Raw genomic sequence first — 71,661 nt, 5'->3', positions numbered from 1 at the left:
ATATATTTTTAATTATCATTCATGATGTATCAGTACATTATTGAACGCATGTGCAAAATAACTTTAGACTGACGGTGCATATAAATTAAATTTTTTTATTTATTTTTTATTCCATACATAAATATTTATTTTATATTTCTGTCGGTGGGAGGCTGCTGGGGGCTGGGGCAGTTGTACAGTACTCTTTCATTCGGGTTCCAATAATTTATGGTCAAATAAATATACTCTAGTTTTAATTAATTATTTAACTCTCATGTTGCAATCGTGATTTTCATGTTTGTGTTCTTATTTATCTAACCAAATTATGTTTGTTTTTTTTTTTTTTATGAATTTACTAATTAACTACTATTAAGATTTCCATTGACCTTCCTAACATATTTTTTTTTTAAAAGGCCAAAGCAATGATAAAAACACAAAAGAGGTTGTTCATGTTAATTAATAAGAATGAGAAATTATTACAAACTGTTTAGAATGAGAAATGAAGAATGACAAAGTATTACCATGAACAAACAATGTTAATATAAATTCATATACAAACTGTTTATTGGGATTGGGATTATTGTTTTGCTGATAAGAACTAGTATGTAATCTTAACAGGAAAATTTGACTTGCCAAGATGAACAAAACAGTCCAGTCTCAGTTCTTCAAGTTGCAGAAAATGATTTTTCAATCTTTGATCAAAGCCTTGCCAATATTGAAAGTAAGTTTCTTCTCATTTTCCTTATATTATGTCTTTTTCAAGTCCTATTTCATTAACCAATGCATTATGTGTTCTTAAACCAATCAACATAGTTAACAATTTTGCAATATTGACCATGTTCTATAAAACAATTTCTAATATTCAACTACCAATCAAAACAATTAACAATGTCAGTTAGATTATCCTATGCATATAGACAAATTTTCTCGGATTCCCTACGGTCAGGGATCCGCCCGCATTCAGGACATCGGTGGCCCGTGGGCGTTTGATATGATTGGACAACCCAAAAAATGTAGATTTTAATTGTATAATTTTAAATGCTGAACTTCAATTTGAACCATCCAATCTTAAACGAACAACAATTGATATCTCGAATCCGTAAATGCGGAGAAACTTAACTGTAGGGAGCCATATACACAAATATTTAGTTTTTAATTTTCTTTGCACAATTGTACTATTTAATTGGAGTGATACCAATAATGTTTGATTTTGGTACAGGGAGAAAACAAAAATTCAAACAAACTGCTGAGAAATTTGAGAGTCATGTAAAATTTGACTTTGCAAGCTTCGATGGATGTCTCTCATTGGATGCAAACTCATATTATAAAGATGACAATAAGGAGGAGGAAGACCAAAAAGTTGAAGAACAAGATTGGGTTGAGGAAAAGGCAAATCAATTGCTACATTGTGTTAAAGCAACATGTTCATCAGTGGAAAAATGTGATGACAATTTTGGTATAGTTCTCTTGGATTTTTTCAGGGAAGAACTAAGTGGTAATAGAAACCAAAAGAGGGATAGTGAGGAGTTTGAGTTGGAGATAATGAAAATAGCTGAAGATTGGATCAATGAGTCATTTGAAAATGCTTATGACATTGTGCATGTTAATAAAGATGCATATATCAAGGAAATGGATAAAAGAAGTGGGTGGAATAGGTTTGAGGAGGAGCAAGAAGAATTGGTTTTCGAGATTGAGGCAGCTATATTTCGTAGTTTGGTTGATGAGATTTTGACATAGATGGTTAACGATCAAGAGAAACTTTTTTCACTCCCAAAAGTACTTCGGATATACACATTGGGAAAAAACACAGTTTTTGTTTGTCCTATTCGGATGTGTACTTCTGGAATCCTGTGTGATTTCTAAAAAACGCAGGGATTGGTAAAGTTGCTCGCTAGTGGTTCCTCTTTTCAAAGTTCAGATCAAGTAGGCCTTTTGTAGCACTAAAAGGCACAAAAACTTTCAACAAGTTTTTTTATGGTTGACAAAGTGAACATGAATGGCCTTCTTTGTGGTAACTTGGGATACAAGTCATAGTTAATGATGCTCTTGAATGAAACAGTGATGAGAGATGCTGCATAGGAGTTGTAATGGAGAGAGGCATAAATTTAGTTGTTGACTTAAATTTTGGAGTGTTGTAAATCAACTAATGAATGATATCAAGGCATAATAACTCATGCCTTCTTTTGTTAAAGTGCAAGTACTTAGGAAGTTTTTAATTGTTCATATATGTAAACAAGTAAATAAATATTCCTGTTACATATCTCTTTTCCTACTAGTGTTGCAAGTGTTGGTGCTAGTTCTATGTAGAAGACATTATTCATATATTCGATAAGCAAAATTACACTGCAGGTCCTTTATCTTATTTTTTTGTAACACTTTGGTCCTTTATCTTTTTTTTTGTAACACTATGATCCTTTATTATTTTTTATTTGTAACATTTAGGTCCTTTATTTTTTATAAATAAATAAGATAAGGACCAAAGTGTTACAAAAAAAAAGGACTAAAGTGTTACAAATAAAAAAGATAAAAGATCAAAGTGTTACGAATAAAAGATAAAAGACCAAAATGTTACAAAAAAAATAAAGGACCAAAGTGTTACAAAAAAATAAAATAAAAGACCTACAGTGTAATTTTGCCTATTCGATATATGTAGAGATATTGCTTTTATTTCGTTATTGTGAGAAACAAAAACTACTGATACATGATCCTTATAATAACCTTCCCTCGTGTATTAACAGTGTTTGACCGTTATTCCGTAGTCTTTCAGTTTGAACACAGTAAAAGTGGCAGATCCAACAAATAGAAGAGGTATGAAAGTTACATTACAAATCATTTGAGATTGATTGACAACTCGAGGAAAGTTTTGTTTTAAGTGGATTTCAACAACCAAAACTTCAAATATTTTCAATCAGGTAGATTTTTCGGGAGCAGAAAAGGAAATACAATCAAAAGCATAGAACATGATTTTTCCTAGAGAAAGTAGAGTTGTTTATCATAAGTAGCTCAACTGATTTATAGGGAGATAGGAAGTAAAGTTGTTTATCAGAAATAGCTCAAATTATTTGAGTTAAGAATTAAATGAGTTAAAGGACAAGAGTTAAGTTCTGGTAAGTAAACTTGATTAACTGTTTCGGACCGAACCAATGCCAAATTTAAATGGCCCCACGCTGACGGTTACAACTGACTCTACTATATAAGTACGAGGAGCGGTAACAGGTCTGATGGGGTTAGCCGGATGTGGAGGAGTACTACGGAACTGTCATGGAGGTTTTCTTGCTGCATTCGCCGCGAAAGTGGGGTCGGATTCGGTTGTTCACGTTGAATTATGGGGTATTATTAATGCTCTGGAGCTGGCGAAAAACAAAGGTCTTGAGCGAATTCGTGTGGACTCTGACTCTATGATAGCAATCAATCTGATTCGGAACGGATGCAATAAAGAGCATCCTCCGTTTCATCTGGTCCAAAGTCCAAACGAATGGAGATAGTCTTATGGAAACATACTTGGAGGGAGGCAAACCCAGTAGCCGATGCTTTAGCAAAATTTAGTTCATCACTTTCTGATGATTGTATAATATTTGACCATGTTCCTGGTTTTCTTGTAATGCCTTTAATGGCAGACTCTGTTGGTATTGTTTTCCCCGGAGGATTCTAATCTAGTTGTGGGGTTCACCAAAAGAAAAGTGGGAGGCTGTCGCACCAAGGTACAATTTGATCAGTTTCCACTTTCACTTCTCATTGACCAGATACTAACTTAAACATTGAAGTGTTAACATGTTTTCAGTCACTGTTCTAAAGGTCCAACATCACCATATATAAGTGTCTCAAGCCAGGAGAGGATTCTCTCCATTGTATAGTGTCTCAAGTGCAGGGCCGGTTTTGGGCCAAGACAACTAGGCATCCAGTCCAGGGCCTCCAAAATATTGGGGCCTCAATTTTTTTGGGACCCATCATTAATATAATTGGTTAAGTATAGTTTGTAACATCAAAATAGTGCGCGCGCGGTGTAAGACTCCTACATGGAGAGGTTGCCAGTTCTACTCTCTCCCAGTTTTTTTTTTTTTTTTTCCTTTTGGCAAGGAGTTGCTTATATTTTTTATTTTTATTTTTTTTAAGATTCTTTTTTTTTTTACGGATACTTTTTTTAAGATTCTTTTTATTAAAGAAATTAAGAAACTAAAGAAAAGTTGTGGGGAATTGAATCTATTGAACATTTAGGTATTTTATTATTTATTTGATTTGTTTTATTTTATTATTTATTTTATTTTCTTGTGTAAATATTAATTTTATTTATTAATTATCTCTTAATTTTTTATTTATCGGTTAATTTCAACGATGCAGAATATGAATTTTTTTTAATGTTAGTTACACGGATAAATGATTGTTTTTTATGTTTTTAATACTATTTACAATTTAAATAAGTGACGTTCTTTTCAAAAAAAAATTATATTTTGCGTAAATAAAAGTTATATTTTTTATTAGGTATTCATTTTTATTATTTGTCCTGGGCCTCCAAAATCTCGGAATCGACCCTACTCAAGTGAAATCCTGACCACACATATTTTTTTGTTGAGAGGCTGACCATGTTAACAAAAAGGGATCAAAGGCTAAGATGGAAACATTAATCCCTCCCGTGAAAATTAGACGGACCCTTTCCGGTCTCAAGCCTCACCATCAAAGTTAGTCAATTTTGTTTAGGTAGAATATTAAGTTTGTCTCTTTCAAAAAACTACAATTCAATTCAATGATATCCTTAATAATCACTAATACCCGTTGACTTCTCCTTTAAAATAAATAATAGAAAAACATTAGTTTTTTTTTCAAAAGAAAAAAAATTAATAATTAATTTAGGTTAAATATATTTTTGGTCTCTATAAAATGGTGACATTTTAATTTGAATTCTTATCATTATTAAGAATATTGGAATTGGACAGGGCAAGGATCCAAACACAGGAAAAAAAAATTTCTACCCCAACAATCTTCCATCTACCCCAATACACATTTTTGAATGGACGAAAATGCCCTCGTATATAAAGTAAAACCGTAAAAAAATATTCATTTTCTACTCACCTCTCAAAAAAGTGTTCTAGTGTTGTGAAAGAGGAAATTGAGAGAGTAAGTGCCGATAACAAACCGGAACACTTTCATTTAAGTGTTTCGTTTAAGTATTCCGGTATGAATATTAATACCGAAACTTTTTTTTGAAGTGTTCCGGTATGAATATACGTGAACAATCATTAATGTAAAAAACAGTTGTTAGAAATCAAATGATATATTTAGTCTTGTTTAAATTGATCCATGTTGCAGTTGTATTTCAATTCAAGTTATTAAATAATAGATCTGTAGATTGTCGATGTTGGTTATATAAATAACATTTTTCCTTAAAACATTGTGATTAAAACATAACATGATTACTCTACCAAAAAAAAAAAAAAAACATAACATGATTACATGAGAAACTATAAGAAAAGTACATATCAATTGAGCTCATTTTCTCATCAGTTCCACTTCATCATCTAAAGCAATAAATAATCCTCATATTTTACCATCTGAATTTAAAATTTGGCATTAGTTTATATGTATAACACATGTTTGACTACCATGATTCTAAAACTATAATGCCTTATGTTTTGACATTAATGGAACATTACATTCACAACATAGATAGATGAGTTGAAAACATATAGAGGACAGCCCTCTTAACTTTTCTCTCTCAAAAGCATCTCTATTTGCTAGCTGTTATTTGAGAATTGGAGTTAGGTTAATTAGGCCTATATGTGGTTCGTTCATAAAATCCATTTCTCGGAAATCAAAACTATAAGAAAATGATTTTTACAAGCCAAACCAATTCTTCTGGTGATTTTTACCTTCTTAGGCATCATCGTTTTTATCAATCTAAGCTTATTTACTATAGTTCAGGCTTCTTGCCCAAATTGGACAATCGAGTTTTATCATCCTGATTGTCCAATTATGGCAAGAAGGTACTTAACAAACTCACTTTCTCTAACACATACAAGAAGCTATTTGTTTACTCAAAATTGAATGACCTAAACATAGCTACTTTGGTTAGTGGCACTACAAAGTAAAAATGTCAAGTTCCACTAAATTTTAAATGATTCTAACACATCTCACGACCTTCATGGACCTCAGTAGAGTAGAGAAAAATCCAACTAACTCGTATTCGGCCGAACCTAAATTTGTTTGTTTGCCGATTTCGGCTAATCTTTTTTTTATTGGTACAGCAAGTTATTTATTTTTAGGTGTAAACACAAATGAACAACATAAATGTTTCTTCAATTTTTATATTTTTAATAATAATATGATTATTTTAACTTTTAAAATATTTTATAATTGCCTTACAAATAAATAATAAATTTAAAATGAATATATATATATATAAATTAAATAAATTAATTGTAAAATGCACCGAATTAAAGAATGGATGAGAGACAAAGGATTTTGAGGAATGAGAAATGCAAATATATTCTTGCTTATACATGGTAATAGATAGATACAATTGAGCAACCATCAAATTGAGCAACCATAAATATATGTGTGGTTTTTTATAAATATTTTGAAAGCGTTTATGATTTTGTTAAATTTTATTCATATTAATCCATTTAAGAGTAAATTGATAAAATTAAAACCAAATTAATAACAAGTTGTTAAAATATAAGAATTTAAATTAGTAAGTAAATAAATAGCTAAATATATAAACTAATTTGACAGATTAATAAACCCATTGACCATTCAATTTTTTAGAAAACTAGTAACTGACCCGTGCGATGCACGGGTTTGGAAGAACGTCATATACATAACAATCATGGTTGTTATCAATCATGGATGCTATGAGCCAAATGAAGTTAGTCATAAGCATATAAAAATTAATCAAATTGATTCATTTGGCGGAACACCAAATTTATTTCAATCATGGATGCTGTCAATTAAGTGGGTTAATCATAATATATCATTGCAAATATAGGATGTTTTAAATTAAAGACATCATATAATTTAATCTTAATTAAGTGGCTTAAACATAATTGATCATTGCAAACATAAATGCAGACCATATGCACACTTCAAGTGAATCATCACACCGAATTTTATAATGGAACTTTCATGACTCATGACATTTATAGAAAGAAGATTACTACTATTTGAGAATAGATAGAAGTGCTATGGGACATTTTAGTGATGATAGAAGAATTTTATGAAGGACATGATAGCAAGTTCCAAAATGGTATTCTTCAACATATGAGAATTATTTCTACCTTCCTTTCCTCTCATCAACCTTCAATGTATAAGCCTTTTCTAGGCCAATCTCATTATACCATATGAAGCCAAATTCAATTTACAAAAACAACCACATAAATTATCATTATCATGACAATATGAAGAAAAAAAAGTTTCAATGCACAATAAGGATGCAAGAGTACATTAGGATATACTTTAAAGAAAAACATCATAATTCAAAAATAATCACAACTCCTTTTTTCCATTAATTTGGTTGATAACTTCAAACTCCAGGTCCCTCCCTCTTTAGGAAATCATGTCGCATATAGATCTAAGGCCCCAAACCAAATTGATAATCTTCTATCATATCCTACAATCTAAAGTTCCCTGCATAAAATTTGGAAATTCATCATATCTGAGATAAAAAGATAACTATATTGAATATTACCAGCATGATTTGTCATTGGTTTCAATTCCACAACGTGCAACAATGTAAACATAGCTATATTGAACATAGTTTATCCATAGTCATGGAGAAAATCAAATGGATAATCAAATCAAGAATAACTAACATCTAAAAAGCAAGCAATCAAGTAGAAAAAATAATCTTAATTGTTAAAAAATAAATTTCAATATAAGTCAGAAAAAATAATATAATTCACACAATAAAACTGCTAATTTTGTCAAGACAATTATGATGTTCAAATGTTACAAATAGAACCACGTTGCTGCTATGTGACAAAAAATTTACCTCATTAGTATTGCTTGTACTTTTCACCTCATTAGTTTAAATGAGAACATGCATGGTGTATATAGAAGTTTTTCATTTATGTTTCAATCCCCACCACTTAAGCCATGCTCAATAAAAATCTCATTCCACCGACCAAACAAAACTAAAGAAATTCCATTAATTGAAATATTACAAAGAGACATAATGAGAGAAAATTAATGCAGAAGTTAGAATCAGTGCACTATCTCTGGCCCTAAACCTCAGTCACATTCACTCCTCTTCTTCAGCCTCTTCCAGCCAATTAACAAAGGGTTCCAGTGCCTTCACAAAGGTTTGCCTGTACCAGTTCCAAAAAATGCAACTGTGAGTAACTAACATTAAAATGAGATTATTTTTTTTATTAAGCCGAAGCAATGTTCACAAAAATTGCATACCTTCCTTTGGGGTTTGTTCCTTTATGGAACCAATGAAGAATGGTATCTTCAGCCAGCACATCTTGGTCATAGAGAGATCTAATAATCTCAGGGAACGGTTTCATCAGTTTAGCATCCTCATAGCATTGCATCTGTACTTTGTACATCAGTTCCAGCTCAAGTTTTCCACTGGTGCAGAAAGTATTCAACAGTTCTGCCCAAGTTTTTACCTTTATCATAAACAAAGTGATGTCATCAACAACTTCTATTGAGAAAAATATCAAACATATTGGCAAGAAAACTGGGTGCTTTTCTTGATAAGCAATCGGATGGAAAATCCATAAGTTAACATAATCATAGTCAAACTGTACTTAACACCGTTTAAGAACACATTCACCCACCCATAATATGTTACGTTAAGCCCCTCCACAATCAGCAAAACAAAGTACAAACCAATGAACATATTACAGTCAAGGATAATTACGGTTAAGGACGTCATATAGATTGACTCAAGGTTAAATGGAAAACCAATGTACACAAGGTTAAGGATAGCAAAGGCGTAATTCTAAGAGATACCTTGCGCAGGGCAGCATTTGCATTCTGTTGCTGATTTTTACCAGACCACTGAACATCATCCATTAAAACATCCCATAAGATCCACACAATCTCAGTTTCTGGCAACTTAGCATCTCTAACCCGAAGCTTCACAGTCTCAATAACTTCAGATATATCAGCCTCCTCTGTTATCTGTGTTGTTAAAGCAGACTTCATTTCCTTCAGTGTCACCTCAAATATTTTCTTTTCATTATACTCCACCAAGGCAGTGAGTCCTTCCTTGCTAAAAAATTGTCAAAGAGGCTGATATAAGTTTCATCAAAATTAACAGAGCAATAAGAAATTATAAAACATTCTACTATAGGATCTAATATAAGCTCTTTCAGACATTCCACTTAGTTTCACCGCAGCGGATCGATCGAAGAGAACACCAATTTGTCAAAAAATAAACTTTTACAGAAAAGAAAAGTAACCAAAGTTGTATTCGTGAAATTGTCATGGGCAAATCCTTCGCGATAAATAGCATTGCTCAAAAAATAAACAAATCAAACGTATCAGAAATAATCTCCATTGAAATAACACAAGGGTCAAGTCCACTATCAGTTTCAAAATCACAATCACATAGTTTAAAGCAAGAAATTAAAAAACTCGATAGCTTTTTTTCAAATCTACACTTTTCACATAGTTTAAGTGCCACTCATTTTCATCCCCACATTCACAAACATGACATATTAAAGGACACGGAACACACCTTTCTTGCAATCAAACTCGTGTTGGTAAACAGTCTCTACAAATGCGCCAAAGTAAATGTTTAGACTTTGGTGGAGCATGAATTTTCCATAATGGGAACCATTCCACACAGAAACACAGCATGGTGATGTACCAATGTCAATTCCAATTGCTATTTCAGAAGGCGGAGATGACGACTTCTCCATGGCGGTTCCACTGCAAGATGCCACGTTAGAGGCAGGTTCTGTCATCCTGCATTTAAAAGACAAGAAAGTTGAGAATTTTCTACCAAAACAATATGATAGCAGATAATGATTAACAGCTAGCTACTCAGTTATCATTCCTTTATTTGAAAAATCCATTTATGTATGTTAACACTAATTAAGCACTCCTCTAAAATCACATAATCATTTCATAATAGATGCAAGGTTAAGAACATAGAGCATAATAAGGAAAAACTTTGTAAATCAAGAACCATACCTCTGAAATAAATTATGCAAACTATCTTTCGATATTGTTCACAGATGATTAAAAATCTCATTATCTAATATGCATTTCATACTAAGAAGTTCCTGAATATTTCCATACAAGTTTTTCCTAATTAAAAATTCCTCTAAAATCACACTATCATTGCATAATAGATACAATACCTTTGGTGTTGTTGTGGCATGATCAGTTTGCAATAACAACTTATATCTGGATTTGAGTCTACAAAAAATGAATCTAAGCTCTGAAATTCACTATTGCCAACATGAGTTCCAAATTTATATATGCACAAGTAAAAAGGGAATAAAAAGCTGCTTACAAAAAAAAATAAGAAGGGGTTTAGTTGCTTAATTAGTGTGTTTCTAATTGGAAGATCCCTAATCTCCTCCCAAACAAACAAAACAAACCCCCAATAGCTACATCATGAAAAAACCACTTTTAACTTTCATTGTTAACACGTGGAATTAAGGATCATGATGTAAGAGATAGAAGAAGAGAAACTACCTCTTATAACACAGATGATTAAAACTTTCAAGCTAATCCATCCTTTATCTGCAAAAAACACAATCTCAGCAAATATTAGAAAATAAATCATCAAATAATCTAGAAATTTCAAATTTTACAATCCATATCTATCCTTTTCATTCTATGCGAAATACATTTTCCACTATCAAGTGTTAGATGCCATCCCTGCAGCTTTATTTGCTGGCCTGTAGAATTTCAATAAAACTATATAAATCCAACTATTTACAATTTTTTGGTAACAAACAACCTGTCACAATGCAATAAGTAAATCTAATAATGCATGAACCAGGCAATTAGAAGAAAAATGTATAAGCGTACTTTTAAGGAACCCTATCATCCTCACTATTTTGCATGTCTTCAAACCGAATACTCTTATTAAATATAGGTCGGCTCTGAAACCATAAAAAAGATGACAATAACATAAGATAATAGCAAAATAATGTCTTCCAAAAACAGCAATTTATGGTGATAGTAAAGCACACAAAAGATAATGTCAAACAATAAATAAATCAAGTGTAAAGCCATTATATCCCAATTTATCTTTGACAAAATAAAGCATGTCTCCATGGAGTTAATTAAGACAACAACCATTCTGTACATAATTCACATAGCAGTGAATGGAAAAATAAGAATCTCATGAGAACATTTCAGTAGGGCATGAGAAAATGCAGCAACACAACAACTATGCAAATAAAACATTATCAAGAGGTAGCATATGACACACAGGAAGAGAGGTGGGGATCAAAGATTTAATACCTTGGGAATTTTGCCATTCAACCTTTGATCAGAAAAGGGAAGATCCTGAACAACAATAATACGCCATTTTCCAACAAATCCATCGTCCCCAACTCTGCGACCCACCAACTCTTGAGCTTTTAGAGTGATTTCATCCCAGAATGCTACATAGCAAACCTGCATACCACTAAATAGATTTGGCAAATAAGATTAGTGACTTCTAAGATACATCAAGAATGAAGTCTTATAATAACCTGTCAAAATAATGAAAATATCAGTCTAAGATATTACTTCCAAATTCCAATAACAGTCTACATGTAGACACCCCCTATTGTTTTGTTCACATCATCAACAGAAATGTCGAAAAAATTGGTTTCATAAATTGATTTTACGCAAATAAGGACCTAAACACCCTAATTGGAAAGGAAAACCTTAAACAGAACAACACATTATGATTTAACACCAACCAACCTTGATGGATAAATGACTTCAACACCAGTAACTTCCTTTGATATAGATTTCAAAAAAATCTCTGATGGCTTAACCCTAGACAAAAGCCATACCCCTAATCTGCAAAAACCCAAAACCACATTTAAGAATCAAGAACAAAAATTTCCCAAAAGAACAGAAAGAAAAAACTTGAAAATTACTAACCCAGAATCTTCTTCTTGAAAGATCCATCAGGTGACTTTTCCAAACCAACCCAACCATCATTCATCTGCATCAAAAGAAGTCATTAAAAAACAAACACATACTGTAAAAAATTTAACTCGGAAAAAACCACCAACACACAAAAATTAGTAGAATCATCTTTACCTCTTTCTGAAATTGTGGTCATAGTGATTTTTCTAGTCACCTGAGTTTATTGACATCCAAAGATCAAATTTCATGGAGGAGCCTTATCCTTCCATGGAGCCTGCAAAAAAAACAACATAGAAAACCAATTAGAGAGATGAATATTGACAAATTGAGAAAGATGAAATCTAGAAGATGAATTTAGAGATACATCACTGGTGGATTATTTTCGCAAGTGAACGAATTACCACGTAGTAATAAAAATATCGATCCACAGGGATTGTGTGATTAAACTAGTCGAATAGTGCTCATAGACATTATGCAAGAAATACACATAAATTGGGGGTATGTTGAGTTATGAATTGCTAGAAAACGTGCTTTGATATAATGGAAAAGCGAGGTAGAATCATCGGAATCGCCTAGTCTATAGCTAAACAACATGCAATCTACTATATCATAGGAATCTACTCAAGTGTTAACAACTAGATCGACAAATTAGTGAATCGCAATCTCTTGTCAAAATCCACTCTATTCGTTGTCGATACTCCCCCGATCTCTCGGGCGGAAGCTACCTACAACGAATGATATTAACGCGCGTCAATCGTTCGCTACACTCTATGCCTCAATCTCTCGACCGGAGACACTCGAGCGCTTAATGCAATTCAGTTCAGAAATTAAATCAATACTCTCGCACGTGACTTAACTCGAAATCATTACAACACTAATGAAGGATTATAAAGCATTAAACATCGAATTGCATTAAATCAACACTATAACAGAGTAGTTTCTTACACATATAGCAGATTACATGAAGTCTATCTACGTCCTAGGCTATCCTAGATCCTACCTCCGAAGAACTTAGCTCCTCATCTCCCTTTGTCCGCGTCCGAGCTTCAATGTCATGGCTTGTGAATCCATGCTATCGATGTGCTTGGAGCTTCCTTCGGAGTCTTGAATCCCAATCTTGAAGTTCAAAACCCAGAATATAGATCAAATTTGCAGAATTTTCCAACCCGAAAACAGAATTATGCAGAAACTATATATACAGAAGGCAACCACGCCGCGCGCCAGATCTATCACGCCGCGCGTGGTTGCAAATCCATCAACTACGCCGCGCGTGGTAACAGAATCACGCGGCGCGTGATCAAGTCAGAGAGCAATCTTCATCTTCAACAAAGCTTCACGCCGCGCGTGGTAAGGCATCACGCCGCGCGTGATCAGAGTGAAAATCTTGGCTCCCTGTGAGCTCCATCACGCGGCGCGTGATGGGCTACGCCCCCAGCGTAGTGAAAATCCTCCATTTCCTGCAATTTTTCCTGTTTTCTTGCAAATCAAGTAATCAAGCTTATGGTTAGATTTCTCTTATATTTATTGCTAAAAACCTACTAAAATGCATCTAATGTTGCTAAAATAGGCATGGATTAGAGAGTGTGACGATTCGTCATCACAACCCCAAACTTAAACCTTTCCTTGTCCTCAAGGAAACAACTTTTACCTCAAGCTTTTGTGTCAAGACCTTGGCATTTTCCTTAAATTTACTCGAATCATACATACGTGAGACTCACCTGATGATCAATGATCCACCTGCAAACAATGCTCAATCGCACCATCGTTCCCGCAAGACATTTTCAAGTAGTTCACACTTTTCGACCAAGGCTCTATGATTCCATCACACTACTCACATGCACTCTTCAGTTTGGGTAATTCACTCAAATCAACACATCAATGCAAGTCAACAATAATTTTGCAAGTAGTCTAAGAATTCATTCGGTTCACTTTGTGCACACACATTAGAGGTCTTTTAGGGTTATAACGTGGCTTGGCTAGGGTGGATGGTGACATTTTGGATAAGTAGTAGAAAAACTTGGAGTTAGATCCCCCTATGGTCAAAAATTCATAAACCAACCCTTTTCTTTTGAACTATAGTGGACTAGAGAACTTTTTTCACATCATCAAACAAAGTTTTGCAATTCTTTTATTACTTCTTTTCCCTTTTCTTTTCCCTTTTTCACATTCATTTCTTTTGTTTCTTTTTTTTTTTTTCTCTCTCTTCCACAAAAAGCCTTGTAACTTTTGAAATTTTTTTCTCAATTTTTCAAATCACACATTTGTAAGTTCTCTAGTACCCTCACCCCAAACTTTATTTGTTGCTAATTCCAAAGAGCAACCCCAAACTTAGTGGTGAGCAATGCGCATCAACCACTAATTAGGTGCCTAACCTCCAAGAAAGTCATTCCTTTTTTCATCAAAAATTTCTTAAGGTTTTGCAAAAATAACATTTTCTTTCAGCTCAAATTGGTTAAGCAAAGGATAATTATATGTAAGGGTGGATAGAAAGGCTCAAAGGTACCAAGGAACATGCCTCGTGTGTGCGACAAAAGTACCAATCAAATAAAAAGACGACAAGCAAAATCGAGAGACAATACATGAGCGGATATCACACATAGAAGAAAAAGGAGTGTTTGGCTCAATACCTCTCGGTTGGGTCGAATCAAAGAACCGGTCAAAAAGTGTGCGTTCCCTTCCTTTGCCTCTTGATCACATGAGTGCAACAAGCTATTGCACTGCAGATTTCACATATCACACACGGAGAAAATCAAGTAATTGATACTCAAGTAACTAGAAGGAACATGCCAAAGTATTGAAACAAACTCTAAAAGTAAAAACCATTCCACCATTAAACAAGAGAAAAGATTCAAGTTCAAAGTTAAAATAGTACAATCCAGCCAAATCCAAGCAACATTAAGCAATTATTCATAAAGTAGCATAAGAGTGAAAGGGAAGAAAGGACCGTAAACTCATGGGTTGCCTCCCATGAAGCGCTTCTTTCTCGTCATTAGCTTGACGCTTCATCATCACAAGTTAGGGAGGGTACTTCAACTTTGATTCAACCCGGCTCCTCTTGTTCTCTTCATTCAAAGGAGCAATATTAATATCAAATAGTAATGATTTCATGCTTCCCGAATCACTCTTGAGACCTTCCCAATTGGCCTTCAAATTGGTTCTTTCCTTCTTACTAGACCGTGATGGAGATTTCTTAGAACTTTTCTTCACCGAAGCTTTCCATGTTGAAGTGGAAGACTTTTGAGGATTAACAACCGGATCGGGCTCTTCTTCTTTGGCCACCTTGTGCAAACAAAAGATAGGAACCACACCATCCAAGACCCATCCTAGGTCGTCATTCACTTTCTCCGCTTCTTTTAACAAGTCATTTTCTTCTAGTGGAGTGAGCAAATCACTTATGATCACGGGTTTCCTAGAGTCGCCACCCAAAAACACATACTTCCATTTAGGAGGAAGTTCTTTCAATTCCGGTGGCTTTTTTATTGCCTTTGGCTCTTTCTCCTCTTCTAGGGGGTTATCCAAGTTTTGAAGAAATATTTCAATCTCATGATCCCACTCTTCTTCTTTCTCATCTTTTACCACTTCCTCTAGCACTTCCACTTTGAAACATTCGGATACCACTCCACAAACTTCAAGGTCTTGGTTCTTGACCCTCTTCATCCTAGGATAAGGCATTCTAGCATATGGTGAAGGAACTTGAAACTTGGGGTCCTTCACAAGAGGTTTCTTGCCTTTCTTGGCACTAGACTCATTCTCCACTCTCTTTTCAACTTCACCCTCATAAGCTTTTTCTTCCTTATTTTTTTCTTCTTTCTTATTTTCTTTTCTATCTTCAACTACACCATCCCTCATCTTTTCAACTACACCATTTTTACTCTCATCCTTCTTAGGATTCTCCACTACTTCCGGTGATGAAACTTCTATATTCCTCAAATTAATGGAATTACAACTTTCATTACGAGGATCCGTGGTGTTTCCACAAAAACCATTTTGAGTTTGTAGAGAAGAGACTTGCCTTACTAGTTGACCCATTTGGTTTTCGAGATGTTTGATGGAGGCTTCATGACGTTCGCTTGACACTTCTTGGTTTGCCTTCATCACCTCAAAATTGCTTTGAGTCATCTTCATGGCCAAGATAAGAGTATCTTCAAAAGATTCAAGGTGATCTTCAAAATGTTGATCTTGAGGAAATGCTTGATTCAGATTAGCTCCATAAGAACAATTCATGTGATTCTTCACTCCAAGATTGTAGGTGTTAAAATGAGGATTATTTTGAAAGGTTGCTTGCACCATACATTGAGCTTCTAGTTGTTTGGTAATGATTTGTAGAAAGACATTATTGAACTTGCAACTAGTTAAAAGTGCCTCTTGATTGTATGATTCAAACATGTCTTCCTTCCGCTTTACGATTTGCTCGTGCTGCTTTCTCAATTTCAGAATCGAATTCCAGCTTAATTGGACCTGTTCTCCGCATGCACAAGGAAACACACAAGTAGAACGCTCCGGTAGAAAAAATATCAAACAGAAAATTAAAGAAAACACAGAAAATATGAACACTATTGCCTTGTCGAATCAATCACAATCCCCGGCAACGGCGCCAAAAACTTGATGGATTATTTTCGCAAGTGAACGAATTACCACGTAGTAATAAAAATATCGATCCACAGGGATTGTGTGATTAAACTAGTCGAATAGTGCTCATAGACATTATGCAAGAAATACACATAAATTGGGGGTATGTTGAGTTATGAATTGCTAGAAAACGTGCTTTGATATAATGGAAAAGCGAGGTAGAATCATCGGAATCGCCTAGTCTATAGCTAAACAACATGCAATCTACTATATCATAGGAATCTACTCAAGTGTTAACAACTAGATCGACAAATTAGTGAATCGCAATCTCTTGTCAAAATCCACTCTATTCGTTGTCGATACTCCCCCGATCTCTCGGGCGGAAGCTGCCTACAACGAATGATATTAACGCGCGTCAATCGTTCGCTACACTCTATGCCTCAATCTCTCGACCGGAGACACTCGAGCGCTTAATGCAATTCAGTTCAGAAATTAAATCAATACTCTCGCACGTGACTTAACTCGAAATCATTACAACACTAATGAAGGATTATAAAGCATTAAACATCGAATTGCATTAAATCAACACTATAACAGAGTAGTTTCTTACACATATAGCAGATTACATGAAGTCTATCTACGTCCTAGGCTATCCTAGATCCTACCTCCGAAGAACTTAGCTCCTCATCTCCCTTTGTCCGCGTCCGAGCTTCAATGTCATGGCTTGTGAATCCATGCTATCGATGTGCTTGGAGCTTCCTTCGGAGTCTTGAATCCCAATCTTGAAGTTCAAAACCCAGAATATAGATCAAATTTGCAGAATTTTCCAACCCGAAAACAGAATTATGCAGAAACTATATATACAGAAGGCAACCACGCCGCGCGCCAGATCTATCACGCCGCGCGCCAGATCTATCACGCCGCGCGTGGTTGCAAATCCATCAACTACGCCGCGCGTGGTAACAGAATCACGCGGCGCGTGATCAAGTCAGAGAGCAATCTTCATCTTCAACAAAGCTTCACGCCGCGCGTGGTAAGGCATCACACCGCGCGTGATCAGAGTGAAAATCTTGGCTCCCTGTGAGCTCCATCACGCGGCGCGTGATGGGCTACGCCCCCAGCGTAGTGAAAATCCTCCATTTCCTGCAATTTTTCCTGTTTTCTTGCAAATCAAGTAATCAAGCTTATGGTTAGATTTCTCTTATATTTATTGCTAAAAACCTACTAAAATGCATCTAATGTTGCTAAAATAGGCATGGATTAGAGAGTGTGACGATTCGTCATCAATCACCATCCACCATAACCACCACATCCTCACCAACAACAAAAAAAAAAACAACGAAAAAAAAAATAAAATAAACAGAGCATACAATTTGAGATCGAACCAGAGGAAAGAAGGAGCAAGAAGCTTCATTGCCGCCGTTGCCAAGCACCGCCGCGTCACCACAAACGGCCACAAGAACTCTCTCGGCCGGAACTCCTCCTCCTCGCCAGAACTTCTCTCCCGCCGGCTTCTCTCACTCGGCCACTCCCTCACTCTTACGAGTGATTGATTTGTAGATGGTGGTGGAGGCTGTGGTGTGGATGTTATGGTGAAGGATGAGATGGGGAGTAAGAGAGATGAAACTGTGGGATGATGAGAAAGAGGGAGAGCGTACGAGAGAGAGGGGGGGAAGAGAGAGAAAACAATTTCACAAATGAAAAAAATTTGGGAAAGTAATCATAAAACCACAATTGTTTCCATAAACCACTTATGTCAATGGTTTGCATAAACCAGCAATCACAAAACCAGCAATTATAGGAGGGTCCACATGAGACATGCAAAGAATTATAATAAGCCATGTGTAAGATGTGTAAGATGAAGCCATGTGTAAGATGTGTAAGATGATATAAGAATATAAACCTAAACCTAGAATGAATGTGAAGATTGAAACCTAAAGATGGCAAGATATGATTGGCCAATATACAAAGATGTAAAGGGTTCATTGGGCAAGAGATTAGGGTTACAAATTGGCAAAGCAATTAGGTTAGCAAAACAACTCATCCTTTAGTATATAAAGATAAAGATTATAGATCTATTTAAAAATGCTGTTCCCAACCATGAGAAACTAATTTGTTACTTTACTCGAATAGAAACTAATTCATGTTGCAAGTTGCTTAAATTATTATATCTAACAAATTAATTAACTAGTTTAATTAACTACTTGTTCATGTGATCCTTAATCCTTATGGACAGAGCATATCCGAATCATCATTTAGTTTAACTTTTGTTTTTGGTCAATAGTTTAACTTATTTTAATTGTAATTATTATGACTTAAAAAAATTTGCATAGTGTGATCGAAAATGTATATTTAAGGACATCACCTAGAGCTTCATTTCCACACAAAAACAAAGCTATAGAGCTCGCAATGGCTTCCACCACCATAAAATTTGCGCTTTTCTCTACGCTGACAATCTTCTCTTTACAAACCGTAGTTTCTGTTACTCCATTACCTTTTCAACACCCTCTTGACCCTTTAACCAAAGAAGAGTATTTGATTGTCCAAAAAATAGTCCTACACAAATATCCTAAAGTAGCTTTCCACTATATTGGCCTAGATGATCCTGAAAAAGATGTTATTCTCAAATGGGAATCTTTCAAACCAAATGTTATAACAGTCCCTCGTAAAGCCTTTGTGATTGCTATCATTAATAGCAAAAGCCATGAGATATTAATTGATTTAAGGTTGAAGAACATTGTCTATGACACAATTTACACTGGAAATGGTTTTCCAACACTTTCTGTTGATGAACAAAGTGTTGCAATAGAGCTTCCATTTAAATATTCTCCTTTTATTGCTTCAGTGAAAAAGAGAGGCTTAAATATCTCTGAGGTAGTTTGTTCTACTTTCAGTGTAGGGTGGTTTGGAGAAGAGAAAAGTAATAGAACTGCAAGATTAGATTGTTTCATGAAAGAAAGCACTGTGAACATTTATGTGAGGCCTATTAGTGGAATTGCAATTGTTGTTGATCTTGAACTTATGAAGATTGTTGAGTATCATGACAGAAATATTGAAACAGTTCCTACTAGTGACAACACTGAATATCAACTTTCAAAACAGAGCCCACCATTTGGACCAAAACAACATAGTCTTGCTAGTCATCAACCTCAAGGTCCTGGCTTCCAAATCAATGGCTATAGATAGTGTTAGGTAATGTTCTTTTCTTAGTACATTTAATTTGAGGCTAATGCTACGGTGGACCACCTTCACAAGTGGTCCACCATGGACAAGTGATCTACGGAATATGAATTTTACGAAATTCACTCTTGGATTGAAAGTTTATATCGCATAGATCATCCATAAATTTTTTAAAATTTTTTGAAAATCATTTGATCTATATGATATAAACTTTCAATCCAATAGTGGATTTTGTAAAATTCGTATTCGTTATAATGTTATTCACGACTGGTCCACCATGGACCACTTCATCCATATTAGAATTTACCTTAATTTGATGTATATATACTCACAGGGACTCATTCTTATGTTTAAATATATGGGTATGTACCGGTACACGACTTAGGTGGATGATTGTGATTGGTCCATAAATAGTAGTTAATATAGAAAAATCAATAAATACTATTTGTAAACCAATCAGAATTATCCACCTCAGCAAATGTACCGATATATATTCACATAATATGTGACCGACAAATTCACCTACGTATGATTATATATTTACCCATCAACCAATGAGAACAAGCCGCATAAGTAACTTTGCATGTAGTACCCACAACTAACTTGTAACCAACTTTTATTTCAAATCTATATGACTTATTCTCATTGATTGATGAGTAAATATCTCAAATTATGAAGGGATAGTTTAGAAAATAAAACCATATATATTAGACTTAGACATCATAACTTTGAGAGATTGACATTATATTATATATATAAAAGACTTGTACATCATAATTTTGAGAGATTGACATATATATTATTATATATTTAATTATGGATACAGTTGGGCCAATTGGAAGTTTCATATAGGATTTGATGTGAGAGCTGGAGTTATAATATCATTGGCTTCAACATACGATTTAGAGAAGAACAAATTTCGAAGAGTATTGTATAAAGGCTATATTTCTGAACTTTTCGTACCTTACCAAGATCCATCAGATGAGTTTTACTATAAAACTTTTTTTGATGCTGGCGAGTTTGGATTTGGTTTGTCGACGGTGTCTTTGATCCCTAATCGCGATTGTCCACCAAATGCTCAGTTCATTGATACATACATTCACTCAGCTGATGGTACACCAATCCCCTTAAAGAATGTTGTTTGTGTTTTTGAACAATATAACAGTATCATGTGGCGTCACACTGAAACTGGCATTCCTAATGAATTCGTAAGAATTATTACTAATTTAATTATTTAATTAATTAATTAATCTATTTGCAACTACTAGTTATCTCTTTGATTTTTTATTTTTTTTTTCTTTTTTTGATAGATCGAAGAATCTAGAACCGAAGTAAACCTGATAGTGAGAAGTGTAGTTACCGTGGGCAACTATGACAATGTTATAGATTGGGAATTCAAAGCAAGTGGTTCCATCAAACCAGCAGTATGTATAATTTCATTCATTAAATTAATTATATTAGTTCTTTTCAACTATGTATTATACAAGTACTATTATATATGTTTTTTTTATTATATTCTAGGTTTTGGTAAAAGTAAATGATAATTTACTAATAGTTAATTAGTTCAGTGTTGATTGACGTTGTACTTGATAGGGAGGACACGGTTCTATTCTTCGATTGGAAGAAGGCTGGAACCACTTCATGCCAGAAATAACCTACGAACCAAATTAGGCAGTTTAGTGTGCCGAATACCGATAGTAAAAACAAAAAAAGAAAGTTTAATTGTTATGCATTGTCGGTGTAAAGATTTTTTACACATACATCCAATGATGTGTTGCCACATCATTTAATGAGTGTGACACATCGTGTGTTTTTAATTACCATACATGATGTGTCGGTATATTATTGGACGCATGTGTAAAATAACTTTACACTGACGGTACATATAAATTAAATTCCAAAAGAAATGACAATTTTGTAATTAAATAGTTTTTTTTTATAGTCACCAAAAAAATATAGTTTTATACGTTGCTTGAATAAATTTAGAGCGGTAGTAGGTAGAACTAACATGTCAACAAAAAACAAAGGTAGAAGAAACTTCATTTAAGAATTCTTTTTTGGGTACATTCATTTAAGAAATTTTTATTCAAAGACGGTCCTCAAAAAACTATATATTTATGTACCGCATGCCATTTTTATTTTTGAGTAAATAGATCAAATATATTAATTATTGAATAAATTTGAAAAGTCAAAATTTTATTATAAAAAGGATTGGAGGGAGTACGTTTTAATGTCTAATATTTTTTTTAAGAGGAGTGCTAGCAACACACTCTTTAACAAACACACTCTAACACATTCTCTTCTATTGGTTAAAATTTATATGGGTCCCATAAAAATTATATGGGTCCACATTTTTTTATGGGACTCATGTGAATTTCAACCAATAAAAGAGAGTGTGTTGGAGTGTGTTGCTAGCATTATTATTTTTTTAATTAATTTTTAAAATAGAACCAAGACAAAAAGCAGCCCATCCTAACATATCCTTTGTCTAAACTCCAAGTAGGAGTACTAAACTTTTAAATTAATTTGTATGTTCAATATTTTTTTTTATTTTTTAACATAATCAATATTATTTTATTTGGAGTATACAGATTGCACTATCGGGTATACTTGAAGTTAAGGGAACAAATATTAAGCACAAAGATGAGACTAAAGAAGATCTACATGGTACCTTGGTCTCAGAAAATACCATTGGAATCTACCATGATCATTTCTACATTTACTATCTTGACCTTGATATTGATGGTACACACAACTCATTTGAAAAAACCAGTTTGAAGACAGTAAGAATCAGTGATGGAAGTTCAAAGAGAAAAAGTTATTGGACCACTGAGACACAAATTGCTAAGACTGAATCAGATGCAAAAATCAGTATTGGGCTTGCCCCAGGTGAACTTGCAATTGTGAATCCAAACAAAAAAACAGCAATTGGAAATGAAGTTGGATACCGTTTAATTCCAGCAATTCCAGCTCATCCTCTTTTAGTTGAAGATGATTATCCACAAATACGTGGTGCTTTTACAAATTATAACGTTTGGGTTACACCTTATAATAGAATTGAGAAATGGGCTGGTGGACTTTTTGTAGATCAAAGCCATGGAGATGACACTTTAGCTATTTGGACCAAAAAGTATGATTAATTTATTTTTTTTTTGGATTTGATATTAATAGATATTAGTAATTGTTAAAGATCGGTTCTGAGATGGCTTGAATGTGTGTTTATAAGTGAGGGCAATCCTCACCTTACAAACCAGTTTTGTATGGTTGAGTTAGGCTCAACACTTAATTCTAAGATGGTATCAGAGCCTCTCAACGATCTGCTGAGCCGCCTGCTATCAGTATTGTGTTAAAGAAGTCTCGCATCGGTTGGAGATGACCTGAATGTGTGTTACGGCAATATTCACCTTATAAGCCGGTTTTATAGTGTTGAGATAGACTCGACGCTCAATTCTACAAGTAATTTGATTATTATACTTATACTAATTAATTTGGAATATTTTTTTAATTGAAATTATTGCAGGAATAGAGACATTGTGAACAAGGACATTGTATTGTGGCATGTAGTTGGAATTCATCATGTTCCAGCACAAGAAGATTTCCCCATAATGCCCTTATTAAGCACTGCATTTGAGTTGAGGCCAACTAATTTCTTTGATAGGAATCCTGTTCTTAAAACACTTTCTCCAAGAGATGTTGTAGCTTGCCCCAAGTAAATCAACTAGCCTAGTTGTTGATCATTGCATTAGTGTGTGTGTGTGTTGCAGTTGTTAAACAGAGTGATCGAAGATTTGAAGTTGTTTGCTTATTGTATGTGGGAGATTAATTATGACATATATGATATAAACGAGAATAATTACTATTTTTCTTCTTTTGTAACTAATTTTGTTCTTCTTCATTTTAAATTAAAATGAGGCTCACAATACCAAAATTAACCAAACAGTCCCGTGAGTACGTTTAACTCAGTTGGCGGGGACATTACATTATATATGCAGGGGATCGGGATTTGAACTCATTCTATCTGGTTACCTCTTATTCAAGTTCTCGAATTCTCAGCTCCAACTTCTTTACTTGATCCAGTGTAGTTTTATCGATCACCAACTCCTTCAGTCTTACTTTTAGCTCGCAAATATATCTTTTCATATCTAATATTTGATCGTCGTGTAAGCATATCACAGACTAAATCTTACCATTTGTTGAGTAGCATGCAACTCTTCTTTTCAATTTTTCAGCTTCACATATTCCCTTAATATGTTTTCTAATTCATTTCTGACAAGCTTACAATATCATAATATAGTTCGTCTTTCCCCAAAGAGAACTTAGCCTGCAAATCAAGATCAAGCTGATTTTGAAATTGACGAGTCTTGTTTGAATATTCATCGTTTTATATCTTGAGTTGTTCATTAGCTACCTCAAACTTCAATTTTAGCACCCCAAAACTCATGGTTTGTTTTAATAGTCTATATGTAATAATTTGATCGGATGCAAATGTAATTTTACGGTGTATCTCTATCTCTATTATATTATACTAGCGGGCCAGACAGGCGCGCTCCGCGCCTGCCTGTGTCTAACTTATGTCCATAAAAAATGTCTTATGCTATGATGAATTTGTTAATAAAAGATTTTTATTGCTAAAAAAATAAGGATATTGTTGGTATTATGAAAAATCGACACAAAAAATATTTGTATTCTCTTTTTACATAGTATATATGTAGTATTAAGTTGGTAATCATTCATGTATAGGCAACTCATTTGCCACTTATTCACATTTTTATGATTTGAATTATTATTATTTTTTAAAATTGATTAGTTAATGGAAGTTGTGAAACTAAGTCAAGGGTAAAATAGGTATATTGAAAAGTCCATCCCAAACTCACTTATCCTTTTTATATATTGTTATAGATACATCACGAGATTCTCACGGAGCGTTCTCGTGCATTCTCAATAAAATTTGCTTAGGTGTTATTCAATTAGAAACTTCTCTAACATTAAATTTTTTTTTTTTGAAAGTTTCTCTAATATATAGTTTTTTGGTTCTCTGTAATATATTAAAATTTTTTTATTTGTGTACAAAGGTTGAAAACAAGTTGATTATGTTGTACCCACTAAGGTTTTAAGACCATCTTCAATGGTGAGTACTTATTTTTTAAGTATCAGTATCTAATACGTATAGCCATTGGAGCAAAACATAAATGAGTACCGAATAGGTACTGGTTCTACAATAAGCATTGGTACCTATTTTGTTTCTGTTTGTCCCATTTATAATGATGTATAGTTATTGGTGAGAAGTGTTATTGATGGGATCCATTTAGACTTTTTAAAGAGATGTTGGGTTGGAGAGATTTAGTACTTATTAGGTATTATTATTAAAAAATTATAAATAAGTGATGTGTACACGTGGGACTCAGTTAAGTACTAAAAAATGAGTATTTTCGTTGTGAATGCTCTAACTTTCACATACCCTAGGGACGTGTTTACTTATACCTACTATGTTGCATGGGTACTTCATTTTAGACAGAGCACCGGTACCGGGTACGTACCGAGTACCGGTACTCACCAGGTACGCACTGACGCCGTATCTATTTTTTTTCTTCAATGGATACGCGCGTGGTAGACCAATAAAAAAACATGGTTTGAAGGCTTTTACCATCTGAGTTTAAAATTTGGCATTAGTGTTTATGTACGTTTGATTCGTAAAACAGCAAGAACTGGACAGAACAGTACATGACAGAACAACATAATACAGAACATGACAAAACTGTACCGGAGAGATATAGGGCGATAATATTTTTATATTTGAAAATAAAATGGGTATTTTCGTATTTTTTATAGTTGTATTATGGACAAAAAGTTGTCATGTGATTTATTGGGGAACAAAAAATCTTGTTTTTGTCCTGTCCCTTGCTACCTAATTTGTCCAGTCTCATAACCAGTTTCAAATCAAACAGGGTACAACAAAAGTTGTTCAGTTCAGTCCCCTGTTTTTTAGCAGATCAAACGCACGCTAAGACACATGTTTGAGTTTGAGATTTGAGAACCATGATTCTAAATTTATGATATCTTTTATAAACAAAATAATTACAGTATGTTTTGACATTAATGAAATATTACATATTCACGCACAAAATATATTTTCTATCTTTTATTTCCTTCAAATCATTGAAATATTTTAAACTTAATATATGACATCATTTATTTTACACGGCTAAACTTCCTAACATTATGTACATCATTTATTTTACACGGCTAAACTCAATTAGAAATATTTTCTATATTTCTACACCTCAACTCCCTTTTCTTAGTAACCGCCTAAACTGACCTTCACTCACACACATATGCTTCATCCTTTTTTCCAAAACACTCTCTTTTCTCATCAATCTTTCTCTCTTTGATTTTCTTGATCACCATGGCTACTTTCAACTCAAGAAAGGGACTAATCTTATGCTCAAAAGACATAGTTGATGCAGCTTCATGGTATTGTGCTATTATTCTTGTATCCCTCATACTTCTAACCATATTTAGAGAAAGCTCATCTATGATTCAAAACAATCATCATGATCACAACATCATAGGGAGCAACCATTTCATGTCAAATAAACCATATTGTGATGAAATGTATGTGGTTGGTGAAGGTGAGACACTTAACACAATTTGTGATAAGTGTAATGATCCTTTTATTGTTGAGAATAATCCTCATATACATGATCCTGATGATGTCTTCCCTGGCCTTGTTATCAAGATTACACCTAATTCACATCACCGTAACTAGGTTTGTTCCGTAGTTTCTTCAATTTTTACTTCTTTATCAAAAATGAAAAGAAATGTATTTATTTTTTTGTATTAACCTTCTGGTTCTTAAGGGAAAATTGTTCCCACCAGGAAAGAAGTAATGTTCTATGTTTTAATTTGTATATTTTCTAATAATTATTTTGCTTCTTATGTACCATACATATTGTTGTTAGAGTAGGAACAATTAACCTTTAATTTCCTTTTACTCTTTGCCTCTCTTGATTCTGGTATAGTTATGCAAATACATATATGAACATTGGAACTATATGTTCTTAAGTAATTGGCATAGAAGTTAGACAATTATTCCCATATGTTTCTTCCCCTTTTAAGAGTTCCGACCTCTTGTCCACAACACTGTGTGAGTTATTACAATGTTGTCCTTTGTAAAAAGTGTCTCCTTAATTTAAGAAGTGTACATATTGTTTATAAATAATTATTGTCCTCGATTCTTAAACAATATGAAACCTTTTAAGGTGTACTAGAAATAATTTCGTTCCAGACACTATCAATATGGGCCCCTCTTAATTTTACTCTAAAATTTCAGTTTATAAAATGAAGTTCATTCAAATTTAACTTTGCAAATTAAATTCAGACCACAATATGCACTAAATTATTTAGTATGTTTATGATTGTGTCACTATAATGGTTGATGACAAGATTGAAGAAAGAGCTTTCATTAAAGCCTTCATTGTCACATAGACTCATAGCTAAGACGTACAAGTCTTGAATATGATCGTCATTCGTCAATATAAAGATTTTTCTTTTAATAGTAGTTAATAATTGATTTTGTTTTTTAAGCAATAAATTAATCTTATTTTGTTATATATATGGCTGAAGGGTATGTATGTAGGTGGCGTAAACTAATTAAAGTAAATCTTAGTCGTCAAGTATATCTATAAATTAACTTTAGTCTACTTTTGAATCTCTTTGAGATAACAGTGAAGATAATAAAAATGAGATGAAGTTTAATTTCTTTCTTTTAATCTGATAAAACTCATTTAAGTCTTACGATTTTATGTGCGAGTGACGGTTAGAACCACGAAAAAGTAACTCAATTAGTAACTATTAAGATATTATTGGCGGAACTAATATTCAAACCTTGAATTCTCCACTTCTTCACACTTATAATGTGTGAATCTAACCACTAAACTAATAGACAGAAGAAAAAAAAAAGTATGTTAGCCTAGTACAATTTAATTCGTATACATCAACCCATATAATTTTTTTTATTCATACATCCAATTAAATCATGAAATATATTCTACAAAAAAAAATCATGTAATATATCATTACATTTAACAAAATATATTACAGTTATGCAGAAGCCACTTGAATGATCAAAGACAATGTTGACTTCAACTTTATGTTTTTTAATTTAACCCAGAAACAAATGTTAAGGGAGGTTTATATCTATTTGATGAGAATTTATAGGAGATTAGTGTCTATTTTAAAATTATGAGGGGATGTTTGTGTCATTCAAAACCCATAGACTATATTCCTAAGCAATTGTGCTAATCAACAAAAAATATCAGGTCATGAACTTGTACATGATAAACATTTTGTATATGACAATTTATTCATTATCCTGGTTCTATGAGAGTTTAAAAATTGATCAGCATTCAAAGAATGAAGATCCAACATGAACAAGTGGATAAGCCCTTACAGTAATATACAAGGGGATAGCTACATATGTGATATCAGTAAAGTATTGTAAGCAAAATTTAATTTCATAGCAGTGAAAGTACAAATTGTTCAGTGCATATAGCAGCATACTAGACCATGTAAGTTGATTCAGCAAATTGATTGCCAAATTTTAATTAGCAAGGTTCACAATGACTTCAACAGTTGGGTTTATTATTATACTATAACACTAATTACTTCATCCGATATTAGATCACATAACGCTAACCACCGTGCAAGGTAGATATAAAGACAACCACGTCTTTCTCTTCTAGTGATGTATTCAGCTGACCGCTTAGCTCCCAATCACAATCATTCACAAGGACAAGAACTCCCGGTCTCCTGCAAGACAAATCACAGACAGAACAAAATAGTTTAGCATCCATGTAATTAAAGTATTACACATTTTATGCATCTGTCACTTCAGTTATAGGTACTTTAATATCTACTTAAGCACAAACATCCCTTAATTTCTGTTAAATTTCTCCGTTGACCACTGAAAAAACTTGTGTGGGTATTAATGAGGAACATGACTAGTTAATACCAAGAAAAGGGTTAATCCAAAATTACGCTTATCTATAATATAGTGAGCAAGTGTCCATCATTCGATCATTTATGTTAAGATAATCGTGCACTTTAGATAAAACTCGCAGTAACTACACCCTTAATTACTCGCTTTAAAAATAAGGTCACTTTAGAGAAACAACTTTTAACCAATGATGCATGGTTCAGATGTATTTATATCATAAAGCTTACACAGTATCTCCTTTCATGAACATTTCGGGCCTCTCCTTAATCAAGTTGGTTCGCACCCAAGAAAGCAATCCTTTCATGGTTAACTGAAAAGTATGAAGAGAATCTTATGAGAATGCCAATCATAGAATTGTGTGGAAAAAAAACCATAGACCAAGATTTTTGAAGTCGTGTACTACCTTGTCTTCTCCATTTGGTTGTTCAAATTCAACGTTGACATTGTGAATCTTCTTGGAGTCACAAAGAAGCTCCAAACCTCCTCTGTATGTTTCCACCATTTTAACAAACCAGACAAAAATTAAATTTCAAATCTCAGATAACTACAAATCAAATGGCTATTTCAGACTTAAATACAAAGACTCTGAATGAACCACAGTTGAGTGTTCATATACACCTAAACAAACGAACAAGATAAAGTGGAAAATTTTAAATCGGAAATAACCGATTAATTTAAGCACAATAGTAATTCCAACATCATTGGATTAAGATATCGGCATCTTTATAGTGGTTCAACTTAGTTTAGGTTTTATACCAAACAAAAAAACTTATTTTACGTTTGAATTGCTCTTCTGAGTCTACCACGACAAACAAAAAAGACTGACTAGTTTGGGCATGAACCTGTGAACCAACTACGTAATCCGACTTGGTAAGGTTGACTCAGCGAAAAAATCAGCCAAATCATGAACTTAAGAAATACTATAAAACATTATGCCTATAATAAAACGGAAGAAAAAAGACACAAAGCTCATACAAAGGTAAAGGACATAAAAAAGGCAATATTTAGGTTTATTTCATAACTATATGAAAAAATGAATTTAAATTTGACTGCCTTTTGAAGATACTGATATCAAGTTTTGTATACTTGTAATTGCACCTTGGTTGTGTGTTTTTTGGAGGTAGGGTGGTTCACTCGATGACTAACCAAATGACCCATACCTTGGATCAATTTGGTGGCTGCAACAAGTTTAATAACACTTGTGAAAGCATTTCTATCCCTATAGATAGGCTTGCCATCTAACCTATAGGTAAGGCTTGCCATATATCTATGTAGCACTGACCTTTCATATTAGCGATGTCAGGGGCGGACCCATGTGTATATGAGGGTTACTTGCACACCCTGAAATTTTATAAATGACACATACCACCCTATTTTTTTTTTTTTACATTTTACACACCCTGAAAAATTGTTTTTACACCCAGATCCAATGACTCACTGACATTCTCATCTCACAGGTTCAGATAACTTCTCTTCTCTCTACGTTCTCTCTCATCTCCCATTCCTGAAAATTCTCCCTCCCTATAAACAGCCACCTATTAAGCGCCCACCACGACAAAATGTGTCCCTCGCCATTGCTTCCTCTCTCTTGCACGACGTGGTCCTAGCCTCTCTTTTCTCTACCGCACGTAACCCTGGATTGAGGTTTCTTCAAGATGTTTCTTTTGAAGGAAACTTGAAGCTATTTCTCATTGTTATAGCAAGTTTGTGGGCTAGTTCCATGACTGAAAGCTGGTACAGTTTTCGACTGTCATCTACATTGGTATTGTTGTTGCACATACGCTTCCGGTTCTCTATAGATGGTATGAGGATGACAACTTAGTATACAAGGTTTCGGACAGATACAAAATAACTATAGAAAGCTGGATTTGAGTGTGCTAAAAGGAAAGAAGAATGATTGGGATTATACAAGGTTTCATGTTGACAACCTGTGAAACTTATACGTAGAATTTGATGTTAGTTCATCTATCTTAATATTTTCTATGAATTATATTTTTTTCAAATTAAATACTTTGCACCCCATGGCATAGGGTCTTGGATCCGCCAGACGTATCCGATGTTCAACACATGTTAGTACTTAGTAGCAACACAAGTGGTTACATTGAATCACTTTCATTTACCTAAACTAATACCCTGTGTCTATGTGTCTACGTGTCAGTATCAGTATCGTATTTGTGCTTTCATGGCTTGCTAGCTATACAAGGTTCTAAAGATGGACATGATGAATTGAACAACAGAAACTCAAATATTAATCTGCCAAAGCTCTTCACATAATTAGCCTCTTACACAATAAAAAGACAAAAATTCCACGTACCCCAAACAATCCCCTTCATCCTAAAAAAGTCTATTTTTCAAGTTTTCAACTTTTATGTCATCACAAATATGGGCCAGTTTGGATTGGCTTATTTGAGCTTATATCCTAGCATAATTTTAAGACTATTGGGAGAACTTATGAGAAACAAAACAACTTGCAATAATTTTCATAAATTTGTTTCGGCTTATTTTAATAAGTTCTCCAATATAGGTTGTAGCATAATATATAAAAACAACTTATCTTTATTTCATTTCTTGCCATAAAAACAGCTTATAAATAAGCGCTTGTCATGTAAGCGTTTGTGCTATAAGCTGTTTATCCAAACAGGCCTATGATTTGCGAATTATCAAGTAGAAAGTGAAGATGAACTTACCCAAATTCAAGTGTAAGCTGCATCTTCAATGATAATATTTACTGAGAAACCCCAAAACTCGAGCAACGGCGGATGCAGCAGAGAATCCGATTGGGTGCGTCGGTGATGAGAGAAGATTCTTCTTCAATCACAGTGAACTAGGGCTCTTTCTTTCAAAAACTTTAGAGAAAACGATGTCGTTTTTTGGGTAACTATTTTGTTTTTATTTTTTAAGATTTAACACACTATAGCATTGGTCGCTCTGCTGTTTGATTTGGTTTTGCGTATAAAAGTCATCCTAAGGTAAAAATGCATGTCATTTGATTTGATTTGGCTGGTTTTTAAAAAATCATCCAAACTAAATCAAACCAATGCGTTTAGGGTTGGTTCGATTTGTGCGGTTTATCGCGTTATAAAAAATATGATAATATTACCGACTTGTTACAAAATAAGCATAGGAAATTTTAATTTATTTTATTGCTCACATGATAAATGCATATACAAAAATTGCATATGATAAGAATTTTTTTTAATACAAACAATATAGTTATGTATCGCATTAAATGTTATGTTTTGACAGTATACTGTTTTATGGACTCAATTTGGGTTGAGCTTGTTAAGTTGGATTAGGTAATAGGTTGATTGATACTAGTTAATAAAGTTAAGTTAAGTATTGTTGTTTGCGTTGGTTCGGTTTTCTGAAATGAAAACTGCAAACCAAACCGCACGGTTCAGAAGAAAAATGATTCATGTGATTCACACTAAATGCGATTTTTTGCGATTTTCGGTTTGGATTGGTTCGGTTTGCGGTTTTACTTTTGAATTGGTTCGGATACGATCACCCTACTATCACGTTAGTCTTTGAATGTATCCAAATTATGAATAGATCCAAAAACACCTATTTTATTAGTCATTTCATTTTAATCTTTGAATCTATTTTTAGGTAATGAATTTAGTCATCAAATGTATTTTTATTGGTCAATTTAATGCATAAAATTACTACGAAATGAGATTTTGAAGATGTGTTTGCAATTTTAGTACATACATTTAGAGATAATGTGACGGTGAATTATACTTTTAGAAAATAAAATAGTAGGTTGCTCCATTGAATATTATTGATAAATGATAATCACGTAAAAGATAAAAAAGAATTAATTAATTTAATTACATAGTTTGCACATTGAATATTTTATCCACGTAATTTTTTTCGATTCTTGTTTTGCTGCCTCTGGCGCTCTCTCTTTGCTCAATCTCCCTTTCCTCGATCTCTCTTTCCTCGATTCCATTTCATCTCTCTAGTTTCAACATGTCTGCTGGAAAGTTTCCCTCTAAAAAAACACATGTGATAAATGAAGATGAACTTTATTTTATGGAAGGTGTCATGATGGTATTTTCGCAAGTGCACGAAAGCCACGTAGTAATAAAATGTGAGTTGTCGATCCACAGGGATTGTGTGATTAAACGAGTTCAAAAGTATCTATACACATTATGCAAAAGTAAGACATGTATCGGGGGTTTGATTGAGTGATCAATTGGTAGAAAATCGTGCTTAGAGATAAATGGAAAAGCGAGGTAGAATCATCGGAATCATCTAGTCTATAGCTAAACCACATGCAATCTACAATATCATAGGAATTACTCAAGTGTTCACAACTAGATCGACAAAGTAGTGAATCGCAATCTCTTGTCAAAATCCACTCTATTCGTTGTCGATGCTCCCCCTCTCGGGTGCTAAGCTATCTACAACGAATGAGGTTTAAGCGCGTCGATCGTTCGCTACACTCTATGTCTCAATCTCTCGACCGGAGACACTCGAGTATTAAATGCAATTCAGTTCAGACATTAAATCAATACTCTCGCACGTGACTTAACTCGAAATCATTATAACACTAATGAAGGATTATAAAGCATTAAGAACAGATTTGCATTAGATGAACACTATGAAGAGAGTACGTTCTTACAATATTGCAGATTACAAACAATTCATCTACATCCTAAACTATCCTAGATCCTACCTCCAAAGAAGCTTAGCTCCTCATCTTGCTTTGTTCGCGTCCTAGCTTCAACGTCATGGCTTGAGAATCCATGCTATTGATGTGCTTGGAGCTATCCTCTGGAGTCTTAAATCCCAATCTTGAAGTTTCCAAACCCATAATGTAGATCAAAATTGCAGAATTTTCCAACCCAGATCCAGAAAACTGACTTTTCCATATATACTGACTGCAACCACGCTGCGCGTGAGATCTACCATGCTGCGCGTGGTTGCTGAAATTAACACTACGCTGCGCGTGGTTGCTGAAATTAACCCTACGCTGCGCGTGATAGATCTCACGCCGCGCGTGACTAAGTCAGAGAGCAAGTCTTCTCAGGTCAGAGTTTCACGCCGCGCGTGGACAGTCCCCACGCTGCGCGTGATCAAAGCTGGTTTTTGGTCTCTCTGTGATAAGCATCACGCTGCGCGTGATGGACCACGCCCCCAGCGTAGTGCAAAACTGTATTTTTCTGCATAATTTCCTGCTTTCTTGTATTCCAAGTAACCTTGCTTCCAAGTTGATTTCTCTTGATTTTATTGCTTAAAACCCTCTAAAATGAGTCTAATGTCCCTCAAATAAGCATGGATTATGAGAGTGTGACGATCCGTCATCATGTCATTACCTCTGTTAAACCATGGATGTAAGATGATGAGGTTGCACTAGTCTATGACAGAAGTGGAAGGGATATTGGAAGGTATCAAGTCGAACATGAGTGTAGAGGATAAACACCGGTGGATTGCAAACTCTTCAGGTTTTTTCTCTGTCGAATCATGCTATTCAGTGTTGATTTCTTCCCTTAATCAAAATTTGTTGCAACCTGAGGTTGAGAAGGCTATACATGAGCTTTAGCTGAATGATATCCCATCCAAAATTAGCTTATTTTGTTGGAGGTTGTTACAAAACAAATTGGCAACACATGAACATTTTTTGCCAAGGGAATTCTCACTGGTTTTGTCGATCAATCCTGCATTTTTTGTTTCAATGTAAAAGAGAGTTGTGATCATTTATTTTTTTTCTTGTCCCTTAGCTAGAAGTGTGTGGAATGACATTCATTCATGGATGGGCACAAACACAATTTCTCATGAAACTGGCTGGACACATTTTTTGGCTTTTGGAGATTTTCTTAAGCAAAGTAGGTATAAGAAAGTTAGGCACCTCATCTGGTGCACAACAACATGGAGTATTTGATTCTTGAGAAACAACATTATTTTCAAAGGAGAAGTTATTAACCTGGATGTTTTGTTGACAAACATTAAGTTCTTCTCCTGGTTGTGGTTCATTAATAGGAGAAGACATAATACTTGTTATATTTATTACAATTGGTGCACTAATCCCCTAACTTGTTTAGAAAGCATTTGATGCTCTTTTGCATATGAGATACTTATTTGCATCAAGGACCGAGGAAGAACTTGCCACAAAGTATCAAGAACTGGTGAAAATAGGAAGATGTCTCCCCCTTGATTCCACAGATGAATCTACTGTTGTTCAAAGAGATGTCAGTCCTTTTCTTATAGTTGGACATCAATCAGCTCGTCGACCTATTGTTCGTCATCGTGCAGGTGTGGGTAATCAAAATCATGATGTTGGGAAAACACATTAACTCTACGTATCCTAAACAGTGAAGTATTTTTTTTTTAGTGCATCCCAAATCTATTAAAAATAAAGCATGCCCTATGAGATGTGCATGAAACATTGCTGGATGATAACATGATGTGATGTGCATGAAGCATTGGTGATTCTAGTGGTCAGGAATAGACTTGAAGTTTTATTATTTGAAGAATTTTATGGTTGTATTATGTGTTTTATGTTTGATGAACTTATGAACTTTATTTCAATATCGTTGTATTTTATATTTGATGAACTTAATTTCAATATGGTTGTATTATGTATTTGATGAACTTATGAAAATTGTATTTTAGATTTGATTTCAATATGGTTGTATTATGTATTTGATGAATTTATGGGAAAATAGATGTATTTTGTATTTCTTGTATATTGGGAAAAAATAATAGCATGAAAATACATCGGAAAAAATGCAATGTAAAACCGATCAAAGTATCCAAACCAAATCAAACCAAATCGATGAGTTGGGTTCGAATTCATTTTTGAAAAACACTAAAAATCGAATCAAACCGAACCAAACGAGGGTTCATTGGTTCGGACATTGGATTCACTCAAAATCGATCCAAACTAGTCCAATTACACCCACTATAGTCGTGATACATGAATACAAATATGAAAACATGACTGTTACAAAAGTTTTTCAATGTGTTAAGGCTGATATGATTGTGAAACACATTTTGTACTTAAGGACTGAGGAAGCCCTTTCAACTCGATACATGAAATTATTGAATGACAAAAAATGCACAGCTCTACATAATTCTATAGTAGGCCTGCATTTGGATCTCAATCTCTTCGAGGACCTGTTGGTAGTAATGGTGTTGGATCTTCAGTGAAAAAGAGTGGTGGTGCTAGCCTAGCAATGGGAAAAAGACTAGGAGTGGACTTAACAATGAAGATCATAGATTTGATCTAGCTGGGACATTTGGTAGTAATGTTGTTGGACCTTTAGTGAAAAATAGTGGTGGTGTTGGCAATGAGAAAAAGACTAGGAGTGGACTTAACAATAAAGATCATAGGATCTAGCTAGAGCATTTGGTAGTAATCGTGTTGGACCTTCAGTTAAAAAGAGTGTTGGTGTTGGGAATGGGAAAAAGACTGGGAGTGGACTTAGCAACGAAGATCATGCTATACCTGATTTAGTTGGAGCATTTTTGTAGTCATGGTGATTAACCTTCAGTGAAAAAGAGTGGTGCTGCTAGGAATGAGAAAACGACTTGGAGTGGACTTAACAATGAACCTAATCTAGTTGGAGTATCATAAGTGGTTTTTGACTGTCTTGCTAAGAAACTTGGAATAAAGATATGAAGAACATCTTTTCAAAAAAGAACGATGAGGAGTGAAGATATTCTGAAAAGGTATAACTAGCCTATAATAAGCTCTCTTGATATTCTGAACACTAAAGATGAGTGCTTTTAATTTGTAATTTTATGATGTGGATATTAGCTTGATATTCTTGTTCTAGTTGTGAATAATAACAAACTCCATTGAGATTCTTCTATTAAAAAAAAAGAATATTTTATCCACATAGATTTGTTGTTTTGTTTTTTTGTTTTGTTTTTTGTTTTTTAAGTTGTCGTCTTAGTGCGGCGTTGTATGTGTCGTCGTCTTGTGCAACGTTTGTTGGTTTTTCATTTCAATATGGTGTTTCGTTGAGTCAAATTGACATAACCACATCAACTTATTATAGATTTAATGAAGACTTAGACGTCAACGTTGCAGATCTGGAAGTATGAATATTCCGGTTACTTTTATTTTGTCATATTGCAGATCCGGATTGAGTAAATCAAGTTGACCCGATCAAATTCACCCAATCCAACCCAAAAAAATGGGTTGGGTTGGGTAATTGGGTGGATATGGATTTCAAAAATGAAAAACCCATTAAAAAAAAATTAGGTTCCAGGTAAAACCGGATCCAACCCAAAAAACCACCGACCCACTAGCGCTTTGGTTTTTTGATTTTTTTTTATGAAAATATCCTACTCAACCCGGAAATTAGTGGATTTATCCTACTCGGCCCAATATTGCAACGGGTGGTTATTTTAATATACCGAATCCAGAATACCCTATGTGGTTCGATTTTGGTTTTGGCAAAACCCAACCCAATCTAACCCACGTACACCCCTACGGTCTTGCTATGATTATATATATATATATATATATATATATATATATATATATATATATATATATATATATATATATATATATATATATATATATATATATATATATATATATATATATATACCAATGGTTCAATACTCTAATTTTCAAAACTCATTTTCGTCAATTTTTTTTTCTTTTCCAAATTTCATTAAAAAAGAAATGTTCAAGGTTCAGTACTCTAATTCTCAAAACAAGTTAAAGCTCAAGGTTCAGTACTCTAATTTCCAAAATAAGTTGTATGTGTTTATATTTTAAATGGCAAACACATTACTCTTCCGTACTTCACAATCTCAAAGCATTCTCTATCCATTTTTTTAATCTTCGCCATAAATAATGAGAATGTCCCACACTTAAGAATAACCGTCATTGTTAAAAAAATATTTTTTGAGTTACCCCTGCAATGTCAAGATTCTTTGCGTTACCCCCCTGGCTTAACAAGTGAGCATATGACATGGAAGAATCTTGACGTGGCATGACACGTGGAAATTAATTAATTTTTTATTTATTTTTAATTGTCAACTCATTAATTAATGTGGGTTTTTAATTAAAAAAATGAAAAAAAAACTTAAAAGTTGTTATATTTTTATGAACTTACTTAAAAGAAAGTTTTGTTTTGTTTTTTTTGACTAAAAGTTGTTATTATATATAAAAAAAAAAATTCTTATATATATATATATATAATAACTAATAATAGAGTAACAAAAAAAAAACGAAGATGAAAAAAAACTAATAATAATAATAGTAACCAAAAAACTAATAATAACTAATATTAATAGAGTAACCAAAAAAAAAAAACTGCAATCACATATTTTAACTAATATAACAAAAAAAAAAAAAAACTGCAATCACATATTTTAACTAATAATAATATTAGTTATTATTATTATTATTAGTTTTTTGGTTACTATTATTATTATTAGTTTTTTAATCATCTTCGTTTTTTTTTTGGTTACTCTATTATTAGTTATTATATATATATATATAAGAATTTTTTTTTATATATATAATAACAACTTTTAGTCAAAAAAAAAAACAAAACTTTCTTTTAAGTAAGTTCATAAAAATATAACAACTTTTAAGTTTTTTTTTCTCATTTTTTTAATTAAAAACCCACATTAATTAATGAGTTGGCAATTAAAAATAAATAAAAAATAAATTAATTTCCACGTGTCATGCCACGTCAAGATTCTTCCATGTCATATGCCCACTTGTTAAGCTAGGGGGGTAACGCAAAGAATCTTGACATTGCAGGGGATAATCTCAAAAAAATATTTTGCAGGGGGTAACGCAAAACTCGTCTATTTTGCAGGGGGTATAACACTATTTTTTCTTCACCATTTATAACTCTAGCCGCTAGAAGAATTTGTTTCTATATATTTTTTTTTGTTAAGTAGAGTGTTCATAATTCGAATTATGACTTTTGTATATAAAATATGACGTCTTATTATCTGAATTACATTCACGGCAACATTTTATCTCATAAAATTAACTAGGAGTTAATATGTTTCATTATTTACGAGACTCGCTGAGTTATGTCTATTGCCCTCAATTTTTGTATATATATATATATAATTTAATAAAGAGATATATTGAATGGATGAAAGCCAAACCTGCTTTGTCTAGATAAGGGAGAGATAAGTTTTAATTAAATTACCAATATTCGATAAGAAAAAAAAAAATTACCAATGAATAAAATGGGGTATATTTTAATTAAAAAAATAAATAATTGAATTTGATAAAACCTAGATTTCATTCCAATTACGATTTCGATTTGTACTTCCAAAATCTGAAAACACATTAACACGTTTGATTGTGTTGAAAATCCAAAGAACACAAACATATAAAACAAACAAAAAACATCATCATTCTTTCTTCTCTCTCAGTTGTGAATTGTGTCTATTACCTTGTTGATTGATTCATTCATCAAATCACACACCGAGAGAGAAACAAAACCAAGTTCTGTGGCTATGGCAGAAACAGATCAACTACCAGAAGGAACATTACAGAACGTTCTAGACCAAGATTCTCTCAAGTGGGTTTTCGTTGGTGGCAAAGGTGGTGTTGGTAAAACAACATGCAGTTCTATTCTCTCTATTCTTCTCGCTTCTGTTCGTTCTTCTGTTCTCATCATCTCAACCGACCCTGCTCATAATCTCAGCGATGCTTTTCAACAACGCTTCACAAAAGTCCCTACTTTGGTTAATGGTTTCTCCAATCTTTATGCCATGGTTAACTCTCATCACTCTTTCACAAACCCCTTTTGTTAATTTTCAATCTTTTGTTGGAAATTTTGTTTCTTGTGGAGAATAATTGAACCCCTTTTATTTATTTTTTATGAATTTCAACATGCCCCTTTTGTCAATTTTCAATTTTTGTATTCCAAAAGTGTTAAATTTTGTTTTTTTGTGGAGAATTATTGAACCCCTTTATTTATTTTGGATTGATTTGTTTCATTTTGTTGTGATTATCCCTTTTGTAGGAGGTGGATCCTACCGTTGAGCATGAGGATATGGGTGGTAATGATGGGATGGATAATTTGTTCAATGAGCTAGCTGGTGCAATTCCTGGAATTGATGAGGCCATGAGCTTTGCTGAGATGTTGAAGTAAGGATACTGTTACCTGTAATCTCATTGAACATAGTTTTTTCTGCTGATTTTTGAGTTAGTTTTCGAGGTATGTGAATGTGATGTTTATAATAGAATAGACTGATTTAGTTTGGAGAAAAATGTGGAGAGGGGATAGGGGTGAAACTTTTGGGAATTGAGACATTTCAGTAAATTTGAGTTAAAGATGGATGATGATAATTGTATGTAATAGTTTCAGAACTTGTTTGTTGGCTGTTATCGGAACTTTTCAAAAAAAGTATGTCGATTAGGTTAATATGTTTTTTTTAACCATATCTTTGGTTTGTCAATTTTTTCATGTAAGCTACACATTTCCTTATTGAATGAATCCTATTATGCTTATGAATATGATACCTGCTGTCCTGCACTTTCCGGTTGCCTCTGTGATTGCTTCCTCCGTAGTTGTACTTATATTAGCTGGTTCTTGTTGATCTTTACTTTTTTACCCTAGGCAGGCAAGCAAAACAAATTATTTTAAGACGTCGCAGCATAAACTTGTGAAGATAAGTTTTCAAAGAGCGAAAATAAAACTATTAATCGTTATTTGTTGCTTGTTATCTGGAGCCTTTAGATTAGTCTTGACGTTATTTAAGTATTTCTTTAAGTGATAACAAAATAGCCTTTGATGAGTATCAATATCATATTTCCAAACCAAGTTATCACGGTGAGTTAATCATATTGGTATCCGGGGGTGGCAGACAGCTTAGTCATATGTCATAGAGAATTGATTACTTGTGGGAAATTATGATGCCAGGAATTGTAAATTAGTCTACACACAAAATAATAGTGTAGTTAAAAAATTCCTATTGCTTGAGTAAAAGTTGATTTGAAGTAATCATATTGATTTCCTATGATTGATTCAACTAGAAATCCATTAACCAAGTATGTGATACTCCCATTTGGATATTGAAACGTTGCTTTTCAGCTTAACTCTTATATTCTTTGGCATGTTTTTGACTATGTTCATATGTTGTCTATAATGCCATGTGTTAAGAATCATGGAATCGAAGGGATAAAAATCATAAATGTCGGCAAGATAGAGTGCATAAGAGTATTCATGAGGAAAATACCCATAGGAATTCATATTGAATGAATATAGATTGATAAAAGAATGAGTAAAATCTACAATGGAGTAGCTTATTTATAGAACCTATTTGGAGTAACTAACTCCCTAACTAACTTTCTAACCTCCTAACCAACTTGGTAATCTATCCACTAACTTTAGTTGATTAACTAACTATCTATATTCTTAACACCATGATCATGCGCTATAGCGGTTCCACAGAGAAGCTTAGGGCTCTGCTGCGATGGAATTTCAGTGCCACCTGTGGCTAACAACAGTTTGCAATACCCTGTTTGCCCTCTGATATTTTTCGTTTTAAGTTTATTAAGGGTCTGTTTGGTCATTTCGCAATATTTTTTTTGAAGAAGCTAAATTAGCCCACTGCCCACCCAAATTGGCACTAGAGAGAATCAAACCTGAGATCTTAAGGAGGAGCACACTCCCAGGTCCCAAGCCAATACCACCAGACCAACCCAAGTGGGTTTCATTTTGCAATATTATGTTAACCACCAGTACTGTACTACTCTTCCCACTCTCATCCAAGTCAAAGCACACCACCTTTGATCTACCTCTTCATTTCAAGTGAAATGATGAACCATTTTCATGATGATGCACAACCGAGCGCCTTCCCTCTCTGTTTGTGGAGACGACAGAAACTTCATCTGCGACATTCTATTGCTTTGTTTTGCCCCTTTTCTTTGTCGTTTTCGTTTCTATGATAGTTGAAATGAGACCAGTATCCTTTTCTCTTCGTTTCTTGTTTTGGTGAGGCTATTTTAAGTAGTGGTTAAGTTATATTACGTTTTTATATTTAATGTTAATCATATAATAGAAGTTATATTAGGTTTTTTATTCTTATTGTGCATGCAAGGAAGCTCTGTTCTTGTTCTTCTCCTTCCTCCTTTTCCGTGCGAAGCCATCTGTTTCTACTACTTTTTCTGCATCTGAATCCTTCTGTTCTTCTAGTTTTCTACTTTTGTGATTCACTGTTCGTTCCTCTTCCCTCTGCGAAATAGTCAACATCGACACTGTCATCTAATTTGATTTTTTTATTAAAGTACAAAAAGTTAAGTTTTCTTCTGCATCTGATTTTTATTTAGTAGTTTGTTTTTTGGCTCGATTAGTAGTCAAGTTATGTTGGGTTTAGAGTTGTTTTTATTGTCTGAAGGTTTTGTTATTATTAATGTAAGTTAATTATAATTGTTAAGTATGAGTACCGCTTTAATTCGGTGTATTTTGCTATTTTTGAGTACTTATGTATCTTGTTGGGATATATGTTTAGTCAGTATACTATTTTTTAGTCTTCGCAATAGAGGCTATCCCACTATAGCAATTTTGGGGTCCGGTGCTTTGCACCATTATCTGAGATTAACAACATAGGTTTTTTTATCTGTATTTTTTCTTTTCTTTTTCAGATTGGTGCAGACAATGGATTATTCTGTTATTGTATTTGATACTGCTCCCACCGGTCATACACTTAGACTGTTGCAATTCCCAACAGTTTTAGAGAAGGGTCTTGCAAAAGTGATGTCTTTGAAAAATAAATTTGGGGGTTTGTTTACCCAGGTATGCATTTAAGGCTCAGACTTTTTGCATCACATGATATTTTCTATAATAGTTTGAAGTTGACTAGGTTCTGTTTCAATATATATATATATATATATATATATATATATATATATATATATATATATATATATATATATATATATATATATATATATATATATATATATATATATATATAAACTGTTATTTTCAACCGGTGTTGTCTAATATCGGGTATAGCGGTGTTATGGCGTAACAAAATTTGAACAAATTGCTATTGTTCTACACACAATTTAGTACAAAGTTTTGTCAAGTAGTGGCCATAGGGGCGCTATAGCATTGTAACTTAGCCGGATTTGAACAACCTGCTATTTTCTGCGATTGACAACACGTTTTCATCTAAAAAATAATAATTAACCTATTGTCTGCAATGACTGTATGAATCATCAATTGTTTTGGTTCTCCTGTTCTGGACAACATTTGCATTATTCTTGTGATTTAATTATTCTTCTACATGATTTGTGGCAATGTTTGACAATTCGTGAGATTGTATGTGTTTGGTTCATGTTTTCTTTTGTAATTGGCAACTTTTCTTAACTTTCATCATCACAGATGACTCGCATGTTTGGCATGGGTGATGATTTTGGTGAAGATGCACTCCTTGGGAAGCTTGAAGGAATGAAGGATGTAATTGAACAAGTTAATCGGCAATTCAAAGATCCAGTAAGAATTTCATCTAATTTCTGTTTTGTAATGTTTTGGAAATTATAATATGTTGTTTATTCTTTCATTGAATTGTGGCTTATATTCGTGCCAATAAATAAACTTCAGTTTTATTTTTAATTTTTTTCTTCATATACTCAATCCGTAGATTTGTATATTCATAAAAAATGACCGTATAATTGTTTGTATCTTTATTCACAGGACATGACAACCTTTGTCTGTGTTTGCATTCCCGAATTCCTCTCGCTTTATGAAACAGAAAGATTGGTTCAAGAACTCACAAAGTTTGAGATCGACACACACAATATCATCATTAATCAAGTCATCTTCGACGATGAAGGTAATGTGCTAGTTATATCCGTGACATTTGTCACTTTGCATTTTCTTATTAATTTTGACAGCAAATCTGTTTTTTTTACTTCAGATGTTGAATCCAAGTTACTTAAAGCAAGAATGAAAATGCAACAGAAGTATTTGGATCAGTTTTACATGTTGTATGATGACTTTAACATTACTAAGCTTCCACTTCTTCCACAAGAGGTCAGTTTTCGTGTTCTTGATATTCAGAGTCCATGTTATCAACTATGTTGTTAATTGCGCGCTATAGCAGCATAGTGTTTTGGCGAGGCTCTCCACCGCTACGACATGGGGCCGCGAAGCGCTATTGAGTAGTACTAGTAACACACTATCTGAAACTCCTTTCGACACTTCAATATTGGTTGAAATTTAATTTGGTCCCTCTAATTTATTTGGATCTTTCTCTATGCGGAGTACTCATTCCCGAAACGGTACGACCCCTTCATGAATTCCAACCAATAACAGAAAATGTTGGAAGTCCGAGAAGTCAGAGAGTGTGTTGCTAGTACTTCTCTTCCTACATACGTAATAAATAATTACAAAATTGCATGTTTCTGTCGTGTTGATGTTAATTTTGTTAATTATTTGTAATAACCATTGAAACAGCGCGAGTAGTTTTGTTTACTTTCATAAGTTACTATTATGTTTGTATCAGTCGTTAATCAGTAATGCAAATTGACAGGTTACTGGTGTTGAAGCGCTGAGATCATTTTCAAGACATTTTAAGACACCATATCAATCGATATGCAGTAGTGATCAAGTAGAGAGGTTAGAGAATAGAATAACAGCGCTACAACGTCAGTTAAAAGAGGCTGAAGAAGAATTGGAGAAAGTCAAAAGGGGGAAGCAAAGGGCTTGATTCATTGCTTCTATTCATTTGAATAATGCTGCCATTATTGTATGCCCTTTTTGTTCACATTTTATTTTTTGAAGTCTACAAACTTATAAAGCATCATCTTCTTTTCTATTTTGGGATGCTAATAGAAGTTCATTCTCTATATGGTTCTATTTTAATTAATGTAGCTTTTTCTCATGTAAACCAAAAAGGAAAGGATAAAATTTGTGAGGGTAGTCTTTATTTGTTTGAAGAATATTCTTTACTTGTATCTTTCAGATTATGAGTTGGATCATTTTTTGAATATTCTTTCCATGTTTCTTTTCAACTTTCCTAGTTAAGGTAAATGTGAAACATTATGAAATGTCCAATAGTTGGACATGAGAAAGCTATGGACCAGGATTCTGTGCAGCCAACGACTGCATTCAGTGTTGCAGTCACGCATTTCTGACTGTCTGATTTTGATCGTACGGTCCATGATAAAAGCATATTTTGAACCGATGTGTGACTGCACGACTGCATGCTGTTTAACTGCACAGGATTCAGGTTCAAAAGCTCTAGATGTCATTTTAAGTGGGGATTTCCGTGGAGACTGTGCCATTTGCGGTAAAACAATTGGCAAGAGATGTAAGTGAAAAGTGAAAGGGATGTTGCCTTGTTGTGTCATCTTCAACTGTTTTCCTTGGTCATTTTGACATCAAATGTGACTCTTTCCTGTTCAAGTGCATGTCCTATAATCCATGAGAGCTGGGTCCATCCCAAATTCTTAAGGCAGAAAATGCTAGTGGAAAGGAAAAGATACATAATCATGGAACTTCAAATTAATTGTGTATAGAGATACCTTATTAGTACCTTGTTAATGTCTTTCATAGATTAATGCAGTTTTCAAATAATATTAGAAAAATGATCATGCTAATAAGTGTCTTAAAAACATTGTTTAAGGATTCTATAAAAAGAAATTATCAAAGTCAAAAACTCTGTCAAAGTAATAATTACATGATTTTTTTCAATGTAAAGTTATTTCTTTTAGTTCTTTAAACAATGTCTTAAAAGGTTTAGTTCCTTAAACAATGCCCCAAAGGCATTTGTTTGTATTATTTTTAGAAAAATAAAGAAGTTTAAATTAAAAATCATTGTGTTTTTGTACCCCACAAAAAAAATAATTGTGTTTTAACGAATTTTTTTTTCCCTATTAATAAGAAGAAAATTAATTGTTTTAACTTTATTTTCGAATTACTTTTGCCGTTTCTCTTTACTTGCTCTTTTGTAATAAAAAAAAATGTTCTTATATTATTCAAGATAGCTTATATGAGATGGCGTGAGTCTCTTCTACCTTAAACAAAGTCTTAGATTCGATCTTTAACTTGAACATGCAGTAGCGTTAAACCGAGTTTGCCGTCAAAATTACTCCAACAAGAATTAAAAGATTAGTTTCTACAGGTGTACATAGAAATATCTGATTTATGCAAACAAAGTTTTTTCCACTATATTTCTTTTTATATTTTGTTCTCTTATTGTTTTTTTTTTTTTATTATCAAAAGTAGAACAAGTTAATTTATAATGATATACTTAATAACTAATATATCCTTTAATTAGTTTACGCCACCTCCGTACCTTCAGCCATATATATAACAAAATAAGCTTAACTTATTGTGTAAAAAACAAAATGAATAATCTATTTAAAGAAAAAAATCTTATAGTGTATGTCATATTCAAAGACTTACATGCCTTAGCTATCACGAGTTCTTATGAGAATGGTTCCTTGACAATGAATGCTTTGGAAGAGTGTTTTTTCTTTTTTGTCATTAACCGTTATAGTAACACAAATCTATCAGAGACATGAATTATGTAGCTAGTACTCCAACCGACATGTACTTTCATAAATAGAAATATAATATAACGTTTATTCATAAATAAATGTATCTATCTATTACATTATTTCGTGATATTTAGCATTTTTCTTATTTTTATTTTTGAATGAATATTTAAGAGTATCTAATTAAAAACCAAACATTTATTTAAGCGAGTGCTCCTTAGATGGACCTGATTATAGAGGTCCATGCTAAAGAGTAGCATCAATGCTACATAATTAAGATCATACGACTATTAACAAATAATGTCGGAAAAATCTCGTAATTAATATACTTAACTAACATCTTCACAATAAAAAATATCTATTTCAAAAACCAATTGAGATTATGTATCGTCCTCTACCGTGTTTTATCAACTTTGGTTTTCGATTTAATTTCAACAATTTGTATCAACTTCGATTCACTATATATCTATTATTTTTAAATATATTGGAGATGTGTCCACATCGATAGTTCGTTCATCGAACGGGATTATCTCACATGAAGAATTCATGTGGGAATTAGATATACTTTCCTCTCTACAAAATTATCAAATTATATTTTTGGCCCTATAAAATAAATTTAATTGTTATTGTCTACAAAGTATCTTCGAATAATTTTTTACTGATATACTTGAAACATTATAAAAAATTCATCCGAAAATAATAAGCTAAAAATTTGATTTTAAGATTTTTATTAGTTTTATCTTGGTTTTTTTACATTTTAAAATATACTAAATTTTTGTAAAGAAATTTTTTATAATGTTCTAAGTACGTTGGAAATTAAAAAATAATTCAAAATTTAAGAAGTTTAGAAACATGAAAATTTCAAAAGCTGGGTGCATGAAAATTTTGTAGAAATAAAAACATTTTTTTTAAAGAAAAACATATCTATCCCCAAAAACAATATCTATCATAATTTTTAAGAATAATTATAACCAAATTTACTAAATTATTTGTACAAAAGAATCATTTTTTTTTCTTTCACCACTAGTTTTAATATTGTTCGGACTGAAGGGAATCGAACCGTGATTCTCTCTAACCAAGTTCAGCGCCAATCACCAAACCAACTAAAAGAATCAAATTATTTTGTTGATATAGAAATAGAACATATGGTTGCAATTTTCATATATCTTAATTAATTTCCACAACTATATATTACAAAGATGATGATCGACACCTAGAATTGAAGGTAAATTATTCCTACTCTAACAACAATATACAAGAAGCAAATTCCAAGAAAGTACACACAACAAAGAAAACTAATTCTAGCTATATATGATGATTTGAAGGTGTAATCTTGATAACAAGGCCAGGGAAGACATCATCAGGATCATGTATATGAGGATTATTCTCAACAATAAAAGGATCATTACACTTATCACTAATTGTGTTAAGTGTTTCACCTTCACCAACCACATACATTTCATCACAATATGGTTTATTTGACATGAAATGGTTGCTCCCTATGATGTTGTGATCATTATTATTTTGAATCATAGATGAGCTTTCTCTAAATATGGTTAGAAGTATGAGGGATACAAGAATAATAGCACAATACCATGAAGCTGCATCAACTATGTCTTTTGAGCATAAGATTAGTCCCTTTCTTGAGTTGAAAGTAGCCATGATATGATCAAGAAATCAAAGAGAGAAAGATTGATGAGAAAAAAGAGTGGTTTGGAAAGTTTTTATAAAGAAAAAATGATGGAGCATGATGTGTGTGAAGATCAGTTTTGGCGGTTACTAAGAAAAGGGAGTTGAGGTGGAGAAAGAAATGGGGAAGATGGCATGTTTACATCAATCACATTCTTTTTTCTTGGCTAAACTAACCTTCTTGCTACTTATCTTTTAAGTTTTAATATAATATTTTTTTTATTTGTATAAAGAATGTTTGTTACTTAGATTTGGACCTATATAATTTTGCAAACCACTAAAAGAAAATGTTAACATGGACCATAACTACACGAATTTAATTTATATGCACCGTTAGTGTAAAGTTATTTTGCACATGCGTTCAATAATATACCGACACATCGTGTATGGTAATTAAAAACACATGATGTGTCACATTCATTAAATGATGTGACAACGCGTCATTGGATGTATGTGTAAAAAATATTTACACCGACAGTGCACAACAATTAAACTCTAACTACGCATGTTAAGGAAGTATATGTAGAAATTATTTCGTTAAAACTTGTACATTTTTATTTTTAAGCATTAAATTCCTTATATTACTAAATGTATAATTTCTATATTAAAGGCTCGTTTGACGCAGTTTTTTTATAGAGCTTATCTAAATAGCTTATGCAATATAAATTATGTTTTATGCTATTTTATAAGTTCATACTAGTGAAAATTGAAATTTTATAAGCTATTTTATCATAAACTACCTTGACAAACTTATAATAATATATAAAAATTGCATAAACTGTTTGCATAAGCTCTAAAAAAAATTGGGTCAAACAGTGCCATAAGATACCTTATTATTTATTATCTGCCCTTAGCGCACAACATGACACAAATTATAATTCCTCACCAAATGTAATAGCTTATTCTTTAATATTTTGTTCTTACACTCTTTGGTTTTAAATTTTGAGTTGCATATGTTTTTAGTGTATTTAAAAAGTTTAATGGACATGTACCGTGTGAAATAATTTTTTATGATTATTCAATAAAAATCACTGATTTGCCATGTCAGTGTAAAACTATTTTAAAATATTTTTGTGATTTCATAGAATACAAGATATTCGTTTTAGATGTCGGTGTAAAATTATTTTATATTATCGGTGCGTCTTCTATTTTCTCCTATTTAAATAGGATTTAATTGATATGTACCGACGGTGTAAAATAGTTTTACACTGTCAACCAATATCAACCATGTTTTCCGCCACATCACCCCCACTTTCTTGACATAACATGACAAAATGATGATTATTTATTGGACGATGGTGTAAAACTATTTTACACCGTCGATACATATTAATTAAACTCATTTAAAAATGCTAACTTTTATTTTGGTTTAATTATTATTATTATTTTTTAACTTTGGTCTCTCTAAATTTTTATTTTCAATTTTAGTCTCTATTTTTTTTTACAAAAGTTCACATAACAAGTTTTAAATGACTTTTTTTCTGACATGTCATTATTAAAATTGTAAAAAAAAATTAATAAATGAAAATGATAGTAAAACATCTTAAAAATTCAATGGTGGCTTTTGATTGGTTAAGTCTGGATTTCCGACTGAATGATTGTTCAAACCGAATGATATTATAAAGACTTATGGTTATGGATGGTAGGGCTCTTGACAAGCTTATTATGGTCGGTCATGATTTGAATGCTTGGGATTTGGCTCACTCACCCAAATTATATTAAGAAGAAACATGGAATGTTTTTATTTTTACTTCTTTATTGAAACATGGACAATTTTAGTTGAGTATTTTGAGTTGCACGTGTCTAGTGACAAGGAGATTTTTAATTATATAAAGATTTTAATTGATATGCACTAACGGTGTAAAATAGTTTTACACGATTGTCCAATAAATAATCATCATTTTGCCATGTCATGTCAAGAAAATGGGGTGAAGTGGGATAATGTGACGAAAAACATGGTTGATATTAGTTGACAGTGTAAAATTATTTTACACCGTCAGTGAATATCAATTAAATCCTTATATAAATAGGTATAGAGAAAAAATTACACACCTATATGTCGGAAGTCATAAGATATTGATAAGTTTTTATTTTATTTAAAAAAAAAAATATTATCCTTAAAAAAAATTTGTGTAGTTTATTCAACAATCAATAGAAAATAGCTACTTAAACAAATTTATAAGCGAAGTAAAACTTAGTTTTTGGATAGAATTAGGGCTGAGCACAGACCTGCAACCCGACTTGAAATCAGCATAACCGTCAACTCATGAAAGCATTTGGTCCGGTACGGGTCAGGAGTCTTGTGTAAAAAATTATGAAAAATGAACGTTGAATGCGGAAGATGTCGGTTTCCAAAAATCCATCTCTTCATAACCAAAATCGATGGCGTATTTGTATCCTTTTGTTATTACTATTATTATTTTGAAGTTTAAATTTAAATATAAATTTGGTTCCTTACGTTTATTTTAAGTTTAAAGTTAACGTTTCAAATTGGTTCCTTATGTTTTAAACGTTTTAAGTTGGCCCCTCAAATTTCTATAATTTGAATTAGTTTGTCTTATAAAGATAATTAAATAAGGACAACTAATCCAAATCTTAGAAACTTAAAGGACCAACTTTAAACGTTTAAAATATAAAAGACCAACTTAAAACTTAAAATAAACGCAAGAGAACAAATATTCGATTAATCTTCATTTTAATAAAAGAATTAAAAAAAGTTGAATGGGTATTGGTCCAAATGAACAATGTTCTATCATCCAATCCAGCCCACATCTATTCACATGAAATTGAGTGGATCATCCGTACAACCACTTCCCCAAGGAAATTTGTTTTTTTTTACCCCCAACAATTGTCAATCTACCCCAACATTAATTTTGAATGAACGAATTTACCCTCATATATAAACTAAAACCCTGAAGAAAAAATTTTGGTTACCGGAACACTTTGGAAAAAAATGTTTTGATATGTAATTTTTTTTTGTTACCGGAACACTTTGAAAAAAAGTGTTCAGGTATATAAATTTTTTTTTTTTTACCTGAACACTTTGAAAAAAAGTGTGTAGGTATGTAAAAATTTTCCAAATTTATTTTGTTACCTACACACTTTGGAAAAATGTGTTCAGGTATGGAAAATTTTTCTAATTTTTTTTTGTTACCTAAATACTTTTACATACATGAACACTTTTTTTCAAAGTGTGTAGGTAACAAAATAAATTTGGACAAATTTTACATACCTACACACTTTTTTTCAAAGTGTTCAAGTAACAAAAACAAATTAGAAAAATTTTACATACCTGAACACTTTTTTCCAAAGTGTGTAGGTAACAAAATAAATTTGGAAAAATTTTACATACCTACACACTTTTTTTCAAAGTGTTCAGATAAAAAAAAATTAGAAAAATTTTATATACCTGAACATTTTTTTCCAAAGTGTTCCGGTAACCAAAAAAAATTTACATATCAAAACACTTTTTTCCAAAGTGTTCCGGTAAAAATAAAAAATCTAATTTTATTTTACCTGAACACTTTGAAAAAAGTGTGTAGGTATGTAAAATCTTTCAAAATTTATTTTGTTACCTACACACTTTTTTTCAAAGTGTTCATGTAACAAAAAAAAATTAGAAAATTTTTACATACCTGAATATTTTTTTCCAAAGTGTGTAGGTAACAAAATAAATTTGGAAAAATTTTACATACCTACACACTTTTTTTCAAAGTGTTCAGGTAACAAAAAAAAATTATAAAATTTTTACATAAACACTTTTTTTCAAAGTGTGTAGGTAACAAAATAAATTTGCAAAAATTTTACATACCTACACATTTTTTTCAAAGTGTTCAAGTAAAAAAAAATTAGAAAAATTTTATATAGCTGAACATTTTTTTTCAAAGTGTTCCGGTAACCAAAAAAAATTTACATATTAGAACACTTTTTTCCAAAGTGTTCTGGTAAACAAATTTTTTTCTTCAGGATTTTAGTTTATATCTGAGGGTAAATTCGTCCATTCAAAATTAATGTTGGGGTAGATTGACAATTATTGGGGTAGAAAAAAAAAAATTCTTCCCCAAGACCCCCTCCCCTTCTTTTTTTTTTCCCCTGGATTTCTCAATTTCGAGTCGGGTGACCCCGTGTCCACCCTAGTGGTATACGTGGGCCGGATTGGGTTGGGTTTGACCAAAACCAAAACCCGAACCACATAAGGTACTCCGGATTGGATATAGTAAATAACCACCCGTTATAACATTGGTCTGGGATGGGTAAACCCACTAATTTTCGGGTTGGATTGAGTTGGGTAGTGGGTTACCCGAATTATTTTTCTATTTTTTTATATTAAAAATATAAATGTCGAATCATCATATTTTTTCATAAAAATAACTCAACCATTGTATTTTATTGTATTTTTTTTGAAAAATAATGTAACTTTTGTTCACTATAAAAAGTAATCACCTACTTTTTGTGTATACCCACTAATTTACGGGTTGGATAATGTGTTATCCAAATGATTTTTTTTTCCTTTTTTAAATATCAAATGACTAAACGAAGAATAATCATATTTGTTTATGAAAATTATTTAATATTCTTATTTTTTAAAAAATAGTGCGATGAATTATCATATTTGTTTATAAAAATTATTCAATCTTTTTATTTTCTTAAAAAATAGAATAACTTATTTTCAATATAAAAATATTTAATGATAAATGACAAAATCTTTAGTATTTTCATAAAAATATTTCAAAAATTATAGCACTACTAGGTCAGTGAATTTTTTGGGTGGATTCGATTTTACCCGAAACCCAAACTTTTTTATGGGTTTTTCACTTTTGAAATCCAGATCCACCCACTTGCCCGATCCAACCCACTTTTTTGAGTTAGATTGGGTGGGTTTGACCGGATCGACCGGATTTACCTAATCTATGTACACCCCTTGTTCACCCCCTCGTAATTTAGAAGCATATCAATAAACATGTGAAACCATAGTCGCACAAGATGACAAAATTACACATAAGAAATAAAGATGGGAAGATTAAACCATAACAAATTATAGTTGTGTCTTCACATACACCCAAAGAAATTAAAAAAAAAAAGAGAAGAAGAAGACCATATCATGACAGATTAAAAAATTGGGGTTACTTAGGACATATCCATCTCCAAGAGTATGCTATTTCTCTCCCGATCCCGTCTTTCTTTTATGTTCCTAAATTTCAAATTTTATCCTTGCAAAAAACTTCGGTTTATAAAAACCGAAACTTTTTTTTATCTTGAAAACAAATTTCAGTTTATAAAAACCGAAATTTTTTATAAGGACAAAATTAAAATATCAAGAGTATAAAAAAATCACGGGGAAATCAAAAGAGAAAACATCAAACAAATGCACGTGCTTTTATTTAAGGTAGTTGATTAGACCAAAATCCACTTTGAAGATTTGCATCATGAGGATGACCAAATGGAATTGTCTCATCTCCATTACCATTCACCATCAAATCCATCAAGAACTTCCTTTGCATGATGTCATCATTATTCATTGTCATTCCACTATGACCCATCACCATTGTCATTTCCTCCTTCCAAGGTGTTGCCGGTGGTGGCGACGACGGTGGTAGTGCCATTTGGACTGGAACTTGGTTTTGAGTAGTTATGATTTGACTTGGGCCATTATTATAATTATTATCTTCTACTTCCAACCTTTTATCAATGTCCTTCAAATTTTGATCGATCAACCAATCAAGATGATTCAAATCAGTCCTTGACAAATTGTTGTGTACAATTTCACCTAAATTAAGGCATTGAAACATTAGAAGTGTCATCTCTTTCTCCTTATTATCTTTCATTTGCTTCTTCACTTGATCTTTAGCCTTCAAAATCCTTTGTTGCATGAATGTCTCTTGATTCAACATTTTTTTGCTCTTCTCAAATTCAGGTATCGTCCTGAATTTTGAGAGCACACTTTGAACTCCCTGCGGTGTTGGCCAAATCTCAGGTTGAGGATCATAAGGGCCATAAATTATAGCGCATGCATCAATTCCGCAAAGGGTGCTTAGTTCTTCAACCTTCTTCAATAGACCCTTTTGCCTTTTCTTATATGTTGTTTTTCTTGCAACATCATTTGAAATGAAAGCAAGTTTCACCTTTTTTCTAGTCATGATATTGTGACCAGAATAAAGGCAAAAGAAAATTGAGAAAAAAAAAGTTGAATATTGTAATTTTTGTGATGAATAATATCTCACTATATTTTTTATATATAGACCAATTTTATATACTTGGATTGATTTGTAGAAGTTATTAGGTGGGTATGTATGAGTAATTTCCAACTGGCATTCATTGTACTATAAAATGTCACTTTATTGGTATACCCTCCATGAAAGATTTAGGGAATCAAATGTTTTTATGACATTTAATATGTATAATTTACAGTATTTGAAATGATTTAATTGATTGAATCATGTATCAATTATCATGTATCAAAAATTTATTCTCTACAGAAGTATACATGCACATCGACATAGATTATTATATTTACAATCAGTTTTTAGTATCTTATCTTTATAGTATATATCACTAAAAATTATTAAGTTATTCTTTAAAAACTATTTTTCCTAATATAATATATCTATAACATTATATAAAAAGTATATATGAGTTTGGGATGAACTTTTCAATATACTTATTTTACCCTTGACTTAGTTTCACAACTTCCATTAACTAATCAATTTAAAAAATTCAAATCATAAATGTGAATAAGTGGCAAATGGGTTGCCTATACATGAATGATTACCAACTTAATACTACATCTATACTATATAAAAAGATAATACAAATATTTTTGGTATCGATTTTTCATAATACCAACAATATTCTTATTTTTTTAGCAATAAAAATCTTTTATTAACAAATTCATCATAATATAAGACTTTTTTTTTTAACATAAGTCAGTCACAGGCAGGCGCGGAACGCGCCTGTCTGGCATATAATAAAGCTATTCACGAAACCATCTTGAATATTGTATGACTTTTATAAATTATAAGTTATTTGATATATATATATATATATATATATATATATATATATATATATATATATTTTGATAGATTAATAAGGTTTTTCGTATAGCTATAGATATTTTTATTCTATATTTTCTTCAAATAAATCGAGACAACAATTTATATTAAAAAGATTATTTTTTACAATTTAAAAAGTTAATTGGAGAAGATATTTTCACTATAACTTTTTGATACTTTGTGTATGGTGCACAAATTTTACATTTTGTGCACCCTAAACGCCACCATTAGCAAATACCCACTCAATCTCAATTTTTTTTGTCCTTTTAGTTTTATCTCAAAATTTTAGTTCTTTTAAGAAACTAAGATACAATTAATGATGTTTTACCATTTATACCCTTACAAAAACTAAAACATTCATTAAAAGAGTTTTCTCTTTCTTAATAAAGCAACATTTAGAATTATTTAACTTATCAATTTTTATTATTTCTTAATTCATGTGCAAACCTCTAGAAGGACCAAAGTTTTGGAACAGAGGAAGGAGTAGAAAATAACGCTGTTATGAATCATGGAATGAAGGGATAAAAATCATAGATGTCGGCAAGATAGAATGTATAGGAGTATTCATGAGGAAGATACTCATAAGAATTCCTATTGAATGAATATAGATTGATAAAAATGAATGAAAAAAATGTACTATGACTTATAGAGTTATTTGGAGTAATTAACTCCCTAACTAACTTTCTAATCTCCTAATTAACCAACTTTATAATCTATTAACTAACTCTAGTCTAACTAACTTTCTAATCTCCTAATTAACCAACTTTATAACCTATTAACTAACTCTAGTATGTCGCAATAGTACGTCCCCGTCAAATTCAAAATGTAAAATTTCACCAATTTGAATTTGAAATCCAATGAAAATATAAATTTGTAGAACAACAAAATCACACAATGTACTAATAGAGAAAGTACTAATTTTCAAATCATCAGTGAGATCAATATATTTTTCTTTAATCATGGTTGAGTTACCTCATTAAAATAAAAGGCGACTCTAGCAAATTGAAATTGAATTTATTTTATTTAAGACACTTTTGACTAAAATATATAGTTTGAGTCTATAGTGTCTATTTGAGTTTAAAGATTCTATTATTGTACATAATAAACAATTTTTCATTTTTTTTTGTGATAAATAAACAATTTTTCATCAATTAAAGAAAAAACACAATTTTTCATAAAAAAAAGAATTAGTAAACAATTTTGAAAATCCAATAAGAAAAAAAAAGAATCATTTAATATATATCTTATTTAGACATATACCGAGGTTCACTTTTTATTTATTTTAATGTTTATCCAAATATGATGCGTTTAAAAAAAATGAAATAAATTGAATAAAACTTCAAAAAAAAAAAAAACTTCGAGTAGATCGTAAAAGGTGGACACTATCAACTACTCGTAACAAGTAACACCACATAATTTGTTAATAGTCGCGGCATGCATCAAAACCTAACCCTTTGACTGTACTTCATTCATCATCATCATCATCATCATCATCATCATCATTCTTCTTTCGGTCATTTTAGCTCCATTCAGGTCAGTGACTACTGAGCATGGATGAACCACGGACACATACACAATTCGGACCAAGATATCAACACCGATTATAATTTAAGAAAATAACATAATTTATCTAATCTAATCATATGTATGGTGTCGGTTTCGGCCGAATTGTGTTTCATAGTCGAGAACTATATCTATTTGTTTTTCTTTTTTTACCCCTAGTTTTAGATTTTGCCACAAATAAGTTTAACAATACAACCGATAACCCACTTGGTTGGTCTGATAATATTGACTTGAGAACTAGGATTGTGCTCCTTTTGGGCAAACGACTATTTTAATTTTTGGAAGTGTAACTCGCCATCATGTTAGTTTCTGAATGTATCAAAATTGCAAATACATCTCTAGTACCTCTTTTGTTAGTAATTTTATAGACTAAACCGAATAAGGAAAAAACACATTTGAAAACTATATTGACTATCTAAAAACATATTTGAGGATCAAAATGACCAATAAAATAGACACTTTTGGACTTAATTGCAAATTTGATATATTCAGTGATGAATGTGACTGAGACTCTGCGAGATACATTTTCAGGGATCAAAATGGTGGTTTGCCTGTTTCCTTTTTTATTGTTGATGATTGGAAATAAAAGGTTTGTATGCATCTATTTAGGGTTTTTATTACACAGAAGAGAAAAAGGGAGAGTAGAAAGCATTGTGCATAGGATAATATGAACTTTCATGACTAGTAGTAACTTCCATATTGCATCTTTCTTCGTAAACATGCTTTAAACATTTTCTTTCTTTCTTCAAGTGCAGAATTTTTATCATAGAGTTTCAGATGGAGGGCTCTAGCGATTCTGATTCTGGCCTTCAACCTCTCAATATGGACTTCCCTAATAACTTTGATGGTGAAAATAGCTATGTGTCTTATGTGAATGAGGGTTGTGAATCACCTTTATCGTCTTGGGACTCCGAACCTGAAACTGATATCTTGTCCGTAGTCAATTGCGATGGGACATCTGAAGGACCCCTTGAAGGTATTAACTTGGAAGTGAAGCATCTTGAAATGGAAAAAGAAAACCAATTTGTTGGAGTGGAAAATACAGATGATAGTTTGTTGTGGGAGATTGACAATAGAAATTATGATGAGTTGCTTAAAAAGTTCAATGAAAGGGAGAATCAGCTCGGTAATGTGCGTGAAGAATTGAAGCTAAAAGAGGAAGAAGTGCATAAACAAAAGGAGCTTTCGGAAGAAGAGATTTTCAAAATGAAGATTCAAATTGAGGAAAGGGAGAATCAGCTCGCTAAATTGCGAAAGAAAAATGTTGAATTGGATACTCAGATTCCTCATTATGTCAACAAGGTTGCAAATATGGCGGAAAAGCTCGAGGATGCTAATGAACAACTCAAGATATCAAAAGATGATATTGCAATTTTAAGAAAGGAACTTGGTAGTAAGGGAATTGCAAGATCAGCTTAAAGTGACACAGGAAAATATGGTTAAATTAGAATGCGAGGTAGTTTTAGGGAGAAATCATATTCAAATGCTAGAAAATTTGGTTATAAAGTATGAGGCTGTTAAAACAAGCCATGAGTTTCGGGTGCAAAAGTTGAACTCGGAAATGCTTGATTTGAAGGCTAAGTTCTCATTGGAGAAAGATGAGATACATTATGACATTGCAAGTTTGTCAGAAATGAATTTACAATTGACCTCTAAATTGGAGAAGTGTGAGTCAAGAAACCATGAATTAGAAAACAAATTAAGGCAATATGAAGCTGAAAAGTTGAAACAAGAAGAATTGCATGCTACTCAACAAATGGTTTTGCAAGATGAAATAAGTTCTTTGAGAGAAGAACTTTGTCAGAGAAAAAATGATGTAGTAGCTGCAAAAAAGGAGTTCGATAAGCTAATGATTGAAAGAGACGAACTCGATGCCAAGATTGATAAGCTTAATTTTAAGATATTCTCAAAGAACAATCAAATATCAAATTTGAAGAAATATATATATCACAATTGAAGCTGTGAGTGGGAGAATTTGAACAAGAGTTAACTAGACAGAATGGTGTGATCTCGGATATGGCTGAGGAGAAGAAGGAGGCAATTCGACGACTATGCTTTTCGCTTGAGTACTATAGAAGTAGATATGTCAAACTTCGTCAAGCATTTAGACGACTATGGTTTTCGCATGAGCACACTTATCGTTCATAGGCGTCGCGGGAGTTACAATTATAGGTTCCTAAGGTTACGTACATTCCCATACTTTTATTTTGTTTTATTTGGTTTCATAGATCTTTAATTGTTATTAGATTTTCATATTTGTCTCTTACATATTCTTGCTATGTTTCTTTCTTCTGATTGATTATAGTAGATCAAATGGTCACATCAATAATTGAAGTTGATGAAGTTTGTGTTCATTTTCTTATAGTTTTGATTTTTGAGATATGGATATTTTGTAAAAAAAATATTTGTTTTTAAGATGAAAATATACTGTAATTTAATTTATATAAAATCAATATTCATTTTACCTGAAAATTTAATGTTGGTTTGGGTGCTTGAATTAGTTAAGCAACATAGTTTAACATTATTTTTGACTAATGACCAATTGGAAGCTTCACATCAATTGAAAATGATCTTAAATTTGATTAGAACTTTTCAGTTTAGAGTTTATCATCTTTATAGCTAGGGTGGAAATTAAATGTATGGATATGGCTCAGTTTAGAGTTTCTCATATTTCTTTCGGGACATATTTGACTTGTTTGATTTTTGTTTTTGTTAATTTTATTTTATGGACTTGATTTACGCCCCCGCCTTTTAATTTTATTTTTAATGTTAGTAATACTTTTGAAAGTATTGATTTAGCACTTCTAATTTTGCATAAAAAAACTAAAATAAATTTAAACTATTTTGTTTTAGTGATTAGTTTTTATTAATTACTAGCGGCCAACGCACCTGTCTGTGTTCATTATGCAAATTTATGTAAAAAAAAAAAACATGTCTTATGTTATGGTGAGTTTGTTAATAAAAAAAAATTTACTAAAAAAAATCTTATGTTATAGTGAATTTGTTAATAAAAGATTTTTGCTACTAAAAAAAAGTCTTATGTTATGTTATGTTATGTTATGGTGTCTTATGTCAAGGGTATTGTTGGTATTATAAAAAGTTTACAGCAAAATTTTGTGTATCATCTTTATATATAGGTATAGAAGTTTTTATTAATTAAAATAAATTTGAATTTTATACATTAAAGTTACAAAGTTAAGCTCTTAAAAATCAATAATATCTTTTGGAATAAAATATAAGCAAACACAATTTTTTTTTAACAAGGCAAAATGAGATATATTAACATAAAACAGCCCCCAGCACAAGACATTAGGGATGGCAACGGGCGCCCATGGGTGCGGGTTTGACACTTACCAAACCCACACCCGAAATCATCACCCAAACCCAAACCCAAACCCAAAGGCTGTTCGGGTGGCAAAACAATGCCCACGCCCACACCCATTGGGTTCGGGTTTTTTCCACCCAAACCCAAACCCGCAGCACATTTGAAAATAATTTGCAAATTTAAGAAATTAAATTCCAACATAGACTTTGAATTAAATTACAACTAAAATTAAGGTCTTCCAAGGAAATTCAAACATAGACTTTCAAGAAATTAAATTACAACTAAAATTTAAGGTCTTCCAAGGAAACTGAGGAAGACTATGGGGGTAATTAGGTAATTATAAAATATTTCGGGTGGGTGTATGGGTTTCGGGTGTGGGTTTGACTGATACCAAACCCACACCCATATTATCGGGTGTCACCCAAACCCAAACCCAGTCAAATCGGGTTTTGCCCGTTGACTTGGGTTTGGGTTCGGACGGGTCTCTCGGGTTTGGGTTTTTTTGCCATCCCTACAAGACATACCGAGGTAGACTACAAAAGTTTACCTAAAGTCAAGTAAACCAAATACAAAACATATTTTGAAAAGTCAAAATGTATTGGGTCCAAATTTTGTATCTAATACATTTGACTTGTTGGCATTGATTAAGTTTTTTTTCTTGTACAATTTTTTAAATTTTGACTAACATGAAATAGTCATTTATGTGGTATATGGTGCACAAATTTCGAATAACGTTATAATGAGAATACAAATTTTACAAAATCTATCGTTGGATTGAAAAATTATATCATATAGATTATCCATAAAAAAAATTTAGAGAAATTGAAACTCATTTAATGTTGTTGAGACTCATCAAGATTAATGGTTTTTGAGTTTTTATTGAATACCGTTAATCTTGATGGATCTAAATAAAATATCAAATGATTTTCAATTTCTTTAAAAAAAAATTATGGATGATCTATATATATATATATATATATATATATATATATATATATATATATATATATATAATATTTCAATCAAACGGTGAATTTGGTAAAATTTATATTCGTTATAATGTTATTGGAAACTTATGCACCATGTGCATCACATAAAATATGAGTATTTCATTTTAGAATTGACTTTTTTTAAAATTTAATTTTAGTTAAGCTTTTGACTCTTTGAATGTTATTTTCGTCAAGCTTTTGACTCATTTGGGTCAAACATAAATTTTATTTATTATCACACTTGTGAAGTTTTAACTTATATATATGTGTGTAGTATGTGCACATTTGTTTCATCATTTTTAATCAACAAATCTCACATTAAATTTTCAAAAATGTTAGTCAAATGCTATGGTGCCCTCTTTCTTACTCTTATAATTTCTACTATGTGTAATGCTTCAACTGACCTACTTCAAGAAAATCAAACCATGAATAATTTAGTCAAGGTCAAGACATCCAGTGTCGTTAAAATATTTATTGCATTACCACTAGGTTCAGAATCATTATACTTTAATTGTGGCCTTCAAAAGTTTACAACATGGCCAGGAAAAAATATTGAAATGCATGTTGCCGATTACTTTCCCTTAGCATGTAAAGTGAGTTGGGGTCATTTAGAGGCTATTTTCTTCGTGAATCTTAAACAAACTGGTGAAATTAAACCCGATTTTTGGATTATAAAAGTCGATGGTTTTTTCCATACTTTTGACCGTGTTCACTGGACAAAAGAGACAGTATGGGGTGATCCCATTAGGATCCTCCAATAATTGATTTGTAATATTATTTCTTATCCCATAGTAATATTAATAAATGAATTTCAGTATCTACTTTATTCTTTGTTGTTGCACCGTTTCTACAATTTATTTTATTTTTATGATCATTTTTGTTTTGAAATAGTGGATATCGCATTATATATATATATATATATATATATATATATATATATATATATATATATATATATATATATATATATAGGATTTAGAGTTGAATTTTCGGACATTTCACTTATTCATCTTAATAGTGAAATTAAGCTCTCTGACTTCTCACTAAACTAGATCACTCTGCCGCCACATCCCCATATCCACATCTTGGCCTTCAAGATGTAGATCCATCCTCTGGTGGTGCGATGAGTGGCGCGGCCCTCCGCACCACCTTGATCCAGTTTCGGCGCCGCCAGAGTTGGTGTTGTTTGGGTTTATGGGTTCACACGTTTTTCGTTGCTTGAGATGGTGTTGTTGTTTTTGCCGGAAATTTCCGCTTGCGATGGTGTTTGTTCGGTTTGTCGTGGTTTGCTCGTCGGAAGTGTTTTCGTCGCCGATTGTTCTTCTTCTCTGACGAGATTTGGCTTTGTTCTTCTCTTCTTCGGGTTGTGTTGGTAAGGGTGGGCTGAGGGTGTTGTTGGGTTTTTGGTGTTAATGTGTTTTTGCCTTCTTCCGAACGCGTGATGGTGGTATTCGGTACGTGGGGTTTAAGGGTCATAGTGACGGATCTGAGTTTGGATCTTGTTTCATGGTTGTGGGTTTTGTTTCATGGTGGCTTATGGTGGTTTTATGGGTTGTGATTTCATGGTGGTTTTTGGGTCGCTGGTTCTATCTATTTCACAGATCTTGTGTTCGCAGGTTTTGTTTCATGGTGGTTTTAAGCACCCGCCGGAGTCTGTTTGCTGTCGTGGACGGTGTTTTCGACTACGCTGGTTCTAGGATCCTCCAATAATTGATTTGTAATATTATTTCTTATCCCATAGTAATATTAATAAATGAATTTCAGTATCTACTTTATTCTTTGTTGTTGCACCGTTTCTACAATTTATTTTATTTTTATGATCATTTTTGTTTTGAAATAGTGGATATCGCATTATATATATATATATATATATATATATATATATATATATATATATATATATATATAGGATTTAGAGTTGAATTTTCGGACATTTCACTTATTCATCTTAATAGTGAAATTAAGCTCTCTGACTTCTCACTAAACTAGATCACTCTGCCGCCACATCCCCATATCCACATCTTGGCCTTCAAGATGTAGATCCATCCTCTGGTGGTGCGATGAGTGGCGCGGCCCTCCGCACCACCTTGATCCAGTTTCGGCGCCGCCAGAGTTGGTGTTGTTTGGGTTTATGGGTTCACACGTTTTTCGTTGCTTGAGATGGTGTTGTTGTTTTCGCCGGAAATTTCCGCTTGCGATGGTGTTTGTTCGGTTTGTCGTGGTTTGCTCGTCGGAAGTGTTTTCGTCGCCGATTGTTCTTCTTCTCTGACGAGATTTGGCTTTGTTCTTCTCTTCTTCGGGTTGTGTTGGTAAGGGTGGGCTGAGGGTGTTGTTGGGTTTTTGGTGTTAATGTGTTTTTGCCTTCTTCCGAACGCGTGATGGTGGTATTCGGTACGTGGGGTTTAAGGGTCATAGTGACGGATCTGAGTTTGGATCTTGTTTCATGGTTGTGGGTTTTGTTTCATGGTGGCTTATGGTGGTTTTATGGGTTGTGATTTCATGGTGGTTTTTGGGTCGCTGGTTCTATCTATTTCACAGATCTTGTGTTCGCAGGTTTTGTTTCATGGTGGTTTTAAGCACCCGCCGGAGTCTGTTTGCTGTCGTGGACGGTGTTTTCGACTACGCTGGTTCTGCCATCCTTTAGTTTTTGTGATGTTGTTGCTACTTATGAGAGATTGAACTGGTGTTGTGTGTGGCTTCTAGTCGCGGCTGCATTCATTTTGTCGGGGATGGGTTGTTGTAATTTAGTTTGTTTGGCGATTGAGATTTGTAAGGTGTTCTTTATTGGGCTTATCTTTCCCTCACTGTCAAAACAGAACCTCTGCGGAGCTTCATCGCCTCTCTCCAAAAATTTCGTGTTGCCATGGTTTTAGCCATTTACGCCGCTGGCTTTGTGTGTTTTTGTTTTGAGTTTAGTTGTTCTTCGTGATTGTTGGCTGCTCTGTGTATTATCTCTTGAGTCGGTGTGGTTTTGATATCCCAATAGGTTTGGCTTATGGTCTTCTTGAGTTGGGTCTTTGTGTTGGTGTTGGTGGCATTCAAAGGTGATGGAGTATGGTGTGCAGCGACTCTTGGTTGGTTTAGGGATTGTCGTTTCGGTTGTGGTTGATGCGACGAGGTTTATTGTTGAGAAGGATGGTTGAGGTGTTGGCATAGGTGGTTCTTTTGCTTTTGTTGTACTTTGAGATCAATTTGGTTAGGGGTTTTAAAGGGATGTAATTGCTATTGGCGGATTTAGGTGTTACGCCGTTTATATTTCTTACTTTCTGTTGTACTCTTATGTGTACCGTGCTTGTCTTGGACTCGGTTTTATTATTAATAAAATTTAACCGTTAAAAAAAATCTTAGTAGTGAAATTTCATTAAATAAGATGTCCGGTTTGTGATTAATCAATTTTTAAAATTTAGAACCAAACCGATCTAATTCAATTTTCTTCAAAAAAAAATTTGGTACAAAATTTTCTTCAATTTAATTCGGTTTTTTATATGAATCCAATTTAAACCGGTTAATTGTCAATTGAATTTAATTTATATGAACCGTCAGTGTAAAGTTATTTTGCACATTCGTCCAATAATATAACGATACATCATGTATGATAATTAAAAAACACATAATGTATCACATTCATTAAGTGATGTGGCAACACGTCATTGGATGTATATGTAAAAAAATTTTACATCGACGGTGCATAACAATTTAACTCATTGTCAATTTAACTTGGTTTGTCGGTTTAATCGATTTTATCTAAAAATGCAAGAGTGGACAAATCAACGGTTAGAAATAGATCCTTCAATTCATCAAATATAACCAACCCTCGTTTCGTTCTCTAGGTTCCATGTTTTTCTGATTGAATTGAAACCCATCTCCAATTCACGCAAATTGTATCGAAAGTTTGCATCTTGACCAACTGGGTCGTTTCCAATATCTTCTTTGAGGATGGTTTAGCTCTTAGTCTATGCTATTTTTATCTTTTGTTTTTGTATAATTTTTTGGAGTTTTTAAAGCTATGGAAGCTTATAAAAGATGGGTTAGACAGAACAAAGAATATGTGCACTCTTTAGAATCTCTGGCCAATGTAAGTTTATGTTTTTGATTAACAATTTGACAATATTGTTTTGTTTAATTCAATATTATCATTTTTTTATAATTAATTTACCTTCCATAGTCAATTTTTTAGAAAGGTTGTGCTTTTGTGTGTTAATTATCTATGAAGCAATAACACAGACACTGGACACGACAATGACATGTAGATATAAGTAATAATTTGAGAGAAAATAGAAGTGATTGAATGTATCCAGCACATGTTTCGGTGTCGTCTTGGTGTATGAAGTCATTTTTTTTTATAAATGTCATGATTTTGTGTTGTTATTATCTATGAAGCAATAACACAGATACCGGACACGGCAATGACACGTGGATATTAGTAATTATTTGAGAAAATAGAAGTGATTGAAAGTAACCACATGTTTTGGTGTCGTCTTGGTGTATGTAGCAACTAAAATAAGAAGTGTCGGTGATACATGGCTAGTTATTACTTGTTGGCCTGTTGCAATATTGATAAACTGCACTATAGTAACCCAAAAATTAGAGGAAAATGGTGATTCTGCATTTCCGCTATGAGTTTTGTTGTTTGTTACTTGGTTAGGTTTGGCTATTGTTGCATTATGAAGTGCTTATCTTATGCTGTTTTTTGTTTATAATCATCATTTCACCATTTACTTCATATAATCTAGCCATTTCGCTGTTTTGTAATTTGAATATAAACTGAAAATGGAACCTTAAAAGCAAATTGAACAACCAGTTTTCTGTGATTATGATTGTTGAAACAAGTCTACGGAGGACACTGTTGAAACATTGTTGCATACAAGCCTTTGTAGTTTGTACACCCGGTACACCACTTGTCATCTTATTTGAGGATTGAAAATGTTGACAGGGATTGACATGGCTTCTTCCTGAACGATTTTCTGAATCAGAGATTGGACCAGAAGCAGGTTTTGTGAACTTTTGGTAACTTTTGGCTTCTTCTTTTGAGTTGAAATTTAGTATAACATGCTGTTCAAGTTGCGAATTACCAACTCATATTATGTTTTCCTAGTTTAGTAGTTTACCATAACCAACATTGTCGTGAAATTGGTTCCTTACTGAAAATTTCACGATTTCATGTAGTGACAACCATTTTGGGAATCATCACAGCTATCAATGAACATGTAATTGATACTGCGCCTAACCAAAATATTACAGGCTCTGTTGAGCCTAATTCATTTCCGTATCCATTATGCTTATCTGCAATAAAGGATGTGGAAACATTAGTTGAAGTCGTGGCACAACATTACTATGGTGATGATAAGAAATGGAATTTCCTTGCTGTTACCGAAGCAACCAAGTAAGCAGCATAATGTAATTAATTTAGCATAGTTTCCTCAAGATGTCATTTTATATCTGTAATCATCGATCCGTTTTTCTTATTAGCTTGAGTCAGTGTAACTCAGGGTACTGGTTCGATTATCTTTGTTTCGAAAGAGTGGATATAAAATGTTGTTACATGGAGGGGAGACATCTAATGATGATGCGATGCATTCAAATGATTCTTCTACTTCACAACATCAAATAGCCGTAAACCCAAAACGGCGCTATAATCCTGGAACTAACCCGTGGAATTTGGAAGGAAGAGCACTGTCTGCTTTAAGTCAATTTGGAGAAAAAGCAAGGATGGTGTCAGAACCGGTGTGGTTACGTAGGGTTAATCACCAACAAGCAATCATGGAGTCCACTGGTAATCCATTCTAAAGATACTTTTAGCACTATTCTGTAATGGAATAGATTATTATACTTATAAGGATTTAATTTGTATGCACTGTCGGTGTTAAGCTTTTTTACACGCATTCAATCACATTTCACCAAGTAGATATTTGCAGAGATATTTTAGGAACAAATATAACAAAATGACATCAATCATCGTGGTGTAATTTGATTGGATAAATGTGTAAAAACATTTACACCGACAAAGCATAGAAATTATGCTCTAATTATAATGCATGTGAAATTCCACTAATACTTGTTTTCTACTGCATTGTTACAGCTTCAAGGGTAGTGAAACCTACACTTTCCACCATATTGTCGAAAAAGGGTCTTCGTGGAGCTTTGTTTTTGATTGGAGAAGTTTTATTCATTACTAGACCACTTATTTATGTTTTATTCATTCGAAAATACGGTATTCGATCATGGACCCCTTGGTTTCTTTCACTGGCTATGGATACTATATCAAACATTATTCTCTCACTTATTACAACGACAGTGGCCGGTGAAAATCAGAAAACGATTCATATTTCTGCCCCAGAAAAAGATGAGGTTTGTGTTTCTTTAGACTTCGAACCACACTACGTAAGATGCATTTGGCTTACTTGCATTCTGGATTGAATATACTACATTTAGAACCGTTGTTGTTAAACAGTGATGCTATAGCGTAGTGGAATTTAAATAAATCACTCTGCCGTACACTATATCATACAAAATGTTTTCAAATAGTGGCTATAGGGGTGCTATAACACTGTTATGTAGCGGAATTTGAACAAGCCGCTATTTTCTATGATCCGTGAATGACAAGACAACACTATCTAGAACTACCTTATTTGCCAATAACGTTCAACCCATTGAAGAGCTACTGCTGAAATAGTTTTCCTTCAGGTTAAACGACGGAAGCTGTTATTCGTACTTTACCTAATGAGAGATCCATTTTTCAGCAAATATACAAGGTAGCAATAATTTAACATTCTGCTCTTGTTTTTTTACATATAAGTAGGAAAAGAGATGATACTAAAACGTCCCTTCCCAAATTTTTAGGCGAAAACTCGAAAGCACGGAGAAAGTTTTGGAACCTATACCTGCCATAGGATTTCTTACAGGTGTGCTTGATATTTATATATTTCATTTTGTTACCCTATTTCTGCATTTTAGATTAGTAGACTCTACTTTGAATATCTTATATGTGTTTCTTAATATAATTGTTGCAGCGAAAATTGTCGAGCTTACGATTGGAGCTCAAACACGATACACTTACATGTCAGGATCATGATACAAAAATCCAATAGAAAGACCTTATTGCCCTCCATAATTGAGGGAAGATATTCTCACTATGCTTCCACACTAACTTTTGTTTCCAATTTTTCAAATGATGAAGTGATAACAAAAGTTGATACTATTATGCTTGAAAAGCAAGAAACAAGCAAGTGTGAGAGACAATTGTTTGCAAGGATAGTTCAACTGCCAACAATTGGATATATATTGGGAGATTTTGTTTCACTCTTACACATTGGAGCTTGGTGGGATTACATTTATGGTTCTGAACATCAATTGGAGAGTTACATTGTGTTTATTAAAGTTAGAAAAATGTATTTTTTTTAGGCTAAATTCAAAAGGAGACAGATTTACATAACTAAAACCATATTTAAAGAAAAACATAAGTTTATCATTTATTGCATCCTTAATGTATGTTCAATATGCTTTTTACATCTAAAGTCTAGCTGTGTCTTTATGTTTAATATCCTTAATGTATGTACTGTCAATATCTGTGTTACTGTGTATAGTGTATACCAAAATCAAGTTATCTTATAGTTTTATCCTCTTTTAAATAAAATATTCACCATCTTTGTACATGTTACAATTATTTGGTGCACAAACATTTTAATACTTGCATATATTCTTTGGATGCTTGAACAAGGTCCATGTTCGATGCCCTAACATTACATTATTCTTGAGAATTTTAATGTCCCTTTGTGAATTTGCATAAGATGTTTTCTCTTCGGGCCCCAGATGTATCTTTTATACCCCAAATATTTCAATTTTGCCCTTATAAAAACTTCGATTCGCAGAAATCGAAGTTTTTTCTAGTTCAAATTTAGGAAAATTTCAGTTAACAGAAACCGAAGTTTTTATTGAAGGGCAAAAAAGTAAAATTCAGAGGGTGAAAAAAAACCATGGGAGGCCTAAAGAGAAAACATCTTTGCATCATGTTGTATGAAAAACATGTAAAAATGTGAAGCCAACAATATTGCCACAAACGAACATACTCATATTTATAAGATATTCATTTCGAAAAGAAAAAAGAAATTATTGATTCAATATTTTTATTCTTGTTTAAAAAGTCACTCACCATTGGAATTAGATCCTCTCCAACACTTTGTGTTCAGCCCTCTTTTTTTTTTAATCCAATGGCCGCTAATCAACAAAGGAAAAAATTAAAGTACAAAAAGAGACAGAAAGAGATGAGTAAATGGATGAGAAAAACATAAGAGAAAGAGCTAGAAAGGATCTTGATCCTTATCATCACATTCTCTCTTCAGCTAAAATTGCTAATGAAGAATCGTGTAACTCATAATAATGAACTAGTCACGAGGTTGTTGGTCCACTACAAAGGTGTGTGTTGTGTCCAACTTTCCTAGCTAATCCTTCCCCCACCCCAAAAAAATAAATGTGTTTGAGTTCTAAAACTCGAAGCGTGTGTTTTTGAGTTTCAAGTTTTAGGATCTAAAAATGTGTTTTGCAGGAAGCAAAATTGCACACAATAAAAATTACATTTAAATATATTTGTTACCAACAAAAAGCATAAATATAACAAATATTAGACGAAATAATTACGTCTAGACAATACAAACACATACATAGGCCAAGGACCTAATAATGATAATTATAAAAAAATTATCACATTAATCACATGTATTACAAAACCAACGGTGCCAAGACTTTTTTTTTTATAACCAAACCAAAATTGATAATTGACACATACAGTAAGTGGTACCAAGAAAGAGATAATATGAGAATGGTAATATTTGTCCATTTCTTGGAAATAATTTAGTTATAATTGTGATTGCACCAAGTAGTAAACATTAGCCTCCTTGCAAAAAAATTACATAAAAAAAACTAATTGGAGTTTGATATAGACATCTTTTTCTAGAAATAAAAGTTGAGACGACTCTCATGTACTCCATTGTAAACTAAAAAAAAAAGTTGAGATGACTCAACTTTCCCTTTTTGAGTGTGCGCGAAAACAAATGAAACTCTCTTATTTACAACCACAAAGTTGGCGGAATAACCACTCATGACAATGAGAGCTCCATTTGTGTTGCAATTTAAAACTAACTCAGGAGCTTTCGTTTGCCTAGTCATAATGTTCTCTATCATCATTATTCAACAGTCCATGGTTGAACAACATAACATTTTAAATCATCATTAAAAAATAACGATAACAATGTTATGATTAATCAACAACAGACTATGTAGCCGTTTTCCATGAACTTTAGAAAAGAACTTTTTTTTTACAATCAAAGTGAGAGTAAGATAATTACACTTGAATGGATGGCAAACGAACAACAAGCTGCGTCGCTATCGCTTTTTGGATGGCAAAACCAAATCCTCTTAAACACTACATCCTGAGACAAGTTCAAGACAATTGATTTATTGGATAAGAGACGTTTCTCCAAAGGCCAAGACTACTTGATCAAAATCCATCGACCAAATTCAGATTCGAAAATTCAAACGACTAAAAATATACTCCGAGATGTGTAAAAGAAAAATATACTCCGAGTTTTATAACTCGAGGGAGTTTTTTTTATAGAAAATAAGAGGGGCCGTGAGAGACTTAAGAGGAAAAAAAAAAAAAAACCTTTAGTCATCTTGTCTAGTGGACACAAAAGGGAAAGAATTTTCAATTTTCACTGTGGATGCTGCACATCGTGGATGTTTCATGGGCACACCTTGTAGTCGATAAACATTAAACAACCTCTTAGCCCCTATTTATTATGAGAAGAGATGCATTTACCTCCCCATTTAGAACTACTAAGTAAAGGGAATGTACCAAAAATAAAATAAAAGGACACCCCATTATTCTATTGCAAAGGGAGGGCTCCCACCAAATATTCAATTCCTCTTAATTAATTTTTTTTCATTTCTTTTAGATTTAAATATTATTTTATATTTATAATTTAATAGTTTAGATGTTCACATTAATTTTTCAAAGTTTTTTTTTTCATTTGAAAATATCCTTTCTCATTTGGTACTATATCCCAAACATTTGACATCACTCATCCATTATCAATGTTCCTATTGGATAATTTGTTAAATGAATTTTGAAAAAAAAAATTAAAAACGTGAAGATTTATTTTAGTCCTCTTCATGTTTTTTGACGACTCAATTCACTCTCTGGTCAAAATAAAATACAAATTAATCTTAGACATTTTTATACTATAGACCAAAATGAATTTATTTATAGAAGAGGATCACAATTGGCGAGGAAACTTTTTGATTTTTTTTTTAGAAGAGAGACTTACAATTTCTCAAAGTAGAGTTTAGCTGCGAGGTAAGTAAAGTCTATCCAATAATTATTTCCATCCGGAATCAAACTCGGCTTCTCCCAAATAATTTGTCTTAAGAGAAGCTCATTAACTTCTTGAATCTAATGACTTGAACTATTATTACAAACTGTTAAAATACAATTAGTTTTTTTGCACACAATATACCTTGAGCTATTATTACAAATTGTTCGTAACAGAACTTAAGTTTTATCTGAAGAGATAAAAAAAAAAGAGGTAGAGAATACATATTGGTGGATCAGTTGAAGAAATACTTCGAGCTAGATGTCGGAATCCAAGCATGGAGATAACTAATAATACAAAAAGGAGGTACCTGCGCAAAACATTCCAACTCTTAAATCAGTATAAGCTTTAGGTAGAAGTAGAGATTAGAATAATGCATAGTTTGGAAGGTGGTGAATGATGGTATATATAAGCTAATAGATGTGATATTAGGCTGATGAATGTGATATTGAA

The 71,661-nt window shown here is 32.7% G+C and overlaps 9 protein-coding genes across 21 annotated transcripts in view; 5 read left to right on the top strand and 4 right to left on the bottom strand.

Moving 5' to 3' along the window:
- LOC123900012 overlaps positions 1 to 2,204 on the top strand; it is a 4,343-nt gene extending 2,139 nt beyond the window's left edge. The window contains exons 2-3 of the mRNA XM_045951297.1: positions 598 to 700; positions 1,199 to 2,204. Of these exons, the coding sequence (XP_045807253.1) occupies positions 598 to 700; positions 1,199 to 1,716 (621 nt within the window). The 3' untranslated portion in view covers positions 1,717 to 2,204. The remainder of the gene's footprint in view (positions 1 to 597; positions 701 to 1,198) is intronic.
- A 5,122-nt stretch (positions 2,205 to 7,326) lies between these two features.
- LOC123900010 (basic leucine zipper and W2 domain-containing protein 2-like) lies at positions 7,327 to 18,443 on the bottom strand. Of its 13 annotated transcripts, none has more exons than XR_006805778.1 (12): positions 17,979 to 18,276; positions 12,199 to 12,298; positions 12,037 to 12,100; positions 11,854 to 11,952; positions 11,404 to 11,569; positions 10,782 to 10,832; positions 10,627 to 10,674; positions 9,659 to 9,888; positions 8,929 to 9,190; positions 8,374 to 8,582; positions 7,961 to 8,276; positions 7,327 to 7,596 (listed from the first exon to the last, which is right to left on the bottom strand). XR_006805778.1 is itself a non-coding variant. In XM_045951296.1 (12 exons), exons 5-12 carry the CDS (start codon positions 11,418 to 11,420, stop codon positions 9,135 to 9,137), a joined length of 438 nt encoding a protein of 145 aa, XP_045807252.1. In that variant the 5' UTR covers positions 11,421 to 11,569; positions 11,854 to 11,952; positions 12,037 to 12,100; positions 12,199 to 12,298; positions 17,979 to 18,443; the 3' UTR covers positions 8,928 to 9,134. The 13 variants fall into 13 exon arrangements, 8 of the variants coding, with proteins under 8 accessions (XP_045807251.1, XP_045807252.1, XP_045807249.1 ...); XM_045951296.1 differs by lacking the exons at positions 7,327 to 7,596; positions 7,961 to 8,276; positions 8,374 to 8,582 and adding exons at positions 10,287 to 10,344; positions 10,966 to 11,039 and having other exon boundaries at positions 8,928 to 9,190; positions 9,659 to 9,694; positions 9,791 to 9,888; positions 17,979 to 18,443; XM_045951293.1 differs by lacking the exons at positions 7,327 to 7,596; positions 7,961 to 8,276; positions 8,374 to 8,582 and adding exons at positions 10,287 to 10,344; positions 10,966 to 11,039 and having other exon boundaries at positions 8,928 to 9,190; positions 12,239 to 12,298; positions 17,964 to 18,441.
- A 522-nt stretch (positions 18,444 to 18,965) lies between these two features.
- LOC123899932 (primary amine oxidase-like) lies at positions 18,966 to 23,632 on the top strand. The gene is given in 5 exon segments (XM_045951201.1): positions 18,966 to 19,790; positions 20,600 to 20,981; positions 21,084 to 21,197; positions 22,365 to 22,903; positions 23,294 to 23,632. Coding segments are annotated over 5 exon segments (2,016 nt in total). The 5' UTR covers positions 18,966 to 19,002; the 3' UTR covers positions 23,487 to 23,632.
- Positions 23,633 to 26,176: 2,544 nt separating this feature from the next.
- On the top strand, positions 26,177 to 26,539 carry LOC123896033. The gene has a single exon (XM_045946485.1). It carries the CDS (start codon positions 26,177 to 26,179, stop codon positions 26,537 to 26,539), a length of 363 nt encoding a protein of 120 aa, XP_045802441.1.
- A 1,662-nt stretch (positions 26,540 to 28,201) lies between these two features.
- On the bottom strand, positions 28,202 to 31,642 carry LOC123899972 (ubiquitin-related modifier 1 homolog 2-like). Its single transcript, XM_045951248.1, has 4 exons — positions 31,456 to 31,642; positions 29,172 to 29,253; positions 28,996 to 29,078; positions 28,202 to 28,581 (listed from the first exon to the last, which is right to left on the bottom strand). The coding sequence occupies exons 1-4, from the start codon at positions 31,476 to 31,478 to the stop codon at positions 28,464 to 28,466; spliced, it is 306 nt and encodes a 101-aa protein (XP_045807204.1). The 5' UTR covers positions 31,479 to 31,642; the 3' UTR covers positions 28,202 to 28,463.
- Positions 31,643 to 38,986: 7,344 nt separating this feature from the next.
- On the top strand, positions 38,987 to 44,678 carry LOC123897897 (ATPase GET3A). The gene is made up of 7 exons (XM_045948714.1): positions 38,987 to 39,484; positions 39,736 to 39,860; positions 42,360 to 42,510; positions 43,105 to 43,215; positions 43,417 to 43,555; positions 43,640 to 43,755; positions 44,255 to 44,678. Exons 1-7 carry the CDS (start codon positions 39,224 to 39,226, stop codon positions 44,429 to 44,431), a joined length of 1,080 nt encoding a protein of 359 aa, XP_045804670.1. The 5' UTR covers positions 38,987 to 39,223; the 3' UTR covers positions 44,432 to 44,678.
- A 2,850-nt stretch (positions 44,679 to 47,528) lies between these two features.
- LOC123896032 lies at positions 47,529 to 47,885 on the bottom strand. Its single transcript, XM_045946484.1, has one exon. It carries the CDS (start codon positions 47,883 to 47,885, stop codon positions 47,529 to 47,531), a length of 357 nt encoding a protein of 118 aa, XP_045802440.1.
- Positions 47,886 to 53,292: 5,407 nt separating this feature from the next.
- Positions 53,293 to 54,106, bottom strand: LOC123899400 (agamous-like MADS-box protein AGL80). The gene has a single exon (XM_045950512.1). It carries the CDS (start codon positions 54,047 to 54,049, stop codon positions 53,294 to 53,296), a length of 756 nt encoding a protein of 251 aa, XP_045806468.1. The 5' UTR covers positions 54,050 to 54,106; the 3' UTR covers position 53,293.
- A 10,462-nt stretch (positions 54,107 to 64,568) lies between these two features.
- On the top strand, positions 64,569 to 68,349 carry LOC123899536 (peroxisome biogenesis protein 16-like). The gene is made up of 8 exons (XM_045950699.1): positions 64,569 to 64,916; positions 65,775 to 65,832; positions 66,008 to 66,224; positions 66,331 to 66,614; positions 66,921 to 67,189; positions 67,526 to 67,593; positions 67,682 to 67,743; positions 67,852 to 68,349. Exons 1-8 carry the CDS (start codon positions 64,848 to 64,850, stop codon positions 67,911 to 67,913), a joined length of 1,089 nt encoding a protein of 362 aa, XP_045806655.1. The 5' UTR covers positions 64,569 to 64,847; the 3' UTR covers positions 67,914 to 68,349.
- Positions 68,350 to 71,661: the final 3,312 nt, after the last annotated feature.

Source organism: Trifolium pratense, linkage group LG7, assembly GCF_020283565.1.
Source record: "Trifolium pratense cultivar HEN17-A07 linkage group LG7, ARS_RC_1.1, whole genome shotgun sequence".
Lineage (NCBI taxonomy): Eukaryota > Viridiplantae > Streptophyta > Magnoliopsida > Fabales > Fabaceae > Trifolium > Trifolium pratense.
The sequence above is the reverse complement of the archived record's forward strand: the minus strand, read 5'-3'. Positions and strand labels throughout refer to the sequence as shown.

Coding starts and splice junctions, on each gene's coding strand:
- LOC123900010 (XM_045951293.1), bottom strand. Junction 10,833..10,965: donor GATGATAGGGTTCCTTAAAA/GTACGCTTATAC, acceptor GAAATTCTACAG/GCCAGCAAATAAAGCTGCAG. Junction 9,889..10,286: donor ATGCCACAACAACACCAAAG/GTATTGTATCTA, acceptor TTTTAAATGCAG/GATGACAGAACCTGCCTCTA.
- LOC123896033 (XM_045946485.1), top strand. CDS start 26,177: ATGGCTACTTTCAACTCAAGAAAGGGACTAATCTTATGCTCAAAAGAC.
- LOC123899972 (XM_045951248.1), bottom strand. CDS start 31,478: ATGCAGCTTACACTTGAATTTGG. Junction 29,254..31,455: donor CAGCTTACACTTGAATTTGG/GTAAGTTCATCT, acceptor GGAAACATACAG/AGGAGGTTTGGAGCTTCTTT. Junction 29,079..29,171: donor AACCAAATGGAGAAGACAAG/GTAGTACACGAC, acceptor CATACTTTTCAG/TTAACCATGAAAGGATTGCT.
- LOC123897897 (XM_045948714.1), top strand. CDS start 39,224: ATGGCAGAAACAGATCAACTACCAGAAGGAACATTACAGAACGTTCTA. Junction 39,485..39,735: donor TCTCCAATCTTTATGCCATG/GTTAACTCTCAT, acceptor TCCCTTTTGTAG/GAGGTGGATCCTACCGTTGA. Junction 43,216..43,416: donor ATCGGCAATTCAAAGATCCA/GTAAGAATTTCA, acceptor CTTTATTCACAG/GACATGACAACCTTTGTCTG.
- LOC123896032 (XM_045946484.1), bottom strand. CDS start 47,885: ATGGCTACTTTCAACTCAAGAAAGGGACTAATCTTATGCTCAAAAGAC.
- LOC123899400 (XM_045950512.1), bottom strand. CDS start 54,049: ATGACTAGAAAAAAGGTGAAACTTGCTTTCATTTCAAATGATGTTGCA.
- LOC123899536 (XM_045950699.1), top strand. CDS start 64,848: ATGGAAGCTTATAAAAGATGGGTTAGACAGAACAAAGAATATGTGCAC. Junction 65,833..66,007: donor AGAGATTGGACCAGAAGCAG/GTTTTGTGAACT, acceptor GATTTCATGTAG/TGACAACCATTTTGGGAATC. Junction 67,190..67,525: donor CTGCCCCAGAAAAAGATGAG/GTTTGTGTTTCT, acceptor GTTTTCCTTCAG/GTTAAACGACGGAAGCTGTT.